The 60,948-nt window shown below is 45.8% G+C and overlaps 2 protein-coding genes and 1 pseudogene across 2 annotated transcripts; 2 read left to right on the top strand and 1 right to left on the bottom strand.

The window, feature by feature from the left end:
- Positions 1-14,567: 14,567 nt before the first annotated feature.
- Positions 14,568-16,022, top strand: LOC125512959 (cinnamoyl-CoA reductase 1-like). The gene is made up of 5 exons (XM_087527315.1): positions 14,568-14,772; positions 14,863-15,020; positions 15,123-15,305; positions 15,391-15,743; positions 15,839-16,022. Exons 1-5 carry the CDS (start codon positions 14,613-14,615, stop codon positions 16,020-16,022), a joined length of 1,038 nt encoding a protein of 345 aa, XP_087383441.1. The 5' UTR covers positions 14,568-14,612.
- A 5,884-nt stretch (positions 16,023-21,906) lies between these two features.
- On the top strand, positions 21,907-27,782 carry LOC125512958 (cinnamoyl-CoA reductase 1-like; annotated as a pseudogene).
- A 3,355-nt stretch (positions 27,783-31,137) lies between these two features.
- On the bottom strand, positions 31,138-41,117 carry LOC125512957 (cinnamoyl-CoA reductase 1-like). The gene is made up of 5 exons (XM_048678012.2): positions 40,921-41,117; positions 32,549-32,706; positions 32,278-32,460; positions 31,825-32,177; positions 31,138-31,707 (listed from the first exon to the last, which is right to left on the bottom strand). Exons 1-5 carry the CDS (start codon positions 41,072-41,074, stop codon positions 31,533-31,535), a joined length of 1,023 nt encoding a protein of 340 aa, XP_048533969.2. The 5' UTR covers positions 41,075-41,117; the 3' UTR covers positions 31,138-31,532.
- Positions 41,118-60,948: the final 19,831 nt, after the last annotated feature.

Genomic DNA, 60,948 nt, shown 5'->3' with positions numbered 1-60,948 from the left:
TATGTTTAGGATTGGGTCTTGTCCATCACATCATTCTCCTAATGATGTGATCTCGTTATCAATGACATCCAATGTCCATAGTCAGGAAACCATGACTATCTGTTGATCAACGAGCTAGTTAACTAGAGGCTTACTAGGGACATGTTGGTGTCTGTTATTCACACATGTATTACGATTTCCGGATAACACAATTATAGCATGAATAAAGACAATTATCATGAACAAGGAAATATAATAATAATGCTTTTATTATTGCCTCTAGGGCATATTTCCAACAGTCTCCCACTTGCACTAGAGTCAATAATCTAGTTACATTGTGATGAATCGAACAACCATGGAATTCTGGTGTTGATCATGTTTTACCCTAGGGAGAGGTTTAGTCAACGGATCTGCTACATTCAGGTCCGTATGTACTTTACAAATCTCTATGTCTCCGTTTTGAACATTTTCACGAATGGAGTTGAAGCGACGCTTGATGTGCCTTGTCTTCTTGTGAAACCTGGGCTCCTTGGCAAGTGCAATAGCTCCAGTGTTGTCACAAAAGAGTTTGATTGGCCCCGACGCATTGGGTATGACTCCTAGGTTGGTGATGAACTCCTTCACCCATATTGCTTCATGTGCTGCCTCCGAGGCTGCCATGTACTCCGCTTCACATGTAGATCCCGCCACGACGCTCTGCTTGCAGCTGCACCAGCTCACTGCTCCACCATTCAACATATACACGTATCCGGTTTGTGACTTAGAGTCATCCAGATCTGTGTCGAAGCTAGCGTCGACGTAACCCTTTACGACGAGCTCTTCGTCACCTCCATAAACGAGAAACATTTCCTTAGTCCTTTTCAGGTACTTCAATATATTCTTGACCGCTGTCCAGTGTTCCTTGCCGGGATTACTTTGGTACCTTCCTACCAAACTTACGGCAAGGTTTACATCAGGTCTGGTACACAGCATGGCATACATAATAGAACCTATGGCTGAGGCATAGGGGATGACACTCATCTCTTCTATTTCTTCTGCCATGGTCGGACATTGAGCTGAGCTCAATTTCACACCTTGTAACACAGGTAAGAACCCCTTCTTAGAATGATCCATTTTGAACTTCTTCAATATCTTATCAAGGTATGTGCTTTGTGAAAGACCTATGAGGCGTCTTGATCTATCTCTATAGATTTTGATGCCTAATATATAAGCAGCTTCTCCAAGGTCCTTCATTGAAAAACTCTTATTCAAGTAGGCCTTGATGTTGTCCAAGAGTTCTATATCATTTCCCATCAACAGTATGTCATCTACATATAATATGAGAAATGCTATAGAGCTCCCACTCACTTTCTTGTAAACGCAGGCTTCTCCATAAGTCTGCGTAAACCCAAACACTTTGATCATCTCATCAAAGCGAATGTTCCAACTCCGAGATGCTTGCACCAGCCCATAAATCCAGCGTTGGAGCTTGCACACCTTGTCAGCATTCTTAGGATCGACAAAACCTTCCGGCTGCATCATATAGAATTCTTCCTTAAGGAAACCATTAAGGAATGCCGTTTTGACGTCCATTTGCCAAATTTCATAATCATAAAATGCGGAAATTGCTAACATGATTCGGACGGACTTTAGCTTCGCTACCGGTGAGAAAGTCTCATCGTAGTCAACCCCTTGAACTTGTCGATAACCCTTAGCGACAAGTCGAGCTTTATGGATGGTCACATTACCATCCGCGTCTGTCTTCTTCTTAAAGATCCATTTATTTTCTATGGCTCGCCGTTCTACGGGCAAGTCAGTCAAAGTCCATACTTTATTTTCATACATGGATCCTATCTCGGATTTCATGGCTTCTAACCATTTGTCGGAATCCGGGCCCGCCATCGCTTCTTCATAGTTCGAAGGTTCACCGTTGTCTAACAACATGATTTCCAAGACAGGGTTGCCGTACCACTCTGGTGCGGAACGTGTCCTTGTGGACCTTCGAATTTCAGTAGGAGCTTGATCAGAAGTATCTTGATCATTATCATTAACTTCCTCTCTAGTCGGTGCAGGCACCTCAGGAACATTTTCTTGAGTTGCGCCATTTTCCGGTTCAAGAGGTAATACTTCATCAAGTTCTACTTTCCTCCCACTTACTTCTTTCGAGAGAAACTCTTTCTCTAGAAAGGACCCATTCTTGGCAACAAAGATCTTGCCTTCAGATCTGAGGTAGAAGGTGTACCCAATAGTTTCTTTTGGGTATCCTATGAAGACGCATTTTTCCGACTTGGGTTCGAGCTTCTCAGGTTATAGTTTCTTCACATAAGCATCGCATCCCCAAACTTTTAGAAACGACAGCTTAGGTTTCTTCCCAAACCATAATTCATACGGTGTCGTCTCAACGGATTTCGACGGAGCCCTATTTAAAGTGAATGCGGCAGTCTCTAAAGCATAGCCCCAAAAAGATAGCGGTAAATCGGTAAGAGACATCATAGATCGCACCATATCTAATAGAGTGCGATTACGACGTTCGGACACACCGTTACGCTGAGGTGTTCCAGGCGGCGTGAGTTGTGAAACTATTCCACATTTTCTTAAGTGTGTACCAAATTCGTGACTCAAGTATTCTCCTCCATGATCTGATCGTAGAAACTTGATTTTCCTGTCACGTTGATTCTCAACCTCACTCTGAAATTCCTTGAACTTTTCAAAGGTTTCAGACTTGTGTTTCATTAAGTAGATATACCCATATCTGCTCAAGTCATCAGTGAGGGTGAGAACATAACGATAGCCACCGCGAGCCTCAACACTCATTGGACCGCACACATCAGTATGTATGATTTCCAGTAAGTTGGTTGCTCGCTCCATTGTTCCTGAGAACGGAGTCTTGGTCATCTTACCCATGAGGCATGGTTTGCACGTGTCAAATGATTCATAATCAAGAGACTCTAAAAGTCCATCTGCATGGAGCTTCTTCATGCGTTTGACACCTATGTGACCAAGGCGGCAGTGCCACAAGTATGTGGTACTATCATTATCAAATTTACTCCATTTGGTACTCACATTATGAACATGTGTAACATTACGTTCGAGATTCATAAAGAATAAACCATTCACCATAGGAGCATGACCATAAAACATATCTCTCATATAAATGGAACAACCATTATTCTCAGATTTAAATGAGTAGCCATCTCGAATTAAACGAGATCCCGAAACAATGTTCATGCTCAAAGCTGGCACTAAATAACAGTTATTGAGGTTTAAAACTAATCCCGTAGGTAAATGTAGAGGCAGCGTGCCGACGGCGATCACATCGACCTTGGAACCATTCCCGACGCGCATCGTCACCTTGTCCTTCGCCAGTCTCCGTTTATTCCGCAGCTCCTGCTGTGAGTTACAAATATGAGAAACGGCACCGGTATCAAATACCCAGGAGTCACTACGAGTACTGGTAAGGTACACATCAATTACATGTATATCAAATATACCTTTGGTGTTGCCGGACTTCTTGTCCGCTAAGTACTTGGGGCAGTTCCGTTTCCAGTGACCCTTCCCTTTGCAATAAAAGCACTCCGTCTCAGGCTTGGGCCCATTCTTTGGCTTCTTCCCGGCAGCTTGCTTGCCGGGCGCGGCAACCTCCTTGCCGTCCTTCTTGAAGTTCTTTTTACCCTTGCCTTTCTTGAACTTAGTGGTTTTATTGACCATCAACACTTGATGTTCTTTCTTGACTTCTACCTCTGCTGATTTCAGCATCGAGAACAACTCAGGAATGGTCTTTTGCATCCCCTGCATGTTGAAGTTCATCACAAAGCTCTTGTAGCTTGGTGGAAGCGACTGGAGGATTCTGTCAATGACCGCATCATCCGGGAGATTAACGCCCAGCTGAGACAAGCGGTTATGTAACCCAGACATAGTGAGTATGTGCTCACTGACAGAACTATTTTCCTCCATCTTACAGCTGAAGAACTTATCGGAGACTTCATATCTCTCGATCCGGGCATGAGCTTGAAAAACCATTTTCAGCTCTTCGAACATCTCATATGCTCCATGTCTCTCAAAACGCTTTTGGAGCCCCGGCTCTAAGCTGTAAAGCATGCCGCACTGAACGAGGGAGTAGTCATCAGCACGTGTCTGCCAAGCGTTCATAACGTCTTGGTTCTGTGGGACGGGTGGATCACCTAGCGGTGCTTGTAGGACATAATCTTTCTTGGCAGCTATGAGGATGATCCTCAGGTTCCGGACCCAGTCCGTATAGTTGCTGCCATCGTCTTTCAGCTTGGTTTTCTCTAGGAACGCGTTGAAGTTGAGGACTACGTTGGCCATTTGATCTACAAGACATATTGTAAAAAAAATTAGACTAAGTTCATGATAATTAAGTTCATCTAATAAAATTATTAATGAACTCCCACTTAGATTAGACATCCCTCTAGTCATCTAAGTATTACATGATCCGAGTTAACTAGACCGTGTCTGATCATCACGTGAGACGGACTAGTCAACGTCGGTGAACATCTTCATGTTGATCGTATCTTCTATACGACTCATGCTCGACCTTTCGGTCTTCTGTGTTCCGAGGCCATGTCTGTACATGCTAGGCTCGTCAAGTTATCCCTAAGTGTTTTGCATGTGTTCCGAGGCCATGTCTGTACATGCTAGGCTCGTCAACACCCGTTGTATGTGAACGTAAGGATCCATCACACCCGATCATCACGGCGTGCTTAGAAACGACGAACTTTAGCAACGGTGCACAGTTAGGGGAGAACACTTCTTGAAATTGTCATGAGGGATCATCTTATTTACTACCGTCGTTCTAAGTAAACAAGATGCAAAAACATGATAAACATCACATGCAATCAAATAATAGACGTGACATGATATGGCCAATATCACATAGCTCCTTTGATCTCCATCTTGGGGCTCCATGATCATCTTGTCACCGGCTTGACACCATGATCTCCATCATCATGATCTCCATCATCGTGTCTCCATGAAGTTGCTCGCCAACTATTACTTCTACTACTATGGCTAACGCGTTTAGCAATAAAGTAAAGTAATTTACATGGCGTTTCTCAATGACACGCAGGTCATATAAAAGAATAAAGACAACTCCTATGGCTCCTGCCGGTTGTCACACTCATCGACATGCAAGTCGTGAATCCTATTACAATAGCATGAACATCTCATACATCACATATAGATCATTCATCATTCATCACAACTTTGGCCATATCATATCACAAACCACTTGCTGCAAAAACAAGTTAGACATCCTCTAATTGTTGTTGCAAGTTTTACGTGGCTGAATTAGGGTTCTAGCAAGAACGTCTTCTTACCTACGTTAAAGCCACAACGTGATTTGTCAACTTCTATTTACCCTTCATAAGGACCCTGTTCATCGAATCCGCTCCAACTAAAGTGGGAGAGACAGACACCCGCCAGCCACCTTATGCAACTAGTGCATGTTAGTCGGTGGAACCGGTCTCACGTAAGCGTACGTGTAAGGTTGGTCCGGGCCGCTTCATCCCACAATACCGCTGAAGCAAGATAAGACTAGTAGTGGCAAGAAAGTTGACAAATCTACGCCCACAACTGATTGTGTTCTACTCGGGCAAGAAGAACTACGCATAGACCTAGCTCATGATGCCACTGTTGGGGAACGTTGCAGAAAATAAAAAAATTCCTACTCGTTTCACCAAGATCATCTAGGAGTTCATCTAGCAACGAGTCATCAGATGCATCTACATACCTTTGTAGATCGTGTGCGGAAGCGTTCAAAGAACGGTGATGATGTAGTCGAACACGACGTGATCCAAATCACCGATGACCAAGCGCCGAACGGATGGCACCTCCGCGTTCAACACACGTACGGGACGGGAGACGTCTCCTCCTTCTTGATCCAGCAAGGGGGAAGGAGAGGTTGACGAAGATCTAGCAGCACGACGGCGTGGTGGTGGATGTAGGGCGTCACAGTAGCAGGGCTTCGCCTATACTACAAGAAGGAGACGTAACGGGGAGAGAGGGAGGCGCCAGGGGCTGGTGTATGAAATCCCTCCTCTCCCCCACTATATATAGGAGGGCCAAGGGGGGTGGTGCGCAGCCTAGGAGATCTGATCTCCTAGGTGCGGCGGCCAGGGGGAGGATTCCCTCCCCCCCAAGGCACCTTAGAGGTGCCTTCCACCACTTGGACTCCTCCCCCATGGAAACCCTAGGCGCATGGGCCTAGTGGGGCTGGTGCCCTTGGCCCATGCAGGCCAAGGCGCACCCCCTACAGCCCATGTGGCCCCCCGGGATAGGTGGCCCCACCCGGTGGGCCCCCGGGACCCCTCCGGTGGTCCCGGTACAATACCGATAACCCCGAAACTTGTCCCGATGGCCGAAATAGCATTTCCTATATATAATTCTTTACCTCCGGACCATTCCGGAACTCCTCGTGACGTCCGGGATCTCATCCGGGACTCCGAACAACATTCGGGTTTCTGCATATACATATCTTCACAACCCTAGCGTCACCGAACCTTAAGTGTGTAGACCCTACGGGTTCGGGAGACAAGCAAACATAACCGAGATGACTCTCCGGTCAATAACCAACAGCGGGATCTGGATACCCATGTTGGCTCACACATGCTCCACGATGATTTCATCGGATGAACCACGATGTCGAGGATTCAATCAACCCCGTATGCAATTCCCTTTGTCAATCGATATGTTACTTGCCCGAGATTCGATCGTCGGTATCCCAATACCTCGTTCAATCTCGTTACCGGCAAGTCACTTTACTCGTACTGTAATGCATGATCCCGTGACCAGACACTTGGTCACTTTGAGCTCATTATGATGATGCATTACCGAGTGGGCCCAGTGATACCTCTCCGTCATACGGAGTGACAAATCCCAGTCTTGATCCATGTCAACCCAACAGACACTTTCGGAGATACCCGTAGTATACCTTTATAGTCACCCAGTTACGTTGTGACGTTTGATATACCCAAAGCACTCCTACGGTATCCGGGAGTTACACGATCTCATGGTCTAAGGAAAAGATACTTTGACATTGGAAAACTCTAGCAAACGAACTATACGATCTTGTGCTATGTTTAGGATTGGGTCTTGTCCATCACATCATTCTCCTAATGATGTGATCTCGTTATCAATGACATCCAATGTCCATAGTCAGGAAACCATGACTATCTGTTGATCAACGAGCTAGTTAACTAGAGGCTTACTTGGGACATGTTGGTGTCTGTTATTCACACATGTATTACGATTTCCGGATAACACAATTATAGCATGAATAAAGACAATTATCATGAACAAGGAAATATAATAATAATGCTTTTATTATTGCCTCTAGGGCATATTTCCAACAACTTGTTCTTTATAGTCTTCTTGTTCAATGGACGGTAGTCAACACAAAGTCGGTCCGTTCCATCCTTCTTCTTCACAAAAAGAACTCCACAACCCCACAGAGAACAACTAGGTCAGATGAGACCCATACGCTCTTGAATATCGAGTTGCTTCTTCAGCTCTTTCAAATCTTCAGATCCAAGCTTGTAAGGACGCTTGCAAATAGGTTCCGTCCCAGGCTCAAGATCGATGACAAATTCAACTGGCCGGTGCGGAGGCATTCCTGGAAGCTCTTCTGAAAAGACGTCTTGATATTCGCAAATGACTGGAATTTGAGAGATGGCATCCAGTTCACCCTTCCCATTGGGAGAAAACAGACGGATGGTATCATCACGAGCGGCAAAGACAATTACATCCTCAGACGAATGAGTTAATTGAATCTGCCTGGCAGCACAATCGAGCTGAGCCTTGTGCTTAGAAAGCCAGTCCATTCCAAGAATAAGATCAATATCCGAGTCACCAAGAACCATTGGAGAAGACAGAAACTTGTAGTCGCCCAACGTGACAGTAACATCCGGAACCATAGAGTTAGCATTCATGCGTTTACCCGGAGAGACAACTGCTATCGGTCTAGGCAAAACTTGGAGAGCCAATTCATGCTTACATGCAAAAGGTCTCGAGATGAAACAATGTGATGCACTAGTGTCAAAAAGAACTTTTGCAGGAATATCGTTAACAGGAAGGTTACCCATGATGACATCTGACGAGTCCTCTGCCTGAGCTGCATTCATCAAGTTGACCTTGGCGTACTTGGGGTTATGCTTGACCACAGCTGTACTTGCAGACCTCACAGGAGGAGGAGGAGGAAGACGCCTCTGATTGAAGCATTTGTTGGCATAGTGACCCTTCTGTTGGCACTTGTTGCACATGACCTCCGAAAGCAGACGGTGATACGGAGCACTTGATCTTGGAGCTTGAGACGAAGTCTTGTTCTAAAAGCCAGGGTTGGGTGGGTGGGAAGATCCACTGCCACCTTTGCTCTTCTGCTGATAAGGCTGACGGAACGGAGGAGGAGGAAGCCAATAATTTTGCTGCTTAGCCACTTGAGTTGAAGAAGAAGGATCTGCATCTCTGACTCGCTTCTTGGAAGCATCGCACTTCAGTTGAGCAGTCTCTTGCTTCATTGCCATGTTGTAAAACTCATCGTACTTCTTGGGCTCAAAGAGGACGAGAGCTAGCTGGAGTTCTTCTCTGAGACCACCCCTGAACTGGTATATCATGCTCTTCTCGTCAGGGACGTCTTGCTTGGCGAAACGAGCGACCTTCTGGAACATGATGTTGTACTGGTAAACAGACATAGTGCCTTGCTTCAGGTTGCGGAATTCCTCACGCTTGCTCTCAACCACACTCTGAGGAATATGATGAGCTTTGAAGTCTTGACGGAATTCATTCCAGGTAATCACACGGCCTCCTCTGGAATCTTTGTACTGTTGAAACCATTCTGCAGCTTGGTCTTTGAGTTGGAAGGAGGCAAACTTGACAAAGTCCTCAGGCCTGATGTTACTGCACTCGAAATGCTTGCATATGTCCACGAGCCAATCATCAGTGTCTGTTGCCTCAACACAATTGCTGAAGTTCTTTGGCTGGTTGGCAAGGAACTGGTTGAGTGTAGCAAACTGATTCTGATTGTTGCCATGGCCCTGGTTCCCTTGGTTGCGCTCTTGAAGAAGTTGCATGATCAGCTGCGTGTTTTCATTGGTAGCGGCCATCATAGCTTGCCATGCCTCCGGAGGTGGAGGTGGTGGTGGCGGATCAGGATTCGGAGTCGTGCGCATTGGAGGAGCCATCCTGAAGAGGGTGACATCCATTAGCATCTTGAAAGACAAATATTGAAGCTGAATCAAACGGGTTGAAATTCCAACATAAAGTCTTCACATCCGAACAAAATGAACGAATGCATTCCAATTGAAATGGTCACATTTCCATAAATTGAGAAGCCACTTAGAATTGAGGTAGAAGAATAAAACCAACAAGGTACGGACAAGAACGAATACTTGGTGAGGATTACCCAATCCCAATCCAAATATCCGCGGAAGAAGAACTAGAGCTACAAGAATTCCCACCTATGAAACTCCCGAACCTTTCCGGTTATGCAATCAGGTGTTGGGGATACAGGGGAAGCATAATATCTCACTCAAATCTAGCAAATCCTACATCCAGCTGTATCCATCCTTCAACACATAACCGAGAAAAACTTCGGAAATCATCTACCTCAACCTTCGAAAAGCATCCGTTATACAAGTTATGGCAATACTCCCGAACTCCCGCCCCACTACTGGGTGGCGTCGAGGTTATCTCACCAACAACTGCATAAAAGAGATTTTCAATGTCGGCGAAACTCAGGTATTCCAGAATCTCAACGATAAAATTGTGACGACAACACCTCGGAGCTCAACTCCCCGGGACACTGCCACAACCCCTAAATGACAGGAGGCACCAAGAACAATGTTCTCATCACAAAACCATCGGAACGACTCCAAGATACCCGCGTGATCCTAAATTTTTTTAGTGAAATTTGAGAAGAGTCAAAACTCTATGTCAGGGTGCCTCACCAGAGCGATGAAGGGACTGGGGAGTAAAAAGAATTCCTAAACTCTTCGATATATATTATCCTAAATGACTCAAAACATTTTTCTAGACTCAACAACGCCAATGATTCGATCAAGCAGGGGGCTCCTAAGGTCGGGGAAGGCTCTGATTACCAACTTGTAACGCCCTCGATGCGGCTATATCTCCTACGTGTCGAAGCACGACTTAGAGGCATAACCGCATTGAAAGCAATGTCGCAAGTGAGGTAATCTTCGCAAACAACCCATGTAATATAAATAAAGGGGAAAAGATACATAGTTGGCTTACACTCGCCACGTCACACAAATACATAAATAGCATTACATTCATCCAATACACTCATGGTCCGACTACGGTACCAAAATAAAGATCAAGCCCCAAATGCGACAAAGTCCCCGATCGCCCCAACTGGGCACCACTATTGATCATCTGGGAAAGACACATAGTAACGACGAGAGTCTTCATCGAACTCCCACTTGAGCTCAAGCGCAACGTCTGGAGCGATACCATCTGTCCCTGCATCTGGTTTAGGAAGGAATTTGTGAGTCACGGGGACTCAGCAATCCCACACCCTCGCGATCAAGACTATTTAAGCTTATAGGTAAGGTAAGGTATGATGTGGAGCTGCAGCAAGCGACTAGCATTATATGGTGGCTAACCTATTCGCAAAAGAGAGCGAGAAGAGAAGGAAAAAGCATGGTCGAACAACTATGATCAAGAAGTGATCCTAGAACAACCTACGTCAAGCATTACTCCAACACCGTGTTCACTTCCCGGACTCCACCGAGAAGAGACCATCACGGTAACACACGCGGTTGATTCATTTTAATTAAGTTAAGTTTCATGTTATCTACAACCGAACATTAACAAATTCCCATCTGCCCATAACCGCGGGCACGGCTTTCGAAAGTTCAAATCCCTGCAGGGGAGTCCCAACTTATCCCATCACAAGCTCTCATGGTCAAAGAAGGATATTCCCTCTCGCAAGACAATTCGATCAGGCTCGGCATCCCGGTTACAAGACATCATCGACAATGGTAAAACTAAACCAGCAGAACCACCCGAATGTGCCGACAAATCCCGATAGGAGCTACACATATCTCGTTCTCAGGGCACACCGGATTGTCCAAGGTTCTGGTAGGCTAGCCCAGAGTTGCCCCTGGTGGCCACCGGCAGCTGACAGGTTGGGCCAACACTTAGAGGAGCACTGGCCCGAGGTTTTAAATAAAGATGACCCTTGAGTCTGCGGAACCCAAGGGAAAAAGAGGCTAGGTGGCGAATGGTAAAACCAATGTTGGGCATTGCTGGAAGAGTTTTATTCAAGGCGAACTGTCAAGGGGTTCCCATTATAACCCAGCCGTGTAAGGAACGCAAAATCCGAAAACATAACACCGATATGACGGAAACTAGGGCGGCAAGAGTGGAACAAAACACCAGGCATAAGGCCGAGCCTTCCACCCTTTACCAAGTATATAGGTTCATTAAGATAAACAAGATAATATAGTGATATCCCAATAATAAACAATGTTCCAACAAGGAACGATCTCCAATCTTCACCTGCAACTAGCAACGCTATAAGAGGGGCTGAGCAAAGCGGTAACATAGCCAAACAATGGTTTGCTAGGACAAGGTGGGTTAGAGGTTTGACATGGCAATATGGGAGGCATGATAAGCAAGTGGTAGGTATCGTAGCATAGGCATAGCAAAAGAGCGAGCATCTAGCAAGCAAAGATAGAAGTGATTTCGAGGGTATGGTCATCTTGCCTGCAAAGTTCTCAGAGTTGCCTTGATCCTCGTAAGCGAACTCAATGGGCTCCTCATTCACGAACTCGTCTCCTGGCTCTACCCAAACAAGAATGACAAGCAAAGGGAGCACAATCAACCACGTGCAATGCTCAAACAACATGATGCAAACATGGTATGATATGCGGGATGCGATATGTGATGCATATGCAAGATTTGACAAGGAATGATTGAACCTGGCCCAAACTTGGAAATCCAAGAGTGCCACTGGAAAGGTGAGGTGATTTCGGTTGAAATCGATATAAAGATCACCGGAATCGGATGCACGGTTTGGAAATGGCAAGCAAAACAAATATGGCACCGGTCCGCGATAATCAGCAAGTGACCAACTAAATGCATCAAGATAAACATGCTACATCACTCAAACATGACAACAAGATACATGGCAGGGATCCACTCATGAATCTTGACAAAAGATGAACACTGAGCTACGGCTAATTCATCCATTAACAGGTTCAAACAAGCATGGCAAAAAAGCAAATGATAACAGGTTTCAGACTTTGTGAAATTAACATAAGTCTGGAATTTATCATCAGGAAGCACACTTTAGAGCATGAAAACTACATGCTACAGGAAATTAACATGGCAAAGCAAGGCATGGCATGAAGCTACTCAAAGCACTAGACAAAAGTCCCTTAGTGACCTTGAGCCAAAAGGGATCAGAAAATACAATTGCAAGCATGTGAACATGGCAAAAACATAAACAAATTCAGACTTGGTGAAAAACTGGAGCATGCAGATCAGTTAACGAGTAGGCATGTTTACGAGCTCCATGCACTCACTACAGAGCATTGCATGACAAACTAAGCATACACCCATAAAGAAGACATGGCATAGGAGCTAGACATGGAAAGAACAACAACATAGCTTGCACGGATCAATAGCAACATCCTCGGCAAAATCGCTAAACATGTCAACAATCTGCCAGGATCAATTTATAGCAAAAGTAGAGCTCGATTGACTCAAGCTAGGTTGCTCCATAAATGAAAACAAGGACATGGATGGATGGAGCACCACAATGTTAACAAAACATCCTTACTGATCATCCTCAAAAGAGGCACGGATCACTAGGAAACAACATGAACATATGGCATAACAACAAAATCAGGACAAGGACTTAGAGGAATTATAAGTCCCTGAAATCAACATTACCGATTACGCTACTTTGCATGCTTGTGCTAGTCACCACAAATATCACAAAAATACATGGCAAGAACCCCTGTAAAGATGGCATGGCATATAACAAAACACATGTAGAGCTCAGTATCATATCATGCACACATTAATCATGGCAAAAATAACAAAAGGCTATTTGCTGAAACAGATCTGACAAATTCCTCACATAGCCCTCTTCCAACAGCATTTCGGGCAACAAGATGAGCTCAAATGAAAATGATGCAATGAGATGAAATGATGTACTCGTCGAGACGAACATTCTGATATGCTACACGCACGAATCAGAGCTACGGATGCAGAGTTAAGGCATGCGGAAAAATGCAAATTAGCTAGGGTTTGGAGGGGGAAAAGTCAACCGCGAAGTTCCAGATCCAGATCTGGATCTCGCTTGAGCACGTACTTCGAGGTTCACCGGCCAGGGCTGTCGCTGAAGAGGAAGTGCGGTGCGGCGGCCGGAGTCGTAGGAGGCCGGGCGGCGCGGACGACGAGGAGGGCGGCGAGGCGGCGCCGCAGTCGGAGGAGGCCGAGCGGCGCCGGAGCTGTTGACGGCGGCGAGCGGGCGAGGCGGCGGGGTCGCGCCGGCGGATCGGGACGGCGGCAGCGGATCGGGACGGCGGCGGGGCGTCGTCGTGGCAGGGCGCGGGCGGCGGGGCGTCGTCGTGGCAGGGCGCGGGCGGCGCTGCGGAGGAAGGGCGCGGGGCGCCTCTGGCACGGGCGGTGGAGGCGGGGCCTGCGGCGGGCCGAGCGGGCCGGCGTGGCTGCGGGTGGCGGCACGCCACGTGGCGGCCCCCGGTTGGCTGCGGGCGGCGGCAGGGATGTTTCCGGCGCGGCGCGAGGCGAATTTTTAGGGTTTGGGGAAGAAGAGATCCGGGAATTTTGGGGAGAGGCCTTTATATAGAGGTAGGAGGAGCTAGGAGTCTCCAAATTGAGCACGGTTTTCGGCCACGCGATCGTGATCGAACGCTCTAGACGATGGGAGAGGTTTTGGTGGGTTTTGGGCCAAATTGGAAGGGTGTTGGGCTGCAACACACACGAGGCCTTCTCGGTCTCCTGGTGAAGCCGGAGCACGTCGAGATGGCGGCCCCCGACGACGAGTCTGCACTCAAGTGGGCGAAGGAGGACTACGTCTGGGAGCAGGTAGGCTACCAGCGCCGGACGTACATGGAGCTCCAGGCCCGTTGCCGCGGTCGTGAGGAGGGCGGCGTCATCGTCCTCGACAGCAACGAGGAGGGCGAGGCCAGGCCGTCCAGCGCACCACCGCACCTCGGCGACTCGAGCCAGGGCTGCAGCAGGGACGGCACCGTCCTAAGCCAGCCGCGCGACGACGACGACAATGACGACGGCAGCGACTACACCCGCTTCTACAGGCTTCTTGGCATGTAGACGACGACGGTGGCGGCTAGGCGTAGTTTGGTATGGTTCAGGCATAGTTTGCATGTGTTCGTGTTTTTTGTACAAATTTAAATGAAGTTTCGCCGAGTTCATGCAAAAATCGCCGAGTTTTCATATATTTTGTACGAAACGTCGCCGAACCCGGGACGACCTGTGGGCCGACGACTGGAAGCTAGGTCGCCCTCAGAAGCCAATCTCGCGGCGGCTCTTTTTCGGCGCCCTGGGGGCGAACGGCTGGAGATGCTCTAAGAAGCAAGCTTGCATCCACACATCGGCTGACCACCGTGGTCACCAGACACTAATCCACTATGCCGTCGATTGACAAGGCCACCGACAATGGCGAGCTAAAGCAGAGGCAGCCGGAGCAGGAGCTGGTCTGCGTCACGGGCGCGGGAGGCTTCATCGGCTCGTGGGTGGTGAAGGAGCTCCTCCTCCGTGGCTACCGCGTCAGGGGAACTGCCAGGGACCTCGGTAAGTCATAGTTTACTTACACCGTGCGTTGCTCCATGATCGATCTTGCTCAATTCTATAGCACATCTAATGCTGGAGTGGTTTCTGCATCTGACCGCAAGAACGCACAGCTGCTGGCCCTGCAGGGTGCCCACGAGAGGCTCACACTGTGCCGCGCCAACGTCCTCGACTACGACGGCCTTCGCGCCGCCTTCCGCGGCTGCAAGGGCGTCTTCCACGTTGCCTCGCCAGTATCCAACGACCCCGCCAGTTCACTTCCTCTACTCTGCTTACTTCTCGAAGTTTCGGGCTTTCTGCAAGGGCCGCGTACTTACCTGCTACATCTACATGTGCTGCTGGTTTTGCAGGACCTCGTGCCGGTCACCGTAGAGGGCACCAGGAACGTGATCAGCGCGGCCGCGGACGCCGGCGTGCGGCGTGTGGTGTTCACATCATCCTACGGCGCCGTGCACATGGACCCTAACCGCAGCCCCGACACCGTGCTCGACGAGACCTGTTGGAGTGACTACGACTTCTGCAAAAGCACAGGCGTAAGAACAAGCTCATTTCCCCCTGGATCCTCTGCTCTGCCCATCACGACTGAACTGAACTTACCAATCTCTGTGTGCATTGCAGAACTTGTACTGTTGCGCGAAGATGATGGCGGAGATCACAACGACGGAGGAGGCAGCCAAGAGGGGGTTGGAGCTGGCGGTGGTGGTGCCGTCCATGACCATGGGCCCCATTCTACAGCCGGCGCTCAACTTCAGCAACAGCCACGTAGCCCGCTACCTCACCGGCGCCAAGCCCACCTACCCCAACGTCGTCGCCACCTACACCGACGTCCGCAACGTCACCCACGCCCACGTCCTTGTCTATGAGCATCCCGAGGCTTGCGGCCGCTACCTCTGCATCGGCGATGTGCTGCATCGCACACACTTCCTCCAGCTCCTCGGCGAGCTCTTTTCGCAGTACCACATCACCGCCAAGTACGTATGATAATTGATGGCCATATCGATTGACCTTATATTTCAACCTATTTGATTGGTTGCTCATGGTGGATTTTGTTGGGGTGGCATGGCAGGTGTGAAGACGATGGCAAGCCAATGGCGAAGCCCTACAAGTTCTCCAACCGAAGGCTCACGGACCTGGGATTGGAGTTCACTCCAGTGAGGGAAAGTTTGTACGAGAGGGTGACGTGCTTGCAGAAAAAGGGCCACCTGCCTCTGCCCGTTGATCCCCTGGCACCAAAGTGTGCCTACTTGTAAGGGCATCTCCAGCCGTTGCCCCCCCCAAGGACGCATAAAAATCGCCCCCTGGGGGCGAGCCGGCGATACAATCGGCGCTGGGGGCGGTTTTGCGCCCAGTCGTCGCCCCCAGCTCGCCCCCAGGCGCCGAAATTGGCCCACTTTGCAGCCTAATTTCGGTGAATAAAGGGCCCATGTGGGCGACAATAGGCCCATATTCGGCGTGGTTTCGCCGTGTCTCGGCGTTCAATTATCAACACAATTATTTCTTATCACATATTTCATCACAGAAAAATCAAATACTTCAACAAAATAGTACAACAACAAATAGTTCAATACAAATTATATAGTTCAACAAATAAAAACTCGTATTTCATCACACGGCGTCCCCCTTGAGCCTCCATAGGTGCTCAATCAGATCTTTCTGCGGTTGATGATGCACCTGTGGGTCTCGGATCTCCTGACGCATACTGAGATAGGCAGTCCAAGTTGCCGGTAGATTGTGATCAACTTCGGCTAGAGGCCCCTGCCTGTAGTATGGTTCAGTGTCAAACACTGGGTCTTCTTGCTCGCTCTCGATGATCATGTTGTGCAAGATGACACAGCAAGTCATAATCTCCCACATTTGATCTTTGGACCAGGTCTGAGCGGGGTACCGAACAACAGCGAATCGAGATTGGAGCACACCAAATGCCCGCTCGACATCCTTCCTGCAAGCCTCCTGAACTTTCGCAAACCAGGCGTTCTTGCCTCCTGCCGCAGGGTTTGAGATCGTCTTCACAAATGTCAACCATCTCGGATAGATGCCATCTGCTAGGTAGTACCCCTTGTTGTATTGGTGCCCATTGATCTCGAAGTTCACCGGAGGAGAATGGCCCTCAACGAGCTTGGCAAAAACAGGAGAGCACTGCAGCACATTGATGTCAATGTGAGTTCCTGGCATACCAAAGAAGGAGTGCCAAATCCAGAGGTCCTGTGTGGCTACCGCCTCAAGCACCACACTGCAACCGCCTTTGGCGCCTTTGTACATCCCCTGCCAACCAAATGGGCAATTCTTCCATTTCCAATGCATGCAGTCGATGCTTCCAAGCATCCCAGGAAATCCTCTTGCTGCATTCTAGGCTAGGATCCGAGCAGTGTCTTCCGCATTGGGTGTTCTCAAGTATTGTGGCCCAAACACTGCCACCACTGCCCGACAGAACTTGTAGAAACACTCTATGCTGGTGGACTCGGCCATGCGCCCATAGTCGTCGAGTGAATCACTGGGAGCTCCATATGCAAGCATCCTCATCGTTGTCGTGCACTTCTGGATGGAGGTGAATCCAAGAGCACCAATCCAATCCATCTTGCACTTGAAGTAGTTGTCGAACTCCCGGATGGAATTCACAATCCTGAGGAAGAGCTTTCGGCTCATCCGATAACGGCGCCGAAATGTTTTCTCGCCATGAAGTGGAGCATCGGCGAAGTAGTCGGAGTAGAGCATGCAGTAACCTTCGAGACGATGCCGGTTCTTTGATTTCACCCGCCCCGGTGCCGAGCCACCTTGCTGTGGCTTTTCATTGCTCGCCAGTAGCTGGGCGAGGGCGGCGAGCACCATGAGATGCTCTTCTTCCTGGACGTCGGCCGCAGCTTCCTCCTCCAGCAGCGCGGTGAGCTCTTCCTCGTCATCCGAGTCCATTGCCTAGTCAGGCAAAACGCCGAACACCTTGCGCTCGGTGGGCGTGTACCCGCCGCTAAACCGCGCCTCCGCGGCCAGAAACGGCGGCCAGAAACGCCCAGCAGCTGTGGGAGGGGCTGCCGCGGCGAAGCGCTGCTATTTTCCGGCGGGGAATGGCTATCTAGCAGAGTAGGGCGGCGGCCGTCGCCGGGATATAGCTAGTGGTGGCCGAGGGCGCGGGGGGTGCGAGGCGAGTCGGGGGAAGAAAACCTTGACTTTTCCCCTCTCGGTGTGGGCCAGGCGTGCTTTTTGTTGGGTAATGTAGTAATTTCAAAAAAATTCCTACGCACACGCAAGATCATGGTGATGCATAGCAACGAGAGGGGAGAGTGTTGTCTACGTACCCTCGTAGACTGAAGCAGAAGCGTTGACGCAATGTAGAGGAAGTAGTCGTACGTCTTCCCGGTCCAACCGATCCAAGCACCGTTACTCCGGCACCTCCGAGTTCTTGACACACATACAGCTCGATGACGCACCCCGGGCTCCGATCCAGCAAAGCTTCGGGGAGGAGTTTCGTCAGCACGACGGCGTGGTGACGATCTTGATGTTTAACCGTCGCAGGGATTCGCCTAAGCACCGCTACAATATGATCGAGGTGTAATATCGTGGAGGGGGGCACCGCACACGGCTAAGGAACGATCACGAAGATCAACTTGTGTGTCCTAGGGTGCCCCCCTGCCCCCGTATATAAAGGAGCAAGGGGGAGGCCGGCCGGCCCTTGGGTGCGCCCAGGAGAGGGGGGGAGTCCTCCTCCTAGTGGGAGTAGGACTCCCCTTTCCTAGTCCAACTAGGAATAGGGAGGGGGAAGGAAAGAGAGGGAGAGGGAGAGGGAAAGGGGGGCCGCCCCCCCTCCTAGTCCTATTCGGACTCCCCATGAGGGGGGCGCGCCACCTCCTGGGCTGCTGCCCTCTCTCTCCCCTCAGGCCCAATAAGGCCCATTACTTCTCCGGGGGGTTCCGGTAACCCCTCCAGCACTCCGGTTTTATCCGAAATCACCCGGAACAATTCCGATGTCCGAATATAGTCGTCCAATATATCAATCTTTATGTCTCGACCATTTCGAGACTCCTTGTCATGTCCATGATCACATCCGGGACTCCGAACAACCTTCGGTACACCAAAATACATAAACTCATAATAACTGTCATCGTAACGTTAAGCGTGCGGACCCTACGGTTCGAGAACAATGTAGACATGATCGAGATACATCTCCGGTCAATAACCAATGGCGGGACCTGGATGCCCATATTGGCTCCTACATATTCTACGAAGATCTTTATCGGTCAGACCGCATAACAACATACGTTGTTCCCTTTGTCATCGGTATGTTACTTGCCCGAGATTCGATCGTCGGTATCCAATACCTAGTTCAATCTCGTTATCGGCAAGTCTCTTTACTCGTTCCGTAATACATCATCTCACAACTAACACATTAGTTGTAATGCTTGCAAGGCTTATGTGATGTGCATTACCGAGAGGGCCCAGAGATACCTCTCCGACATTCGGAGTGACAAATCCTAATCTCGAAATACGCCAACCCAACAAGTACCTTTGGAGACACCTGTAGAGCTCCTTTATAATCACCCAGTTACGTTGTGACGTTTGGTAGCACACAAAGTGTTCCTCCGGCAAACGGGAGTTGCATAATCTCATAGTCATAGGAACATGTATAAGTCATGAAGAAAGCAATAGCAATATACTAAACGATCGGGTGCTAAGCTAATGGAATGGGTCATGTCAATCACATCATTCTCCTAATGATGTGATCCCGTTAATCAAATGACAACACATGTCTATGGTTAGGAAACATAACCATCTTTGATTAACGAGCTAGTCAAGTAGAGGCATACTAGTGACACTTTGTTTGTCTATGTATTCACACATGTATTATGTTTCCGGTTAATACAATTTTAGCATGAATAATAAACATTTATCATGAAATAAGGAAATAAATAATAACTTTATTATTGCCTCTAGGGCATATTTCCTTCACTTTTCGCTAGCGCCGAAGCCCCCAACTGCTCCCCAGCGCGCCGGGTTCGGCCTGTGACCGCCGGGCGGAAAAAAGGTCCGAACCGGCGATTTTCGGCATCCTGGGGGCGCGACTGGGCCGTTTTTTCGGCGCCGGCGCCGAAAAAGTGGCCTGGGGGGCCTGTTGGGGGCGCGGCTGGAGATGCCCTAACAGAACAAGGGACAAGTCTATCTGATGAAATAAACAGTGCAAAGAGGAACGAAAGAAGAAGATTAACAAGAAACCAAGATTTTTAGATTCAACATGGAATTGTATATTTCTATAAGTATAAAATGTATCATGTAAATATTACTTCCTCCTGTCACAAATTTAAGATGTTCAATTTCTTTGATGAATCGGATGTATATAGACAAATTTTAATGTGTTTGTTCACTAATTTTAGTCCGTATATGGTCCATATTGAAATATTCAAAACACTTTGTATTTGTAAACTTAGAGAGTACTATTTATGTAATGAATGATGATAATGTCATTTTGGTTCAAAATGATAAACAGAGCAAAGCAGGAGGAGAAGAAGAGGACCTCTTCTGGAGAAGGAGTTGGGATTTTTTGGGATTCATCATAGAATTGTGTCTTTCTGCAAGTGTAAACCCCTTTTTTTTGGAAACTGAGGCAAAGTATGTTAATAGCAAGAGACAGATGACTACAAAGTCTTTTGTTGATGATTTCCTCGTGTACCTCATAGATGATGGCACTCACAATTTCATTTCAGAAGCTTATATCTTAGGCTGCAGATAGCTTCTTCAGTGGTTCTTTCAGCAAACAAAGGACACTTTAAAGGAGAACAGACGTTTGGCTCTTGGCCTCCGTGGAGGCCTTCTTTTGAAAACAAATCAAAATTCAATTTTTTCGGTTTCGAAAAAATCTGAAAAATATCATGTGTTAAAAAGACAAATATTGAAATGCGATCTGTACAAAAAAAGACAAATTCATAGCCTGGGAGGATAAATAGTATCATGTGTTAAAAAGTATCAGATTTTTTTTTTGCACAGCCCTCGTTTCAACGTATTTTGCCCTGAAAATTTACACACATGTGTGTTAAGCCTTCATGTATACATGTGTTTTTTACAGAAATTTTTGAAATGTAAGAAATATGAAATTTGACAAAATTCAAAATTTTCAAAACCGAGTTACATGGAGCTCGGCCTCCAAAGACAATATTCGACTTTAAAGAGTTAATAAAGTTAGACCCATTACGAGACAATGGCTATAAAAAAACGCGTATACACCTTTACCTGAAGGGAAGTCAACTCAAATCCAAGACATTTCAATGGTATATGCAGCACGGAGAAAACCATCATAGCTTTTGTCATGCGACGATGACGCGCAAGGTCGTGGACCTTTCCATGGCATCACGAAGGATTCGCTTCGCGGAAACGGAATCTGCCGTGCTCCTAGTCCTATGTCGGCTGAGCCCCAAACCCACCCGTCGGGTCACGCCGCTGAATATTCAGTCGCTGGATGGCTGCATCACTCCATAAACAAAACGAGCTGCAGCCGGGAGACGAGCCTCCCCTTACCTTTCCGCTCACGCACTCCAGTCCAGTCCAGGTAGTATTGCACCGCAGTGTCATTGTGTTTTTTTTTTCTTAAATATGCATGAGTGTGCGTATCATTCATTAAAGAGAGGATGGGAAAGACTCCCAAGCATCCACACGGGCTACAATATTTACATGGCACACGCCTGAACTCCGCCAGTACACTAGGGCGTACTACTCACGCTCCGTCTGCCTACTACCGTGCTCCTCAAAACCTTTAGTGTCCTCCTTGAACAATCCAGCCTTGGCCCAAAGCTTCCCTTCATCCTGGAGCCGCTCCTTGACTCGTGGCAGAGATACCGATGCCCCGTTGAACACGATGTCATTTTGATACTTCCAAATTATCTATAAGACCAGGATGCATTTAGCCCTGAAAGATTTGCGATGTGCCGGACGTTGGTCCTGCCTCAAGCACCAGGCGCTCAAAGATTCATCCTGGAGTGGCTCTATGTCATGCACCCCTGTCCTCAAGCCCATCTCATGCCAGACCTGCCTCGCAAACACACAGTCTCGTTGTATTGTTTCGCGCTTGCTTTCCAGTATAAATAGTGGAGCACGTTAACCGGATACAGAACACACAAGCTCGACCTACAGATCATCATCAACAGCAAGCAGCAAGCAAAGGCAGTTTGGTACTACTGTACTAGCTAGCCCGTGCAGTTAGGCGACTAGCAATCTTGCTTCAACATCCACATATTGATCGACCACCCTGGTCATCAAACACCGATTCACCATGCCGTCGATTAACAAGGCCACCGACAACGCCAAGATGAAGCAGCGGCGGCCGGAGCAGGAGCTGGTCTGCGTCACCGGGGCCGGAGGCTTCATCGGCTCGTGGGTGGTGAGGCCAACTCCTGCGCATGACCTTAAACGGATGTTCGTTTGGTCCGGATTTTGTCCGTTTGGCGCGGGCAATGGGGTCGTGTTCAGGCTATATCTGAGATGCGGTGGCCTTGTGCACAACGCGCGAACGCATCCTTTGGCCGCATCCTGTCCGCCTTCTTTTTCAAATGTAAAATTTCGAATAAACCACGCCCATAGTTCATGCCAGCGGCCCTAGTTCACGCCGGCAACACAACCCGCCTACACAACCTCGCCGGCAACACAACCAGCCTTCAAAATGAATAGTTTTGTCGCCGGCAACACAACCAACCTTCAAAATGAATAGGTTTCTCGCCGGCACAAAGTCAACGCCCGGCACCCATGCCAGCCTCCAAAAAGAACGGCCACGGCCGAATAGACCACCTAGTTCAGGCCGCCGGCGTCGAACATCTCCTTCTTCCGGGCCTCGAACTAGCTCCTCGTCTTCTCAGTCATCTTGCTCAAGTCCATGCTCATGATCGCTAGCGTCACCTCCTTTGCTTTGGTTACGGCATTGGCGGCCTCGATGTCGAGCTGCCTCTGCCTGGCCGAGGCATTGGCGGCTTCGATGTCGAGTTGTCTCTGCCGGGACGCCTCCTCCATGTCGATCTTCCTCTTCTTGGCCGCTTCCTCCATCTCAAGCTTCTTTATTTGAAGCTTCAGGTATTGCTTCATTTGCTCCTCCTTGCTTTGTCGCCTTTTCTCGTCTTTCACATCCTTTTGAGACATCATGGCGTGCAAAGTCTAATGCAAGGCCATGGATGACGCATCACGTATGTCGTCCATCTTGGAGTTGGTCTTACCCCTCGGCCTCTTCAACGCCTCACCATCTCCACCTCCGACCAACGCGGCCGTCTTCTTGCCTCTCTTTCTTTGAAGTTCACAGTATTGATCTTTGAACTTAGGGCAATTGTTGACGAACTTCCAACAATGCGTAAGTGTGAATGGCTTGTCATTGTGCCAGACCTTGAATGCTTCCAAAGATTGAAATGCCTACACGATCAACAACAATTGGACATGCAAACATATAAAAGGCCGAAGTCTCATGGACGTAGCAACGGAAGATAAGAGAGCATACCATGTCCCCAATGCTGAGACCACTCACGGGACGTGCTTCAATGCTCTCAAGTGCGGCACAATTCTTGTTGTATTCTTGTTGGATGAACAACCACCTCTTTTGAATCGAGGTGATGCCACAGTCGCTCGTAAATTGGTTGGGCGCAAACAAATTTCTTTCATGGAATGTTTTGTGAACTCTTGTCCAAAAAACAAGTCCCTTTTGTTGCGCACCGGTCCCCGGATCTTGGCCAACCTCCATCCAACTTTGGCAAATCAACTTGTCCTCCTCTTGTAAGTATGATCCCGTACGAATGCTCTTCTTCCTCTTTTGTGCTTCCGCTCTTTGGGTGAGCTCATCGATGACAATGGCTCGCCCCCAATATCAGTGCCTTCTTCTTCTTCATCACCATCACCTTCGCAATAGATGTCATCATCTTCATGCCACGAGTCACCATGGTCATAGTCAGCATGGTCGTGGGCCTCAATGTCTTCATCGGCAACGTACTGGTCGCGGCCATCCTGACTTTGGGTCTTCTCGGGATCATAGGCATCACCATGCCTACCCTCGTAGATGACATTCTCCATGAACTGGTTGTAGAAGGGATCGTCAACCGTTGGCGTTGGTGTTGGCATTTCGTTGAACAGGACGCGGGGCGACGGCATGGTGCCCGTAGACGGCGGCCGTGCTTGCTTTCTTTGCATCTCGACGGACGGCCGGCCGCCGCTGCTGTACCCCGACGTGACGTTGAGGTCGATGACGGCCGAGGGGCGCGGGATGGACGGCGCGATCACGCCAACGTCCGGCGACCCCGAGAAACGGGTCTGGCCTTCGTACCTTGGCGGAGAAAAACCGGGCGACAAAGGCGTGGTTCGCGACCTCAGCGAGGGGCAGTGCGGAGGCCTGGCGACCGACGACCCTGTGCTCGCCAGGCCGACGACCCTGTGCTCGCCAGGAGAAACTCGTCGGACAACAAATCCCAAGCATGAGGAATTCGGCGGGGCATCGGCCATGGGCGGGAGGGTGGTGGGCGGGACGTGGGAAGGTTTGGGCGAAATGAGGCGTCGGGTTGGTGCTTTGTGCTATCGATGGGCGGGCCAGGGGAGGACAAGCGCGCGCGTCCCGCCCGTCCGCGCGCTGTCCGTTTTACCTCAAAAGTGGCCCAAACTTGAGCCGATGATGGGTCAAAAACGGACATAAAACGGACAAAATTCCGTTTGTGCCCGGACATGATGGGGTCGCACGTTGGAGTTGGCTTGAAGTAGCTCTTCCTCCGTGGCTACCGTGCCACCGGAACCGCCAGAGACCCCGGTAAGTCGGTCACAGTTTGCTTACACCTGGATAATTAACACTGAAAATCGTCTTTACATCAGATGGTTTGGTGTGCGTCAGTCCATGATTGATCTCGCTGAATTTTGTGGCTCATCCAATGGTGGAGTGGTTTCTGCAGCTGACCAAAAGAACGGGCACCTGCTGGCGCTGGAGGGCACTGAGGAGAGGCTCACCCTATGCCGTGTTGCCTTCTGCAACTGCCATGACGTCTTCCACGTCACATCCCCTCTCTCCAACGACCCTGTAAGTTCGCTTCCTCTGCTCCGCTCACTTCTTCGTGCGGCCTTAACAAAGGGCGGCATACTTGCTTGCTACATGTGTGCTAATCGCTTGCAGGACCTCGTGCCGGTCGCCGTTGAGGGCACCAAGAACATGATCAGCGCGGCAGCAGACGCCGGCATGCGACGCGTGGTCCTCACCTCGTCCTACGGCTCTGTGCACATGGACCCCAATCATAGCTCCGACGCAGGGCTCGACGAGACGTGCTGGAACTACTATGATTACTGCAAAAATAGTGCGGTAATAATACTCTGCTTAATCGCACCCTGATCTTTCTCTACTAGACTGAACTTAAGAATAATCTGTGTATTACGGCAAAGATCACGGCGACGGAGGAGGCAGCCAAGAGGGGCCTTGAGCTGGCGGTGGTGGTGCCATCCATGACCATGGGCCCCATGCTGCAACAGTCACTCAACTCAAGCAGCTGCCACGTCGCTCGCTGCCTCACCCGCGCCAAGCCCACCTACCTCAATGCAGTCACCGCTTAGAGCATCTCTAGCCGCGTCCCCAACAGGCCTCCCCAGACCACGTTTTCGGCGCCGGCGCCGAAAAAACGGCCCAGTCGCGCCCCCAGGACGCCGAAAATCGCCGGTGCGGCCCTTTTTTCCGCCCGGCGGTCACAGGCCGAACCCGGCGCACTGGGGAGCAGTTGGAGGCTCCGGCGCAAGGGAAAAGCGTGCTGGCCCACACTGTCAGGGGAAAAGTCAAGGTTTTCTTCCCCGACTCGCCTCCCACCCCCCGCGCCCTCAGCCACTAGTAGCTATATCCCGGCACCGCCCGCCGCCCTACACCTCTAGATAGCCATTCCCCGCCGGAAAAATAGCAGCGCTTCGCCGTGGCAGCCCCTCTAACAGCAGCTGGGCGTTTTCGGCCGCCGTTTCCGGCAGCGGAGGCGCGGTTTAGCGGCGGGTACACGCCCACCGAGCGCAAGGTGTTCGGCGATTTGCCTGCCTCGGCGATGGACTTGGATGACGAGGAAGCGCTCGCCGCGCTGCTGGAGGAGGAAGCCGAGGCCGACGTCCAGGAAGAAGAGCATCTCATGGTGCTCGCCGCCCTCGCCCGGCTGCTGGCGAGCAATGAAAAGCCGCGGCGAGGTGGCTCGGCGCCTGGGCGGGTGAAAGCAAAGAACCGGCATCGTCTCGAAGGCTACTGCATGCTTTACTCCGACTACTTCGCCGATGCTCGTTATCGGATGAGCCGAAAGCTCTTTCTCGGGATTGTGAATTCCATCCGAAAGTTCGACAACTACTTCAAGTGCAAGATGGATTGCACCGGCGCTCTTAGATTCACCTCCATCCAGAAGTGCACGATAGCGATGAGGATGCTTGCATACGGAGCTCCCGGTGATTCACTCGACGACTATGGGCGCATGGCCGAGTCCACCAGCATAGAGTGTTTCTACAAGTTCTGTCGGGCAGTGGTGGCAGTGTTTGGACCACAATACTTGAGAACACCCAATGCGGAAGACACTGTTCGGATCCTAGCACAGAATGCAGCAAGAGGATTTCCTGGGATGCTTGGAAGCATCGACTGCATGCATTGGAAATGGAAGAATTGCCCATTTGCTTGGCAGGGGATGTACAAAGGCGCCAAAGGCGGTTGTAGTGTGGTGCTTGAGGCGGTAGCCACACAGAACCTCTGGATTTGGCACTCCTTCTTTGGTATGCCAGGAACTCACAATGACATCAACGTGCTGCAGTGCCCTCCTGTCTTTGCCAAGCTTGTTGAAGGTCATTCTCCTCCGGTGAACTTCGAGATCAATGGGCGGCACTACAACAAGGGGTACTATCTAGCTGATGGCATCTATCCGAGATGGTAGACATTTGTGAAGACGTTCTCAAACCCTGTGCCAGGAGGCAAGAACGCCTGGTTTGCGAAGGTTCAGGAGGCTTACAGGAAGGATGTCGAGCGGGCATTTGGTGTGCTCCAATCTCGATTTGCCGTTGTCCGGTACCCCGCTCAGACCTGGTCGAAAGATCAAATGTGGGAGATTATGACTTGCTGTGTCATCTTGCACAACATGATCATCGAGAGCGAGCAAGAAGACCCAGTGTTTGACACTGAACCATACTACAGGCAGGGTCCTCTAGCCGAAGTTGATCACCAGCTACCGACAACCTGGACTGCCTATCTCAGTATGCGCCAGGAGATCCGAGACCCACAGGTGCATCATCAACTGCAGCAAGATCTGATAGAGCATCTATGGAGGCTGAAGGGCGATGCCGGGTGCGACGTGTGATGAAATGTGAGTTATTATTTATTGAACTATATAATTTGTGTTGAACTACTTATTGTTGTACTATTTTGTTGAAGTATTTGATATTTTTGTGATGAAATATGTGATAAAAAAATATTATGTGCATAATTGAACGCCGAACAACGACGAACCACGCCGAATATGGGCATATTGTCGTACATATGTGCCTTTTATTCGCTGAAATGAGACTGAAAAATGGGTCAATTTCGACGTCTGAGGGCGAGCTGGAGGCGACGACTAGGCGCGAAACCGTCCCAGCATCGATTGCATCGCCGGCTCACCCCCAGAAGGTGTTTTTTATGCGTCCTGAGGGGGCCGAACAGTTAGAGATGCTCTTACACCGACTCCGCGACATCGCCCAGGCCCATGTCCTCATCTACGAGCACCACGACGCACACTGCCTGCATCGGCGCCGTGCTGCACCACGTGCACTTTCTCCAGCTCCTCGGCGACCTCTTCCCGCAGTACCACATAACCGCCAAGTAAGTACGAGCACATCATGATTGATCTTATTTCAACGTATTTAATTCAATTTTGGGTGTTGCGCTTGCTCAGTGCTCACTGTAGATTCGTCCACGCGGCAGGTGCGAATATTGGACTTCACTCCGCTGAGGGAAAAGCTTGTATGAGACAGTGACGTGCTTGCAGAAAAAGGGCCACCTGCCTCTGCCCATTGTTCGCCTGGCACCAAAGCGCGCGTACTTGTAACACGATCTGGGACAAGTTTGTTGGAAGAAATAAACAAGCAGAGCTGGAACAAATCTTTTCAGGATTTTGGAGATTCATCATGGAATTGTGTATTTTTACAAGCATAAAATGCACTCGCTATGTAAACATTGTAGAACATTTTTTTAATTTAGAATAAACTGCCAAAATGTCTTACATTTGTGTACAAAGAGAGTAAGTAACATGTAAATATTATTGTGGAATAAATGAATGGTAACATCATTTTTGAACGATTGTCCTAGAGTCCACTTTTATAGTTTTTTTTTGAAACCAAGGCAAAATATTTGCCTCATATATTAGTTAAGAAGAGGATATAGTTTGTTACAATTCACCCCAAAAAAGCAACATGAATGATTACTCTCGAAATACAATTGACCCTAGCTTCTTTGCTTCGATGATGACCCAAAGTTTCGCCTCCTCTAAGATGTTGTTTAGCAAGATCGGTGGGGGCGCACTATTGTGCCGGAACAACCTTGTGTTCCACTCATTCCATATGGATCACAAAATGAGCATAGTTAGAGAGGCCATTGCCTTTCTATCCCGCGTATCATCACCGGTTCGGCTTTCCCACCAATCCTCAACATTGTCTTCCAAATGCCAATTGGAGGTGTCCCAATCCTCAAGGCGAAATATCTCAATGACCAAGTTCCAAAGCCACAGAGAGTAACGGAATTTGAAGAAGAGGTGGGATCCATATCCTTGCACCCTCCCGCAAAGGGGGCAAAGGCCACAGTTTGGCCATCCCATTTAGCCAACCTGTCGGCGGTACAAATCGGTCTTGAATGGCCAACTAAGCAAAAAACTTGACTTTTAGCGGTGCCCAAGTATATGCCCAAGCCTCTCACACCATTTGGTCCATGGGAGAGAAGACCCTGCTAAGGAATTGCGCCTTGTAGGCGGAAGCCGCCGAGTAGTGGCCACTAAGCATATGCTTCCATACAATATCATCGTCAACAAGGTCGTCAAGATGGATCTCCTGAAGAAGCATCCAAAGGGTGAAAAATTGACTAATGTGCCCAGCGGTAACAATGGTTTCGGGGTTGATCTTGAGAATCCACGCGTTGTTCTTTAGGGCCTCCCGCACCTTCCAATTCTTTCTCGATGAGGCCTCGAAAAAAAGCGGAGCAATATCAATGGGCCTCCGCCCAAGTAGCCAAGGGGCCTCCCAAAAAGGGGTCCTTGCAGCATTGCCTCTAGTGATGGTCGTCGAGGCATAGAGGATCCTCTTCGTCACACGGGTTTCCCATCCCCACCCACATCTTCTTGGCTCCTTCCACTCGAACCATGGCCACCTCAAGCGCAGAGCACGTGCAAATTTTTCGTGTTGAGAACCCCAAGTCCTCCATATTCATGCGGTCGGCAAACAATCTCCCAAATCACCTTGCTTTTTTGCCCGCTTGTCGTATCGGAGCCAGAACAAATAACGCTCGCTGAAGCTTATTGACATTATGAAGGGTGGTAGGTGCATCAACAAGGGGAGTGATGAAGTAGACCACTTAGGATGTGCTCATGGACTTGACAAGGGCCGTGTGGCCAATGGTAGTGATATTTTCCCCTTCATACATGACCAACTTGGCCACCACTTTTTATAGTGAAAGAAGTAGCTAGGTAAGGAATGTAAGTTTTTTTTATCTTACATTAAATCCAACAATCAGGGGTATCTCCAAAGAGTGATTTATCTATCATTCATCAGATATCCTGCGCATGGATCCACCGTCCATGGTTGCTTTGAGATTCATGCTATTTTTTGATTGTTGCAAAAAAAAACTTGTTTCAAAATGCTTCGTTCTGTTTTTGTCTTTCCAACATATATCAGCATGTTTTATTGTGTACTCTCTCTGTAAAGAAATATAAGAGCGTTTAGGTCTACTAGTAAAAGAGAATGCCCTTCTTTTTTATCGCATTTGGTAGTACACACTGGAACATTAAGATACACTTTGGAACTAGAAGAAAACCCCAATGTAATATTTTGAAAATGGTGAAAAAAAAGGTAGCATGAATCTCAAAGCAACAATGAAAGATCTATTAGTGCACGGTATATTTTCGTTCTCGGGTATTTTCATATTGTATAGAGAAACCCCGGTGGAATTTTACCGAAATATTCCAACCTATCCTCGGGGATAGGACAGGCATATACCGTGAGTAAGTAAATTCGCTCTTTCTCGGGCGTGTTAATCCTTGTTAAAGAGCATGGTTAATAGTATGTCCAAATGTTGGTTATATGTTGTTGCCTTATCATCCATAGGCAATTTTATAGTCAACATGTGTTAGTTGGCAGTAAATAGTACCACTTTATTATTAATACCTACCCATTTCACTCTCTCACAAAGTTTCTTGAAGTCTTTGTGGTTCTTAAATCCTTAGAAAACACTTCTCTTCTCTCTTCTTCAACTCAGCATAAATATAATATTTAAATTCGTATAGCCTAATTACATCACCTTATTATACTTGTTCTCAAGCGATGTCACATGGGTGTGACGACCCTTGGCGTGCCATCCTCTAGCTAGTCTTGATGGCACTCTCTTCTCTAGGCATACCGTTAATATTATGTCGCCTTCAAGTAGTACAAAAAGAGGGATGGAATGAGACGTTTCACACTAAGTTGATTTGAGGTATTCTGAGGAACCCCCCCCCCCCCCCCATCCTCCTCTAACACTATACTACCTAAATAACATGCATAGTCAAGCAGCTTCGTCGTGATATGAACTTTAGTTTTGTGTATTGATGTAACACATTTTGACATAGTTGGTCGTTATTACAAATAGCATAATGATACACATTTGATCATAGTCTGACATTATTGATTTCAGAAATGAAATTGGGGAGCGGGACTCTTTTCATTGGAAAAACTCACATTTGAGCTGATGTTGTGTGTGTGTGTGTGTGTGTGTGTGTGTGTGTGTGTGTGTGTGTAGGAAAGTGCTATTGTGAGCTTAAGCTCACATGATCTCGGATGAACATTAAAATTTGAAAAAATAGAAAAAATATTCAAAACATTCTGAATTTTATTGTCACGAAACATTGATGTTTTTTCTAAACGCATGCAAATATTCGAGATGGAATCACATTTGTGGAGGTGTGGTTTCGAACATTAATTTGTTTTTGTGCACACCTCCACAAATGTGATTCCATCATGAAACTTTGCATGGATGTAAAAAAAACATCAACGTTTCTCGCCAAAAAAATCAGTTTTTTTTTATTTTTTTACTATTTTTTGGATTTTATTGTTCATCCAAGATCATGTGAGCTCAAGCTTACATACTTCATGTCCAGCATTTAGAGGTTTTGCACACAATAGGGTGAGACATCATGCTTTATTTGCGGGGTAAAGGGAATTTCATTTAAGATGGTATAGTATTACAAAGGAGAGGCACAAGTTTCTCAATACAAGTGGGATTTTGGTTAAGCCACACCGACATAGTACAATCTGTGTGACTATAGTTTGCCATACGTTCTGCCACTCTATTCTGTTCGATGAATCTTTTGTGGAATAAACTCACTTTCTGTCATCAATTATCTAATCTTTGTCACATGTCCAAGTGTCGGACGGTCCATTCCGAACTTTGATAGTGCCTGCAAGGCCTCGGGGGAATCTGATTGAACAATCACCAGAAGGAGGAGTCTGATTGAACAATAGGGCGAGACACCATGCTTGTTATTGTTGGATCATTATTGTATTATTTCACATTATTGATATTGGGCTAATGCAGCAGTAATGCACATCTTTTTTGTTTAGAGGCGTGGACCATCTGGCCCCGGAACAACAGGCAGGTGACCATGCTGCTGCAGGGATACCACCATGTCGTACAAACTCTCCTTGAGGGGAGTGAATTCCAACCCGAGGTCCCTCAGCCTCTGGTTGGAGAACCTGTACGGCTTGGCCATCGGCTTGCCGTCATCTTCACGCCTGCCACACATGCACGTACACCATTAAACGCTCGTCGTTACAAATCACTTTCGGGGGAAGAGAGCAAGCAATGCATGCACGGACGTATACGCCGGTGGAAATTGATTATGTACGTACTTGTCGGTGATGGGGTACTGCGGGAAAAGGTCTCGGAGCAGCTGGAGGAAATGGGCGCGGTGCAGCACGGCGCCCATGCAGAGGTACCTGCCGCGTGCGTCCGGGCGCTCGTAGACGACGACGTGGGCGCGGGCGACGTCGCGGACGTCGGTGTAGCCGGCCACGGCGTTGGGGCAGGTCTTCTTGGCGCCCGTGAGGTAGCGGTTGATAAAGGCGATGCCCAGATTGAGCTTCGGCTGCAGCGCGGGGCCGATCGTCATCGACGGCACCACCACCGCCAGGTCCAGCCCCCTGTTGGCCGCCTCCTCCTTCGCCGTGATCTCCGCCATTATCTTCGAGCAGCAGTACATGTTCTGCACACGATCGAGGATTGTTAAGCTCACTTCAATTACAAGGAAGATCGGGCGTGATTGATGGGGCAGGCTATGCAGATGAAACTGAGCCAGGTCATACGCCAGTCTCCTTGCAGAAGTCATAGTCGCTCCAGCACGTCTCATCCACGACCGTGTCCGGGCTCCGGTTGGGATCCATGTGCACAGCGCCGTAGGAGGAAGTAAACACCACACGCCGCGCGCCCGCGTCAGCCGCCGCGTTGATCACGTTCCTGGTTCCCTCCACGGCGACTACCATGAGCTCCTACAAATTAGATTCATATGCAAGTAAATACACTCCATGTATATATTCGGAGCTGCGTACGGAATCTCCAGAGAGTTTGTGGGCTCACAGGGTCGGTTTCCGAGATCGGGGAGGCGACATGAAAAACGCCATGGCATCCGCTGAACACTGAACAGAGGTTGTCACGGTCCAGGAGATCGGCGCGGCATAAGGCTAACCTCTCCTGGGCTCCCTCCAGGGTAAGCAGGTGCGCGTTCTTGTGATCAGCTTCACGTTCATAGTAGGCACGAATCAGTTACTTCGCTTTAGAGATGTATAAACGGTCTTGTTTAAGCCAACTTATGGGTTTAACAGTTCAATAAAAAATCAAAGATAATAAACTATCAACTCTTGAAACAGAATTTCGCCCTGCTTTATATATAAAATAACGAACCAAAGTACACGGCCGACCGATAGAATATGAAGGGAAGGTCCCCTTTTAAAGCAAATCAAAAGATACACTTTTATATATAATGCAACGAAACAAAGTACACGGCCGAGTCTACACACACCCCCCCCCCCCCCCCCCCCCCCAACACACATAGGGTGATGGGCGTATATGCAATTATATGCATGTTTTTTTTTTGCATGCATGTTCGTATAAAATGTACATCTTCAAGAGGAACTCAAGGTTAACCCCGTGAGAAAATGCCGGTGTGTCCCATATGTAAATCATTCATATTTTCCACTTTAAAATACGGTGTCACACAATATACCATCTTACATTATAAATAAGGAGAATTATATTTTTCGTCCTTGAACTTTATTGATAGTGTAGAAATGGTCCTTCAACATTAAAACCAGAAAAAACTAATCCTTCAACTATTAAAACCGGATATTTTTCATCCCTCAAACCACTCTGAGTGGTTTTGGGCTGACGTGGACCTGATATTGACCATTGACCTCACCACATCAGCACCACACCAAACACATGGGTGCAAATCTCTCACTCGACATGGGTCAGCGTGTCCGATCGTAGAGATGGTCTTTATGGGCTTCTGGCGGTAGCACGATAGCCGCGAGACATGGCCATCCAACAAACTGGACATTGCCGACCTCGCCGACAGCGTGGACATGGTGGTGACATACTCACCGCCATGCATGTGCTGGTGCAAGAGGAAGATGACGAAGGGTGAGTTGGTGGGGTCAACGGTCAATACCGGGTTCAGATCAGCACCAAACCACCCAGAGTGGCACAAGGGACGAAAAATATCCGATTTTGAGAGTTGAGGGACTATGTTTGTCTAGTTGTATAATTGAAGGACCATTTCTAAGCTGTGGGTAAAGTTGGGGGATACAAAATATACTCTCCCTTATAAATATATCAATCAAAAAATCGGTTGAACCTTGGTACACATTTGGTTTACTTTTAAAAGGGTACTTTCATACTTTGTACAAATCAAATGAGTTGCATAATCATGCCTAACAACTTCACTGAGTTATATCTGCCAACCGTGCGAGATCTTGTTAGAATTAATGGGCTAGGCCCATAGCAATTTCTGAAATCTCAAAGCCCATGTGTAAAATGGCAAGTGGTGGTGCTAAGTTTAGTCCCACCTTGGAAGTTGAAGAAGAGTTGGACCTCTTTATATAGTGGGTTCTCTCTACCACTCTAAGTGATGTGTGAGAAGAGAAAGGGAAAACCACACGCGCGCGCTCGCTCGCCTCGCCTGCCGTTTTATTTTTATGCCTTGGCCGCCTCTGGTCCTAATATATATACAGCTACCGGCTGCGGCCAGAGATACACCGAAAAACACCTAGGGTTTTGCCTCATCTCACAACTTGCGCCGCCATCGTAGTCTACTCCATCCCAAACGCCGGCGTGCATCGGCGCGTGGGAGAGCAGGTCTCTGAAACCGTTCGTCTTTGCGATCCTGCATCGTTTTTGGGAAGCGCTGTGCGCGACTGCTCAAATTCGTCATCACGGGTCGTCTTCCGTCCAAGTCGGGCGGTGCTACTCATCGTAGTATTCATCGCCGTCAGCAGCAGATCGTCGCCAACATCGTCATCAACACTGTCGCACCCTTAATAGCTAACGATCAGTACGTCCAACATCCTCTGTTCATGTCTGTTTCTACAGCTACTGTTACGTGTTTGCTGCTGTTATGCATGTCTTGCTGTTCTTCTAGTTTGCTAGATTTTTGCATGCTAGTATCTCTTCTAGTCATGAATTATTTACTGGAATTAATCATGAACTTGCCTAATTTTCTAACAATCCAAAAACCTAATTATAGGCAATTTCCTGAGTTAACTATGGCTGGATTCGCTGATGCACTGAGGCCGGATAAGTTTACCGGTGTGCACTTTAAGAGGTGGCAGGTGAAGACCACGCTCTGGCTTACTGCTCTGAAAGTTTTCCACGCTAGTGTTGGTGCTCCAGAGGGAATGACCGACGAAGATCGGAGAAAGTTCCAGGAAGCCAATACTATGTTTGTGGGATGCATTCTGAGTGTTCTTGCTGACCGTCTGTGTTATGTGTACATGCACATAAACGACGGAAAAATTCTGTGGGATGCACTGAATGCAAAATTCGGTGCAACAGATGCAGGCAGTGAACTGTACATCATGGAGAGTTTTCATGACTACAAGATGGTGAATAACCGTTCTGTGGTTGAACAAGCTCATGAGATACAGTGCATTGTGAAGGAACTTGAACTTCTTAAATGTGTTCTACCCGACAAATTCGTGGCTGGGTGCATGATTGCAAAGTTGCCTCCTTCATGGAGGAATTTCGCCACAACTCTGAAGCATAAGAGACAGGAGATATCAGTTGAAAATCTGATTGCATCTCTTGATGTTGAAGAAAAAGCTCGGGCTAAAGATACCACTGAAAAAGGAGGTGAGGTTCAGCCTACTGCTAACATGGTGCAGAGGTACCCAGAGAACAAGAACAAAGGGAAGAACAAACCTGTTTTCAACAAGCCTACCAAGACTACTACCTTCAAGAAGAAGAAGTTCAACAAGGCTGAGCTAGAGTGCTACGCCTGTGGGAAGCCTGGACACTTTTCCAAGGAATGCCCTGAACGTGCAGACCGCAGAGGGAAAACAAGCTCCAAGACTGTCAACATGGTGACCGCTAGCAATATTGATGGGTATGGTAATTTACCTATTGTGCTTTCAGTATTTCAATCATCTTCGTGGTGGATTGATTCGGGTGCTAACGTTCATGTGTGTGCTGACATCTCCCTGTTTACTTCTTATCAGGTCGCAAGGGATTCTTCCGTCCTAATGGGGAATGGGTCACATGCTTCTGTTCGTGGCATTGGCACGGTGGATCTGAAGTTTACTTCGGGAAAGATCGTGCAACTAAGGAACGTGCAGCATGTCCCTACTATGAACAAGAATCTAGTTAGCGGCTCCCTTCTATGTCGAGATGGATTTAAGGTAGTTTTAGAGTCCAATAAAGTAATCGTGTCAAGATGTGGACAATTTATAGGAAAAGGCTATGAGTGCGGAGGCTTGTTCCGCTTTTCTCTTTCAGATTTTTGCAATAAGTCAGTAAACCAAATTTGTGCTAGTGTTAATGATGATGCAAGTATTTGGCACTCTCGTTTATGTCATATTAATTTTGGTTTAATGTCTCGGCTATCCAGCATGAGTTTAATTCCAAACTTCACAGTTGCCAAAGGTTCTAAGTGCCATAGTTGTGTGCAATCTAAGCAACCTTGAAAGCCTCATAAGGCTGCCGAGGAGAGAAACTTGGCACCTCTAGAACTCATACATTCTGATCTTTGTGAGATGAATGGTGTGTTGACAAAAGGTGGAAAGAGATATTTCATGACTTTGATTGATGATGCGACTAGATTTTGCTATGTTTATTTGTTGCAAACTAAAGATGAAGCATTAGACTACTTTAAAATCTATAAAGCTGAAGTTGAAAATCAACTAGAGAGAAAGATCAAGCGTCTTAGGTCCGATCGTGGTGGAGAGTATTTTCCAAAAGTTTTTGATGAATTTTGTGAGGAACATGGTATTATTCATGAGAGGACGCCTCCCTATTCACCTCAATCAAATGGAGTGGCCGAGAGGAAAAACCGCACATTGACTGACTTGGTGAATGCCATGTTAGACACTGCTGGTTTATCTAAGGCATGGTGGGGGGAGGCTCTATTGACTTCATGTCATGTCCTGAATAGAGTTCCCAACAATAATAAAGAGAAAACCCCTTATGAGGAGTGGGTTGGGAGAAAACCATCACTTTCTTATTTGCGCACTTGGGGATGTTTGGCAAAGGTCAATATTCCTATTCCTAAGAAACGCAAACTTGGACCAAAGACAGTGGATTGTGTCTTTCTAGGGTATGCTCAACGGAGCATTGCTTATAGGTTTTTAGTGGTAAAATCTGAAGTACCTGATATGCATGTTGATACTATAATGGAATCTCGTGATGCAACATTTTTTGAGAACATATTTCCTATGAAAGATATGCATAGCATTGCTAGATTTTCTTCTGAGATAATTCCTGAATCTAGTACAACTGATGAATATTTCGAACAATCACATGAGGAAGTCCTTGAGAAGGATAACAATGAAGTTCCTAGAAGGAACAAGAGACAAAGGATTGCAAAATCTTTTGGTGATGATTTCATTGTATACCTTGTGGACGACACACCCAAGACGATTGCAGAAGCATATGCATCTCCGGATGTAGATGATTGGAAAGAAGCTGTTCATAATGAGATGGACTCAATTCTTTCTAATGGAACTTGGGAACTAACTGATAGACCATATGGTTGTAAACCTGTGGGCTGTAAGTGGGTGTTCAAAAAGAAGCTAAAGCCTGATGGTACTATTGATAAATACAAGGTGCGGCTAGTGGCCAAGGGCTACACTCAGAAAGAAGGCGAAGATTACTTTGACACCTATTCACCCGTTGCTAGAATGACCACCATTCGAGTGTTACTTTCCTTGGCTGCCTCTTATGGTCTTATCATTCATCAAATGGATGTAAAGACAGCTTTTCTCAATGGAGAGTTGGAAGAGGAGATCTATATGGATCAGCCTGACGGGTTTGTGGTAAAGGGTGAAGAGAGAAAGGTGTGCAAGTTGTTAAAATCTTTGTATGGTTTGAAACAGGCACCTAAGCAATGGCATGAGAAGTTTGAAAGAACTTTGACTTCTGCAGGATTTGTCATTAACGAGGCTGATAGGTGTGTTTACTATCGCCATGGTGGGGGCAATAGTGTCATATTATGTTTGTATGTGGACGACATACTGATCTTTGGTACAAACATTAATGCAATTAATGAGGTCAAGTCTTTTCTATCAAAAAGTTTTGACATGAAAGATCTGGGAGAAGCCGATGTAATTCTAAACATCAAACTTATTAAGGATGAGAGTGGGATTACATTAACGCAATCTCACTATGTTGAGAAGGTCTTGAACCGATTCGGTTTTATGGATAGCAAGCCTTCTCCAACACCTTATGATCCCAGCGTGACACTCAGAAAGAACAAGAAAGAAACGAGATATCAATTAAGATACTCTCAAATTGTCGGTTCACTCATGTACTTAGCTAGCGCTACAAGACCAGATATCTCTTTTGCTGTGAGCAAACTGAGTAGGTTCATGTCCAACCCGGGTGATGATCATTGGCATGCACTAGAAAGGGTCTTGCGCTATCTGAGAGGTACTATGAGTTACGGAATTACTTATTCAGGGCATCCTGCTGTGCTAGAAGGATATAGTGATTCAAATTGGATCTCCGATGTTGATGTACTTTACGCAACAAGTGGGTATGTATTTACTCATGGTGGTGGCGCAGTGTCATGGAGGTCTTGCAAGCAAACCATATTGACGAGGTCAACTATGGAAGCAGAATTAACTGCTTTGGACACAGCTACTGTTGAGGCAGAATGGCTGCGTGAGCTCTTGATGGACTTGCCGGTTGTTGAAAAACTTGTACCGGCTATTCTTATGAATTGTGATAACCAAACGGTTATCGCTAAAGTGAACAATTCTAAAGATAATGCAAAGTCATCAAGACACGTGAAAAGACGTTTGAAGTCTGTCAGGAAGTTGAGAAACTCCGGAGTAATAACTGTTACGTATATACAAACAGACAAAAACCTGGCAGATCCCTTTACAAAGGGACTATCACGAAATGTGATAGATATTGCATCGAGGGAGATGGGTATGAGACCCATAGATGTTACACCATAGTAGTAACCCAACCTTTGTGATCGGAGATCCCGTGAATTAGGATCTGGGAAGAACAAGCTATTGGTTAACTGAGGAGAGTAATAACCTATGATCGTCTCCAAGTGAAGATGCAAAACTCTCAGAGCTGTAAGGCTCAGATCTGTAAGGCAGGCCGGCAACATGCCTTAATGTGGTTCTATTGGCTATAATTAGTAAAGATGCTGTCCTACAGAGCAGTCTTGAAAGAACACACCTATATGAGTTCTGACTGTAAACGTCGCAGTCTATGAGATTTGGGTGATCTCTAGTAAACTCACGAAGAGACCAGGGAGTATGACGTATAAGCTCCAAACCGCGGGGTAGCCTACTGGCGCTCAGGTACTGGTTAAGACTTTGAGTGAAACCTGTTCACACAAAACTAGCAATTCAAGGCATAGTCCATTGTCAAGTTGTGAATGGATGTAGCTTAAAGTTCTAGGCAGAAGTTCAACTTAACAGTCTCTGCTGAAACACTGGTATATTAAACAAGTGGTGAGAGAAGGCAAATCTCTAAATGGGTATTTGAGATCTGGTGGGGGATTGTTAGAATTAATGGGCTAGGCCCATAGCAATTTCTGAAATCTCAAAGCCCATGTGTAAAATGGCAAGTGGTGGTGCTAAGTTTAGTCCCACCTTGGAAGTTGAAGAAGAGTTGGACCTCTTTATATAGTGGGTTCTCTCTACCACTCTAAGTGATGTGTGAGAAGAGAAAGGGAAAACCACACGCGCGCGCTCGCTCGCCTCGCCTCGCCTGGCCGGGCCGGGCCGGGCCGGGGCGGGGCGAGCGCGTACATGCGACATGCGCGTGAATGGTCCGCCGAAATCCGGTCCGTCTCCTTGCAGGAGCGCAGCTTCCTTTTGCCATTTTATTTTTATGTCTTGGCAGACAAGTTTTTGATTTCTTGTCCGGTAAGTATACGAATTAGAAACAGAGTCGGTTTGGGATTGTGGTCGCGACACAATACCGCCTCTGGTCCTAATATATATACAGCTACCGGCTGCGGCCAGAGATACACCGAAAAACACCTAGGGTTTTGCCTCATCTCACAACTTGCGCCGCCATCGTAGTCTACTCCATCCCAAACGCCGGCGTGCATCGGCGCGTGGGAGAGCAGGTCTCTGAAACCGTTCGTCTTTGCGATCCTGCATCGTTTTTGGGAAGCGCTGTGCGCGACTGCTCAAATTCGTCATCACGGGTCGTCTTCCGTCCAAGTCGGGCAGTGCTACTCATCGTCGTATTCATCGCCGTCAGCAGCAGATTGTCGCCAACATCGTCATCAACACTGTCGCACCCTTAATAGCTAACGATCAGTACGTCCAACATCCTCTGTTCATGTCTGTTTCTACAGCTACTGTTACGTGTTTGCTGCTGTTATGCATGTCTTGCTGTTCTTCTAGTTTGCTAGATTTTTGCATGCTAGTATCTCTTCTAGTCATGAATTATTTACTGGAATTAATCATGAACTTGCCTAATTTTCTAACAGATCTCAAGCTAAAAAGAACTCCCCTTGACCCAAACGATTTTACTGTATGAATATATTCCTTTGTGCCTAGGAAACAAAATACTTCAGGAGCTATCATGGTGATACTCCCAGGCTGGTGCTCGCATGCATGGATGTTCAAATAACATGGGCATGGATAAAGAAGTGATTTTGCTATATTACCAGCAGAACACTGGTTTAAGTCCTATACTTCGCATTGGTGCTCGCATTTTATAAGAATTATTCCAGGTTTCCCGACAAAGCTCGTTCATTGGGACATGACGTTCTCTTCGACTAGATGTCTATGGTGACTTGTCAATCCCAAGATTTGTCGGATCAGTCGCTAGGAGGTGCTCATAGAGGTATGGCGTGCATGCATGCATTCATCGAGATGTTTGTTCGTGAGTGTGTGTGTAAGTGTTTACATTTGTGTTGTGTTTTTATAAAAGGTGTTATGTTATATTACCCTCTTAAACTAAATGGTAAACTTTAGTCTTCACCGTTACTTTTTCCCAATGGTGGTAAACATTTCAAAGAATGGTATAATGAAGCACTCCTCCATTTTCAATCCAATTGTTCATCATAAATTGTTTTGGCATTTCTGTGTGTTTATGACTGAGTTATCTCATGTATATTGTTGTTTAATATAAACAACTAAACTACATATTCGTATCTCTGTAAGTGGTGATAAATAGTGCTTTTAAATAGGCATATATTTAGAGAACGGTTAGCATCTAATTGATATATGCCATAGATATGAAATTATGATGCTATTACTTACCGGGGTCTCTGGCAGTTCCCCGGACACGGTAGCCATGAAGGAGGAGCGCCTTCACCACCCATGAACCAATGAAGCCTCCTGCCCCAGTCACACAAACTAGCTCATGATGTTTCTCACCCTTGCCGTTGGCCTGCTTCTCCGAATAGGAAGCCATGGCGACCCCCTATGTCGCAAATCTTTTAGTTAATCCTTCAACAATTTTCTAACTACACAGTTATGGGTATTAGAGCACATCACATGCTAGATTGGTATATATAGAACAATCAGCTCGCCCAGTCAATTTTGAGTTAGTGGACGAAAAGTACAGTTAGGTAGAACCTACAGCAGAATGACTATGCCTCGATTACTACGTATGCCTCAATTTCCACATGGGAGGTAAGTGAGAGGTAAGAGTATAAAATAGATCTGAACCGTTGATTAACTCTTACCTTCTTACCTCTCATATGAAAAGAGAGGGTAAGAGGGAGAATGTTAAAATTGCTCGACAACTAAAAATTCCAATTAAATCGAGGGATTTTGTTCAGTAAATGAAATTGGCACACCAATCCGAAGTGTTGCTTTTGTAATGACGATGAAACAATTAAGTGTCTATTTTAATTGTAATCTTATTATAGTCATGCAACGTATTTTTCCATGTAAGGTAGCTTTCTTGAGGCGTTACCAATATGTGTAGCAACTGCTTTTTGTTGGTCATTTTGGCTTTGTAGAATTAATATCTTCTCTTGTGCAGGTTATGTACTCGTTTACAGTGTGGTATTCTACCTGGGTGCATGTTTGATGCAGGTGTAGTACTGTGTAGCTGGAGGCGATTGTAAAGGGATTTGTTTGGCGAGAACACATGGTAGCCTAACCTTCATATCACGTACAACCAGCCGCGAAGCCAGCCTCAAGAATTTGTGGGGTTACTGGTATTTTTCTTTTGATAATTTCTTCATGATAGACAGTAAATATACCGTGTTTTTAGGCAGTTTTTCACAAAAGATGTGGGGTCAGAAGTATACTAGAAAGATTTTAAAGTAGTTTAAAGTTTAAATATATGAAGTGTTTTTAGATTGATAATATCTGATGATGACATGGTTGGAGGGTGAAAAAAATTAGTTGGAATTTGGATTTTCTTTTTGTTTATGAAAATGCGTAATTAGTTAAATAGTTGAAAGGCAAATTAATTTACTTCAAAGTTGGAACTCTTTCCCCCCTGTTCGCAACCTTCCAGCTTCACGGATCGGCTCTGGATATTTGCGGCACACACGGGCAAGGGCGCTGACCCATGTCAAAGGGGAGGTAAGAGGGAGCATGTTAATCTTTTTTTCGCTTTCGTTTCGATTTTTAATCTTTTATATCTTTTGAACCAAAAGTCCAAATTAAGTTTCATTGCATATTTGTGATTTTTTATGAGGGATTTCAAATAAGATCCATTATGAATACGTTTTGATGAGTTTTTAAAACTTCATTACGTTTCAACCGCTGAAACTTGGTACAAGCGAACACCAAAATCGCATGTTTCAGAAACTAAAACTTAAAATTTGGTGCGTCATCGTGCGGAATTTAATGACTTTGTGGATCACGATACAATCTGACAGCCGGCAAGGTCGGGCAGCCCTTGCACCTGCGCATCGGCGAGTTTCTAGGGAGTTCGAGAGAAGAAATCAAGCGGGCGTTTTTCCCCAAAGAAAATGGACTTAAAATAAAAGGTAGAGTCCGGGAGAGAAGATACACGAAAGCAGACGTACTTTCTTTTTTAAAGTCTTCTACACATCTAATATGTACAAACGGATTGTTCATTCTAGCACGCTAGATGACCATCAATTCTAGATGGACAAGTGCAACCATAATCAAACGTACGACTAGGACATATACTTTGTAGTTAGAATTCCTTCGCACATATAAGATATCCAAACTATTCAAACACAAACACGTCATCGTGTACCTCCAACGCCGAGCGTGGTACACAAGACACGTTGGAGGAGGAGCCTCATCGTCCGCCCATCCCTCACGGCCAGATAACTAACTCCAGATTTGTCATCAAGCGTTGCAGCCATCGACGCCCTCATTTCACGCGGTCGCGTCCTCCCATTGTCGATAGCCACCGATGAGCCTTGTTGTCGTCATGTCTCCCCTTCACGTCTTTTAAACCTTACCGTCGGCCCCACCTGTCATCGGCTTATGCCACAGGCTAAAGCGGTACAAGTGAAAGTGCCTCCAGGAAATACGCCTTCAAAGTTAGCCGTTCTGTAAATGTCTTTTAAAATCAATTAAATCATTGTTTTGACCAAACGTGGACATGTTCTAACGCTTGTTGCAATTTTGTGATGTACCTAGGTAGGCTGGGTAGTCACAATGGCTTTATGGAGATTTTCCTAAATTCTTTATTTGATTTTTGTAGCAGCTTTTCCTTCAGTGTTGAAGATGTAGACGGTCTTGGCACTCCATTTTATCAAGGCAAGCCACCACTTCTAGGGTTGGATGACTTGATAAACCTATGGTTTTCAATATGCATTTTTTTGACTATTTTTCATTATTACAATGCTTTTATTAGTACTTATTGTTTCTAGGCTCATGTTGATATGGTTCCATCAAGGCATTGCATGTATACATCATGAACACCAGAATACATGTCTAATCATGCTAAGCTAACAAATGGCAATGCTCATGGTTGCATACAAAATATGACATGGATAATGTTGCAAATAAATATGGCTATCACTTGGATCAACACATAATTAGTGGATGAAATGAAGGTAAGATTATAGCAAGTATAAACTTGCTAATCAAGACAAGAGGTTGGATAATATTGCAACCAATCGTTGTAACCCCGCTCCATCCCCTTGTTGACCTCGTTCTACCAAGCGAGGGAGAGGGTATGATTGCCAGATGTGGGTTTCTCTATATACTTTGACCCCTAGATTTCACTTGAACATAAACAAACTTTTTTAATGGGACCCTTCATTAGTTTGGTCGAGCCATGGTGCCACCGGACCGAACTCATCATAGTGTGACCACATTTGTCTTATTTTGGGAAGGCCTTAGCTTGCTCTATTCATGCGCCTCTTATTTGTATCACCATAATTGGGATAGGGTGTTTGGTTGGGCCTTTTCATGCCTTTTTCTCTTAAGCTTAAAGCCAAAAAAAAAGCTCCTATCTAGGGGACAAGGATCATAAACATGATCATTTGGTAAGTTGCAATGACCGGGTGGTCAAGATGTTAAGGTTACATAAAGCTAAGTGGTAAGTTTGCATGAGATCATGGTAGTAACATAAACCCTGACTAATCAATACAAGTGGTCAAATAAAATTACAACCAAGCTCCGTAACACTTCTCTATGTCCAATTGTCCATGCCGACCTCGTTATACCAAACGAGGGAGCGTGCCTCGTTGCTAGAAGTTGGTTGTTCTATATACTTTGACCCCTACTTGCCGCTTGAACATAAAGCACATATGACCTTGATGGATCTTTGCTCAGGAAGTGCGTGGATGAACCCGGGTACATATGAACCGGTTTTACATGCTAAAAGAATCTGAAAATTTTTGCACGGGTACGTCTCCATGTTCTATGTACATGCATAAAATTTCACAGAAAAATAACCTTTTTTATGGCCCGTGCATAAAAAGACAAAAGATTGTGTCAATCAAATGCTATTTAGAAGCACTGAAATTTGTCTCTTTGCAAAGCAAACCAAAAAATATTTTTTTTCACAAAACCTTACGCCACGCACATACATTTGCGAAAATGTATGCATGAATTTTTTTATATTTTTTGACATTTTAAAACACACTTAAAATGCTTTTTTTAAGTCGGTGCTGATGCCCGTGCGTTCAGGACGTGCCCACTCATCTTTGCTCACCTTTCTTTTACGTTGGCACAACTCCCATGCTTCGAGCTGCTTCCAATCATCTTAGATAGCTGCTTTCATTCATTTTTACCAGAAGTATTGCCGATGCGAAACAAAAAAAATTAATTAACATGGCGTTACGTGCAAAAAAAGGTTATAAGTACACATATTAATAATTATTTGAAAAAATACCACACACATAACTCAAAATAAGGGGACTTATTTTCCAAAGAAAGATAGAGAAATAGGTTGTGAACAACAAATTGCATGCATTGATGCAAGTCGGATTGATGAGGTAATTAAGATAAGATGTCGTAAATGATTGAGTTATTTAAGAAAAATATTATTTGTCTAAAACAATTGGATGAAGAACTATGAAGGTAAATGAGTGATTTCTAGACTTAAATCCAAATCATCACGTTCTTTCCAAACGATTAGGTTTCGTCCTCCTCCCGTCGGTGTTGCCGCTAGTCTGCCTCGCCTCTGATAGCCTTTGGACCGTAGCGGTGTAGAGGACCTTGCCCTCACCGGCGGAATGGACATCACTCTCGTTCTTGTTAGGGTCAACTTCTTTGGTTGGGGCTGTGTGGCAGCGACGATTCGTTCATTCGTTTGTATGTTTACAGGTTTGACCATTCCAGTCTACGACTCCCTTCATCAACGACGGTTGCTGCTCTGGTGCGCTGGTCCTATAGGGCCTTAACATGGCAACTTTTTGACTGCCTACTAGCTACAACAAGGTTTGCATCACTCAAGTGTGGGAAGGGCGATGACGGCGCTAAACCTTCATGGACCTTGATACGTCTCCAATGTATCTATAATTTTTGATTGTTCCATACTATTATATTATCTGTTTTGGATGTTTATGGGCTTTATTATACACTTTTATATTATTTTTGGGACTAACCTATTAACCCAGAGCCCAGTGCCAGTTTCTGTTTTTTTCCTTGTTTTAGAGTATCGCAGAAAAGGAAAATCAAATGGAGTCCAATTGACCTGAAACTTAACGGAACTTATTTTTGGACCAGAAGAAGCCCACGGAGTATCGGAGATGGACCAGGAGAGTCCCGGGCTGCCCACGAGGGTGGGGGCGCACCCCCCCTGGGCGCGCCCCCTGCCTCGTGGACAGCTCGGAGATCCACCGACGTACTTTTTCCTCCCATATATACCCATATACCCTAAAAACTTCGGGGAGCACAATAGATCGGGAGTTCCGCCGCCAGAAGCCTCCGTAGCCACCGAAAACCAATCTAGACCCGTTCCGGCACCCTGCCGGAGGGGGAATCCTTCTCTGGTGGCCATCTTCATCATCCCGGCGCTCTCCCTGACGAGGAGGGAGTAGTTCTCCCTCGGGGCTGAGGGTATGTACCAGTAGCTATGTGTTTGATCTCTCTCTCTCTCTCTCGCTCTCTCTCTCTCTCGTGTTCTTGAGGTGGTACGATCTTGATGTATCGCGAGCTTTGCTATTATAGTTGGATCTTATGATGTTTCTCCCCCTCTACTCTCTTGTAATGGACTGAGTTTTCCCTTTGAAGTTATCTTATCGGATTGAGTCTTTAAGGATTTGAGAACACTTGATGTATGTCTTGCATGGGATACCCGCGGTGGCAATGGGGTATTCTATTGATCCACTTGATGTATGTTTTGGTGATCAACTTGCGGGTTCCGCCCATGAACCTATGCATAGGGGTTGGCACACGTTTTCGTCTTGACTCTCCGGTAGAATCTTTGGGGCACTCTTTGAAGTACTTTGTTTTGGTTTGAATAGATGAATCTGAGATTGTGTGATGCATATCGTATAATCATACCCGCGGATACTTGAGGTGACATTGAAGTATCTAGGTGACATTAGGGTTTTGATTGATTTGTGTCTTAAGGTGTTATTCTAGTACGAACTCTAGGATAGATTGAATGGGAAAAATAGCTTCATGTTATTTTAGTACGGACTCTTGAATAGATCGATCAGAAAAAATAACTTTGAGGTGGTTTCGTACCCTATCATAATCTCTTCGTTTGTTCTCCGCTATTAGTGGATTTGGAGTGACTCTTTGTTGCATGTTGAGGGATATTTATATGATCCGATTATGTTATTATTGTTGAGATAACTTACACTAGTGAAAGTATGAACCCTAGGCCTTGTTTCCTAGCATTGCAATACCGTTTGTGCTCACTTTTATCATTAGTTACCTTACTGTCTTTTTATATTTTCAGATTACAAAAACCTATATCTACTATCCATATTGCACTTGTATCACCATCTTTTCGTCGAACTAGTGCACCTATATAATTTACCAATATATTGGGTATGTTGGGGACACAAGAGACTCTTTGTTATTTGGTTGCAGGGTTGCTTGAGAGAGACCATCTTCATCCTACGCCTCCTACAGATTGATAAACCTTAGGTCATCCACTTGAGGGAAATTTGCTACTGTCCTACAAACCTCTGCACTTGGAGGCACAACAACGTCTACAAGAAGAAGTTTGTGTTGTAGACAACAAGCTCTTTTCTGGTGCCGTTGCCAGGGAGGTTAGCGCTTGAAGGTATATCTTTAGATCTTCCAATCGAATCTTTTTGTTTCTTTTTTATCACTAGTTTAGTTTATAAAATAAAATTATAAAAAAATATATGGAATTAAGGGTACCTCATATGCTTCATCTTTTTAATATCTATCGTGAAAATAAGGATTCCGATAATTGTGCTCAAGTGCTAGAAGAAGAATGCATTAGAATGTTTGGCACTAACTATTTGAATGATGAGCATGATTGCAATGTTGTTAGTATGAATTCCTTGAATATCCATGATGCTAATGATATGCAAAGCCACAAGCTTGGGGAATCTATGTTTGATGAAGATGATACTTTTTGTCCCCCAACTTTTGATGAGCAAATTTATTATGATGAAAGCATGCCTCCTATTTATGATTATTATATTGAAGAAAGTGGATTTGGAGAGGTCATGACTTTATTTTGTGATGAATCCACTATTTCGGAAGAGGTTCCAATTGATTATGAGAACAAAGTTGCTATCTATGATGATTATTGTGATGACTTGTATGCTATAAATAATAATGATATCCATGAAACTTGTCATCATGATTTAAGTTTTGAATTGGATTATGCCTCACATGATAATTATTTAGTTGAGCTTGCTCCCACTATTATTCATGAGAAGAATTTTGCTTGTGTGGAGAGTAATAAAATTTCTATGCTTGTATATCATGAAAAGAATGCTTTATGTGATGGTTATATTGTTAAATTCATTCATAATGCTACTGAAAATTATTATGAGGGAGGAACTTATGCTTGTAGGAATTGCAATAATACCAAGTTTCCTCTCTATGTGCTTAAAGTTTTAAAGTTATGCTTGTTTTACCTTCCTATGCAAGTTGATTCTTGTTCCCACAAGTTGTTTGCCCACAAAATCCCTATGCATAGGAAGTGTGTTAGGCTTAAATGTGCTAGTTATATTCTTCATGATGCTCTTTTTATGTTTCAATTCTTATCTTTTATGTGAGCATCATTGAAATCATCATGCCTAGCTAGGGCGTTAAACGATTGCGCTTGTTGGGAGGCAACCCAACTTTATTTTTGTTCCTTGCTTTTTGTTCCTGTTTAGTAATAAATAATTTATCTAGAATCTGTTATGGTTGTGTTTTTTGTGTTTAATTAGTGTTTGTGCCAAGTAGAACCTTTGGGAAGACTTGGGGAAAGTCTTTGCGATCATGCTGTAAAAAATAGAAACTTTAGCGCTCACGAGATTTGCTGCCATTTTTTACTGGAAAGTGCTATTTAGTTAATTGTTTTTGAATATGATTAATAGATAAATTCCTCACGTCCAGCAATTTATTTTAGAATTTTTGGGGTTCCAGAAATGGTCGAAACCTACAGATTACTACAGACTGTTCTGTTTTTGACAGATTCTGTTTTTCGTGTGTTGTTTGCTTATTTTGATGAATCTATGGCTAGTAAAAGAGTTTATAAACAATAGAGAAGTTGGAATACAGTAGGTTTAACACCAATATAAATCAAGAATGAGTTCATTACAGTAACTTGAAGTGGTGGTCTGTTTTCTTTTACTAACAGAGCTCACGAGATTTTTCTGTTAAGTTTTGTGTTGTGAAGTTTTCAAGTTTTGGGTGAAGATTCGATGGACTATGGAATAAGGAGTGGCAAGAGCCTAATCTTGGGGATTCCCAAGGCACCCCAAGGTAATATTCAAGGACAACCAAGAGCCTAAGCTTGGGGATGCCCCGGATGGCATCCCCTCTTTCGTCTTCGTTCATCGGTAACTTTACTTGGAGCTATATTTTTATTTACCACATGATATGTGTTTTGCTTGGAGCGTCATTTTATTTTTATTTAGTTTTTCTTGATGTTTGAATAAAATACCAAGATCTGAAATTATTAAATGTTAGAGAGTCTTTACATAGTTGCATAATTATTTGACTACTCATTGATCTTCACTTATATCTTTCGGAGTAGTTTGTTCTTGCTTTAGTGCTTCACTTATATCTTTCTAGAGCACGGTGGTGGTTTTATTGTATAGAAATAGATGAACTCTCATGCATCACTTATATTATTTTGAGAGTCCTAAACAGCATGGTAATTTGCTTTGGTTATGAATTTAGTCCTAATATGATGGGCATCCAAGAGGGATATAATAAAAACTTTCATATAAAGTGCATTGAATATTATGAGAAGTTTGATACTTGATGATTGTTTTGAGATATGAGGATGGTAATATTAGAATCATGCTAGTGAGTAGTTGTGAATTTTAGAGATAGTTGTGTTAAAGTTTGTGATTCACGTAGCATGCACGTATGGTGAACCTATTGGGGAACGTAGTAATTTCAAAAAAATTCCTACACACACGCAAGATCATGGTGATGCATAGCAACGAGGGGAGAGTGTGATCTACGTACCCTTGTAGATCGACAACGGAAGCGTTAGGTTGATGTAGTCGTACGTCTTCACGGCCCGACCGATCAAGCGCCGAAACTACGGCACCTTCGAGTTCTAGCACACATTCAGCTCGATGACGATCCCCAGACTCCGATCCAGCAAAGTGTCGGGGAAGAGTTCCGTCAGCACGAAGGCGTGGTGACGATCTTGATGTACTAATCTCGCAGGGGCTTCGCCTAAGCACCGCTACAATATTATCGAGGACTATGGTGGAAGGGGGCACCGCACACGGCTAAGAATATGATCACGTGGATCAACTTGTGTCTCTAGGGGGTGCCCCTGCCTCCGTATATAAAGGCTCAAAGGGGGGGGGGGTACGGCCAGCCAGGAGAGGCGCGCCAGGAGGAGTCCTACTCCCTCTGAGAGTAGGACTCCCCCCCTTTCCTAGTTGGAATAGGATTCGCTGAGGGGGGAGAGAGAGGAGGAAGGGGGGCCGGCCCCCTCTCCTTGTCCTATTCAGACCAAGGGGGGAGGGGCGCGCGGCCCACTTCTGGCTACCTCTTCTCTCTTCCACTAAGGCCCACTAAGGCCCATATACCTCCCGGGGGGTTCCGGTAACCTCCCGGTACTCCGGTAAAATCCCGATTTCACCCAGAACACTTCCGATATCCAAACATAGGCTTCCAATATATCAATATTTATGTCTCGACCATTTCGAGACTCCTCGTCATGTCCGTGATCAAATCCGGGACTCCGAACAACCTTCGGTACATCGCATAAACTCATAATATAACTGTCATCGAAACCTTAAGCGTGCGGACCCTACGGGTTCGAGAACAATGTAGACATGACCGAGACATGTCTCTGGTCAATAACCAATAGCGGGACCTGGATGCCCATATTGGTTCCTACATATTCTACGAAGATCTTTTATCGGTCAGACCGCATAACAACATACGTTGTTCCCTTTGTCATCGGTATGTTACTTGCCCGAGATTCGATCGTCGGTATCCAATACCTAGTTCAATCTCGTTACCGGCAAGTCTCTTTACTCGTTCCGTAATACATCATCCCGCAACTAACTCATTAATTGCAATGCTTGCAAGGCTTAAGTGATGTGCATTACCGAGAGGGCCCAGAGATAGCTCTCCGACGATCAGAGTGACAAATCCTAATCTCGAAATACGTCAACCCAACATATACCTTTGGAGACACCTGTAGAGCACCTTTATAATCACCCAGTTACGTTGTGACGTTTGGTAGCACACAAAGTGTTCCTCCGGCACACGGGAGTTACATAATCTCATAGTCATAGGAACATGTATAAGTCATGAAGAAAGCAATAGCAACATACTAAACGATCGGGTGCTAAGCTAATGGAATGGGTCATGTCAATCAGATCATTCAACTAATGATGTGATCCCGTTAATCAAATGACAACTCTTTGTCCATGTTTAGGAAACATAACCATCTTTGATTAACGAGCTAGTCAAGTAGAGGCATACTAGTGACACTCTGTTTGTCTATGTATTCACACATGTATTATGTTTCCGGTTAATACAATTCTAGCATGAATAATAAACTTTTATCATGGTATAAGGAAATAAATAATAACTTTATTATTGCCTCTAGGGCATATTTCCTTCAGTCTCCCACTTGCACTAGAGTCAATAATCTAGATTACACATTAATGATTCTAACACCCATGGAGCCTTGGTGCTGATCATGTTTTGCTCGTGGAAGAGGCTTAGTCAACGGGTCTGCTATATTCAGATCCGTATGTACCTTGCAAATCTCTATGTCTCCCACCTGGACCAGATCCCGGATGGAATTGAAGCGTCTTTTGATGTGCTTGGTTCTTTTGTGAAATCTGGATTCCTTTGCCAAGGCAATTGCACCAGTATTGTCACAAAAGATTTTCATTGGACCCGATGCACTAGGTATGACACCTAGATCGGATATGAACTCCTTCATCCAGACTCCTTCGTTTGCTGCTTCCGAAGCAGCTATGTACTCTGCTTCACATGTAGATCCCGCCACGACGCTTTGTTTAGAACTGCACCAACTGACAGCTCCACCGTTTAATGTAAACACGTATCCGGTTTGCGATTTAGAATTGTCTGGATCAGTGTCAAAGCTTGCATCAACGTAACCGTTTACGATGAGCTCTTTGTCACCTCCATATACGAGAAACGTATCCTTAGTCCTTTTCAGGTACTTCAGGAAGTTCTTGACCGCTGTCCAGTGATCCACTCCTGGATTACTTTGGTACCTCCCTGCTAGACTTATAGCAAGGCACACATCAGGTCTGGTACACAGCATTGCATACATGATAGAGCCTATGGCTGAAGCATAGGGAACATCTTTCATTTTCTCTCTATCTTCTGCAGTGGCCGGGCATTGAGTCTGACTCAACTTCACACCTTGTAACACAGGCAAGAACCCTTTCTTTGCTTGATCCATTTTGAACTTCTTCAAAATCTTGTCAAGGTATGTGCTTTGTGAAAGTCCAATTAAGCGTCTTGATCTATCTCTATAGATCTTTATGCCTAATATGTAAGCAGCTTCACCGAGGTCTTTCATTGAAAAACTCTTATTCAAGTATCCCTTTATGCTATCCAGAAATTCTATATCATTTCCAATCAGTAATATGTCATCCACATACAATATCAGAAATGCTACAGAGCTCCCACTCACTTTCTTGTAAATACAGGCTTCTCCGAAAGTCTGTATAAAACCAAATGCTTTGATCACACTATCAAAGCGTTTATTCCAACTCCGAGAGGCTTGCACCAGTCCATAAATGGATCGCTGGAGCTTGCACACTTTATTAGCTCCCTTTGGATCGACAAAATCTTCCGGTTGCATCATATACAACTCTTCTTACAGAAATCCATTCAGGAATGCAGTTTTGACATCCATCTGCCAAATTTCATAATCATAAAATGCAGCAATTGCTAACATGATTCGGACAGGCTTAAGCATCGCTACGAGTGAGAAGGTCTCATCGTAGTCAACCCCTTGAACATGTCGAAAACCTTTTGCGACAAGTCGAGCTTTGTAGACAGTAATATTACCGTCAGCGTCAGTCTTCTTCTTGAAGATCCATTTATTCTCAATTGCTTGCCGATCATCGGGCAAGTCAACCAAAGTCCACACTTTGTTCTCGTACATGGATCCCATCTCAGATTTCATGGCTTCAAGCCATTTTGCGGAATCTGGGCTCACCATCGCTTCTTCATAGTTCGCAGGTTCATCATGATCTAGCAGCATGACTTCCAGAACAGGATTACCGTACCACTCTGGCGTGGATCTTAATCTGGTTGATCTACGAGGTTCAGTAGTATCTTGTCCTGAAGTTTCATGATCATTATCATTAGCTTCCTCACTAATTGGTGTAGGTGTCGCAGAAACAGGTTTCTGTGATGTACTACTTTCCAATAAGGGAGCAGGTACAGTTACCTCGTCAAGTTCTACTTTCCTCCCACTCACATCTTTCGAGAGAAACTCCTTCTCTAGAAAGTTTCCGAACTTAGCAACAAAAGCCTTGCCTTCGGATTTGTGATAGAAGGTGTATCCAATAGCCTCCTTTGGATATCCTATGAAGACACATTTCTCCGATTTGGGTTCGAGCTTATCAGGTTGAAGCTTTTTCACATAAGCATCGCAGCCCCAAACTTTCAGAAACGACAACTGTGGTTTCTTGCCAAACCAAAGTTCATAAGGCGTCGTCTCAACGGATTTTGATGGTGCCCTATTTATCGTGAATGCGGCCGTCTCTAAAGCATAACCCCAAAATGATAGCGGTAAATCAGTAAGAGACATCATAGATCGCACCATATCTAGTAAAGTACGATTACGACGTTCGGACACACCATTACGCTGTGGTGTTCCGGGTGGCGTGAGTTGCGAAACTATTCCGCATTGCTTCAAATGTACACCAAACTCGTAACTCAAATATTCTCCTCCACGATCAGATCGTAGAAACTTTATTTTCTTGTTACGATGATTTTCAACTTCACTCTGAAATTCTTTGAACTTTTCAAACGTTTTAGACTTATGTTTCATTAAGTAGATATACCCATATCAACTTAAGTCATCTGTGAAGGTGAGAAAATAACGATATCCACCACGAGCCTCAATATTCATCGGACCACATACATCTGTATGTATGATTTCCAACAAATCTGTTGCTCTCTCCATAGTACCGGAGAATGGTGTTTTAGTCATCTTGCCCATGAGGCACGGTTCGCAAGTACCAAGTGATTCATAATCAAGTGGTTCCAAAAGTCCATCGATATGGAGTTTCTTCATGCGCTTTACACCGATATGACCTAAACGGCAGTGCCACAAATAAGTTGCACCATCATTATCAACTCTGCATCTTTTGGCTTCAACATTATGAATATGTGTCTCACTACTATCGAGATTCAATAAGAATAGACCACTGTTCAAGGGTGCATGACCATAAAAGATATTACTCATATAAATAGAACAACCATTATTCTCTGATTTAAATGAATAACCGTCTCGCATTAAACAAGATCCAGATATAATGTTCATGCTCAACGCTGGCACCAAATAACAATTATTTAGGTCTAATACTAATCCCGAAGGTAGATGTAGAGGTAGCGTGCCGACCGCGATCACATCGACTTTGGAACCGTTTCCCACGCGCATCGTCACCTCGTCCTTAGCCAATCTTCGCTTAATCCGTAGTCCCTGTTTCGAGTTGCAAATATTAGCAACAGAACCAGTATCAAATACCCAGGTGCTACTGCGAGCATTAGTAAGGTACACATCAATAACATGTATATCACATATACCTTTGTTCACCTTGCCATCCTTTTATCCGCCAAATACTTGGGGCAGTTCCGCTTCCAGTGACCAGTCTGCTTGCAGTAGAAGCACTTAGTTTCAGGCTTAGGTCCAGACTTGGGTTTGTTCTCTTGAGCAGCAACTTGCTTGCTGTTCTTCTTGAAGTTCCCCTTCTCCTCCATCTTGCAGCTATAGAACTTATTAGAGACTTCATATCTCTCAATCCGGGCTTTTGCTTGAAATATTAACTTCAACTCCTGGAACATCTCATATGCCCCATGACGTTCAAAACGTCGTTGAAGTCCCGGTTCTAAGCCGTAAAGCATGGCACATTGAACTATCGAGTAGTCATCAGCTTTGCTCTGCCAGACGTTCATAACATCTGGTGTTGCTCCAGCAGCAGCCCTGGCACCCAGCGGTGCTTCCAGGACGTAATTCTTCTGTGCAGCAATGAGGATAATCCTCAAGTTACGGACCCAGTCCGTGTAATTGCTACCATCATCTTTCAACTTTGCTTTCTCAAGGAACGCATTAAAATTCAACGGAACAACAGCACGGGCCATCTATCTACAATCAAACATAAACAAGCAAGATACTATCAGGTACTAAGTTCATGATAAATTTAGGTTCAATTAATCATCTTACTAAAGAACTCCCACTTTGATAGACATCCCTCTAATCCTCTAAGTGATTACGTGATCCAAATCAACTAAACCATGTCCGATCATCACGTGAGATGGAGTAGTTTCATTGGAGAACATCACTATGTTGATCATATCTACTATATGATTCACGCTCGACCTTTCGGTCTCCGTGTTCCAAGGCCATATCTGTATATGCTTGGCTCGTCAAGTATAACCTGAGTATTCCGCGTGTGCAACTGTTTTGCACCCGTTGTATTTGAACGTAGAGCCTATCACACCCGATCATCACATGGTGTCTCGGCACGAAGAACTTTCGCAACGGTGCATACTCAGGGAGAACACTTCTTGATAATTTAGTGAGAGATCATCATAAAATACTACCGTCAATCAAAGCAAGATAAGATGCATAAAATATAAACATTACATGCAATCAATATAAGTGATATGATATGGCCATCATCATCTTGTGCTTGTGATCTCCATCTTCGAAGCACCGTCGTGATCACCATCGTCACCGGCGCGACACCTTGATGGCCATCGTAGCATCGTTGTCGTCTCGCCAATCTTATGCTTCCACGACTATCGCTGCCGCTTAGTGATAAAGTAAAGCATTACAGCGCAATTGCATTGCATACAATAAAGCGACAACCATATGGCTCCTGCCAGTTGCCGATAACTTGGTTACAAAACATGATCATCTCATACAATAAAATTTAGCATCATGTCTTGACCATATCACATCACAACATGCCCTGCAAAAACAAGTTAGACGTCCTCTACTTTGTTGTTGCAAGTTTTACGTGGCTGCTACGGGCTTAAGCAAGAACCAATCTTACCTACGCATCAAAACCACAATGATAGTTTGTCAAGTTGGTGATGTTTTAACCTTCGCAAGGACCGGGCGTAGCCACACTCTGTTCAACTAAAGTTGGAGAAACTGACACCCGCTAGCCACCTTTGTGCAAAGCACGTCGGGAGAACCGGTCTTGCGTAATCGTATGCGTAATGTCAGTCCGGACCGCTTCGTCCAACAATACCGCTGAACCAATGTATGACATGCTGGTAAGCAGTATGACTTATATCGACCACAACTCACTTGTGTTCTACTCGTGCATATAACATCAACACATGAAACCTAGGCTCGGATGCCACTGTTGGGGAACGTAGTAATTTCAAAAAAATTCCTATGCACACGCAAGATCATGGTGATGCATAGCAACGAGAGGGGTGGTGTGATATACGTACCCTTGTAGACCGACAGCGGAAGCGTTAGCACAACGCGGTTGATGTAGTCGTACGTCTTCAGGGCCCGACCGATCAAGCACCGAAACTACGGCACCTCCGAGTTTTAGCACACGTTCAGCTCAATGACGATCCCCGGACTACGATCCAGCAAAGTGTCGGGGAAGAGTTCCGTCAGCACGACGGCGTGGTGACGATCTTGATGTTCTACCGTCGCAGGGCTTCGCCTAAGCACCGCTACAATATTATCGAGGATTATGGTGGAAGGGGGCACCGCACACGGCTAAGAAAATGATCACGTGGATCAACTTGTGTGTTTAGGGGTGCCCCCTGCCCCCGTATATAAAGGAGCAAGGGGAGGAGGCCGGACGGCCCTATAGGCGCGCCAAGGAGGAGTCCTCCTCCTAGTAGGAGTAGGACTCCTACTAGGAGGGGGAAGGAAGTGGAGAGGGAGAAGGAAAGGGGGCGCCCCCCCCCCTCTCCTAGTCCAATTCGGACCAGGGGGAGGAGGCGCGCAGCCCACCCTAGCTGCCCTTCTCTTTCTCCACTAAGGCCCATATGGCCCATTACTTCTCCTGGGGGGGGGGGGTTCAGGTAACCCTCCGGTACTCCGGTTTTCTCCGAAATCATCCGGAACACTTCCGGTGTCCGAATATAGCCGTCCAATATATCAATCTTTATGTCTCGACCATTTCGAGACTCCTCGTTACTTCCGTGATCACATCCGGGACTCCGAACTAACTTCGGTACATCAAAACTCATAAACTCATAATATAACTGTCATCGAAACCTTAAGCGTGCGGACCCTACGGGTTCGAGAACAATGTAGACATGACCGAGACATGTCTCCGGTCAATAACCAATAGCGGAACCTGGATGCTCATATTGGCTCCTACATATTCTACGAAGATCTTTATCGGTCAGACCGCATAACAACATACGTTGTTCCCTTTGTCATCGGTATGTTACTTGCCCGAGATTCGATCGTCGGTATCTCAATACCTAGTTCAATCTCGTTACCGGCAAGTCTCTTTACTCGTTTCGTAATACATCATCTCGCAACTAACTCATTAGTTGCAATGCTTGCAAGGCTTATGTGATGTGCATTACCGAGAGGGCCCAGAGATACCTCTCCGACAATCGGAGTGACAAATCCTAATCTCGAAATACGCCAACCCAACATTTACCTTTGGAGACACCTATAGAGCTCCTTTATAATCACCCAGTTACTTTGTGACGTTTGGTAGCACACAAAGTGTTCCTCCGGCAAACGGGAGTTGCATAATCTCATAGTCATAGGAACATGTATAAGTCATGAAGAAAGCAATAGCAACATACTAAACGATCGGGTGCTAAGCTAATGGAGTGGGTCATGTCAATCATATCATTCTCCTAATAATGCGATCTCGTTAATCAAATGACAACACATGTCTATGGTTAGGAAACATAACCATCTTTGATTAATGAGCTAGTCAAGTAGAGGCATACTAGTGACGTTTAGTTTGTCTATGTATTCACACAAGTATTATGTTTCCGGATAATACAATTCTAGCTTGAATAATAAACATTTATCATGATATAAGAAATAAAATAATAACATCATTATTGCCTCTAGGGCATATTTCCTTCACGTGATGCCTATATACATGATCATGCCTAGATATTCTCATAACTATGTGCTTTTTTATCAATCGCTCGACAATAATTTGTTCACCCACCGTAGAATTTGCTATCTTGAGAGAGCCACTAGTGAAACCTATGGCCCCCGGGTCTATCTTCCATTATATTATTCTCCCGTCAACAAGCCATTTCTGTCACCGTTTATTTTGCAATCTTTATTTTCCAATCTACACAACAAAAATACCAAAAATATTTATCTTATTATCTCTATCAGATCTCACTTTCGTAAGTGACCGTGAAGGGATTGACAACCCCTTTATCGCGTTGGTTGCGAGGTTCTTGTTTGTTTGTGCAGGTACGAGGGACTTGCGTGTAATCTCCTACTGGATTGATACCTTGGTTCTAAAAAACTGAGGGAAATACTTACACTACTTTCCTGCATCACCCTTTCCTCTTCAAGGGAAAACCAATGCATGCTCAAGAGGTAGCATGATCCAGTGTCAAACCTTTTGCCAATAGTGCTCAATGAGATCCTCCTAAAGTTGAAAGTTTGTGTTTGCATTTTCAATCTCCTTGCATGTCTGAAGAAAAACTCTAATGCGGTTAGTGTCTCTAGCTGGTTTGACAAGGCTACCCATATTGTCGTAGAAGAATTCCAAGTTCATTCCTCTCTCATCTTCAAGAATCATATTGTGAAGGATAACACATAATGTCATGATATTTTTCAAGGTTCTTTTATCCCAAAAACGAGCAGGACCACGGACAATGTCAAACCTAGATTGCAAAACACCGAATGCTCTTTCAATGTCTTTTCGGGTTGCCTCTTGCACCCTTGCAAATTCACAATGTTTTCTAGTTTTGGATCTTTGATGCTCTTGACAAAGGTGCACCAAGGAGGGTATATACCATCTGCAAGATAGTACCCTTTTGTGTATTCATGCCCATTGATAATGTAGTTGCAAGCAGGAGCATCACCACTAGCAAGCCTAGCAAACAAATGAGACTGTTGTAATACATTGATATCATTGAGAGTGCCTGGCATACCAAAGAAGCAATGCCAAATCCATAAATCCTCGGATGCTACAGCCTCTAGCACAATTGTTGCATCACGAGACTTGCCACAATACATTCCTTGCCATGCCTTTGGGAAATTTTTTCAAGTCCAATCCATACAATCAATGCTACCTAGCATGCCAGGCCAACCTCTCCTCTCATTAGATACCATCAATTTCTTTGTGTCATCCTCGTTGGGTGCCCGAAGATACTCAGGACCAAAGACACAGATGATCAATTCTGCAAATCTACGCACTGACTCAAATGTAGTATCTTCACCAATTCGAAGGTACTCATCGGCATAGTCAGCCGGAACGCCATATACAATCACCCGCATAGCTGCATAGATTTTTTGATATGCACTAAATCCCTTTAAGCCCACAACATTTCTTCTTTGAGTAAAATACCGGCAATTTGCCTCGCAAGCTTGAACAATTTTCGCAAAGAGGGATCGGCGCATTCGATACCTTCTCTGGAAAAGGTGCAATGGATATGTTGGATTCTCCGCGAAGTAGTCTTGCATCAACATCTTGTTCCCAAGATGGTGATTCCGAGGAGTGCAAAGATGCCCGACGGTCGATCCTCGCCGCCTCTTCCGGTTCTCGTTTTCGTGCTCCTTCACGACAAGTGCCATCACTAATGTCTGCTGCCGAAAGGTCGCAAGCATGGTCTCAACATCCAAGTCGTCTGAATCGAACGAATCTGAGAGCAAGAACTTCTCGCACGGGCTCAATTCCATCTACATGCATACCGACACATCAATCAACTATGCATACCGCTTGCAAATATCACAAAACAAACACTAACCGGCGGCGGGTGATCCCGGGCGGCGACGAGGGGCGGGCTTGACGGTGGTCGATCCCTGGCGGCGACAGCGACGAGGGGGCGGCTCTTCTCGCCGGATCTGGGGGGGTCGGTGGAGCGTATCAGCGCTGGAGGGTGGGGAACGGCCCCGCGGCGCGATTCCGCTCGTAGATTTGGCCGGAATCACCGGCGGCGGACGGGCGGAAGCAAAGGCAGGCGGCGACGGAAGGAGGTGGGGAAAGCCGCGCGGGCTGAAATGTCCCTCCCACCAACCGCTTCTCTATGATGCGGGGCACTGCAGCGGCGAGGGGGAAACCCGCGTATTCGCAGGTTGGGGCCGAGATTTTGCCGCGCCCCTCAAAAGTTTTTGCGGGCCGGCCGCGTTTCCGGGGTCTGCTCGGGCGGGATTTTCCGCGCAGACCCGCATTTTGGCGGTTATTTTGCGGGTCAAGCGTTTTTGCGGGGTCTGCTAGAGTTGCTCTTATGAAAATACCGCATTTCCATTCATCAATATTCTTTGTCACGGCCTTAGTACAACTTTAAAATATGGATCGAAGTGTGTATTATATATTATCCCGTCTGCTGATCAAAACAGTCGGACCAATACGCCGCAATATTCCAAAAGTTCTTCGTGCTGAGATACCACGTGATGATCGGGTGTGATAGGCTCTATGTTCAAATACAACGGGTGCAAAACAGTTGCACACGCGGAATAGTCAGGTTATACTTGACGAGCCAAGCATATACAGATATGGCCTCGGAACACGGAGACCGAAAGGTCGAGCGTGAATCATATAGTAGATATGATCAACATAGTGATGTTTACCAATGAAACTACTCCATCTCACGTGATGATCGGACATGGTTTAGTTGATTTGGATCACGTGATCACTTAGAGGATTAGAGGGATGTCTATCTAAGTGGGAGTTCTTAAGTAATATGATTAATTGAACTTAAATTTATCATGAACTTAGTCCTGGTAGTATTTTGCAAATCATGTTGTAGATCAATAGCTCGCGTTGTTGCTTCCCTGTGTTTATTTTGATATGTTCCTAGAGAAAATTGTGTTGAAAGATGTTAGTAGCAATGATGCAGATTGGATCCATGATCTGA

The sequence above is a fragment of the Triticum urartu genome, chromosome 6A, assembly GCF_056163025.1.
Source record: "Triticum urartu cultivar PI428250 chromosome 6A, HENAU_Tu73, whole genome shotgun sequence".
In the NCBI taxonomy this organism is placed as follows: Eukaryota; Viridiplantae; Streptophyta; class Magnoliopsida; order Poales; family Poaceae; genus Triticum; species Triticum urartu.
The sequence above is the reverse complement of the archived record's forward strand: the minus strand, read 5'-3'. Positions and strand labels throughout refer to the sequence as shown.

What these genes read in the sequence shown, in the direction of transcription:
- LOC125512959 (XM_087527315.1), top strand. Translation starts at nt 14,613, where the DNA reads ATGCCGTCGATTGACAAGGCCACCGACAATGGCGAGCTAAAGCAGAGG. An exon ending in ACTTCTGCAAAAGCACAGGC is followed by an intron (nt 15,306 to 15,390) that starts GTAAGAACAAGC and finishes TGTGCATTGCAG; the next exon opens with AACTTGTACTGTTGCGCGAA. An exon ending in CAGTACCACATCACCGCCAA is followed by an intron (nt 15,744 to 15,838) that starts GTACGTATGATA and finishes GTGGCATGGCAG; the next exon opens with GTGTGAAGACGATGGCAAGC.
- LOC125512957 (XM_048678012.2), bottom strand. Translation starts at nt 41,074, where the DNA reads ATGGCTTCCTATTCGGAGAAGCAGGCCAACGGCAAGGGTGAGAAACAT. An exon ending in GGGAACTGCCAGAGACCCCG is followed by an intron (nt 32,707 to 40,920) that starts GTAAGTAATAGC and finishes ATGAACGTGAAG; the next exon opens with CTGATCACAAGAACGCGCAC. An exon ending in ACTTCTGCAAGGAGACTGGC is followed by an intron (nt 32,178 to 32,277) that starts GTATGACCTGGC and finishes GATCGTGTGCAG; the next exon opens with AACATGTACTGCTGCTCGAA.